This window comes from Neovison vison, chromosome 5 (assembly GCF_020171115.1).
Source record: "Neovison vison isolate M4711 chromosome 5, ASM_NN_V1, whole genome shotgun sequence".
Lineage (NCBI taxonomy): Eukaryota > Metazoa > Chordata > Mammalia > Carnivora > Mustelidae > Neogale > Neogale vison.
Window position 1 is genome coordinate 42,090,985 of NC_058095.1, and position 72,089 is coordinate 42,163,073.

Genomic DNA, 72,089 nt, shown 5'->3' on the forward strand with positions numbered 1-72,089 from the left:
ATGGTCTCAGAAGTTTCAAAGGTGAGTGATTTAATTCTCATGAAAACCCTCAGAAATAAGTATTATTTTCTGCTTTTCCGGATAAGGGGATAAAATTCAAGGAGCTTAAATGATTCACCCATGATTCTAACCATGTAGATTCTAACCATGTAGAATTCATGTCCTCTGACTTGGTGCCCATTGCTTTTAATATAGTACTCATCTGCTCCCACAGCTCTAAATAACCACCCATCTACATCCTTTAAGATTCAAAATTGTCTTGGAGGTCATTCATTATCTTCCTTGCTCTGATAATATCATCTTTGGAAGGCAGTGATTACCTCCATTCACAGACTCTTCAGAACTTCTGTAATCAGGGAGTAGGTAGATGTAAATCTATTGAGAATGAAGAAGTTAATTTGCAAACTGCACAAGGGGACAGGAAAGAACCTGTCTGCCTTTAAGAAAATAGTGTAGATTCATCACCAGAGATAATAGAAAGAAGCTGAAGATCTGGGTTCAAGTTCTGACTCAGTTATTGTAGTCACTCCTTGTGTGGGCCAGAGTGAGGCTCCCCAGAACATACATATGTATAGAAAATAGGATTGTCTTGAAAATTCAGCTGTAAAACATAAAATCTATGAAAGTAAAATATGTAAATTTAGTTTAAAGACAGAAAGTGGCTCCTGTGTTTGAGATTTGGTGGCAACCTGTTGGGGATTCATCAGCCGTGGATGTTGATAAAGGAGAGCAGGAGAGATGTATTAGATGCTGGAACACCTACTCAGTTTCCTTTAACTCTACCTACTGCCTGGACCACATGGACACCATCAGGGATTGACCAGCGTCTTTCCCAGAGAGTTCCTCTGCTGCATAGCTATGCAGTCTCCTTCAGTCCAGGTTTCTGGCACCTCTGGCACTGCAGGATAAAGCATATACTGCAGAATGTGGGATCTTCCAAAATGGCCAGATTCTGTGTTGGGGGAAAACTTTAATCAATGGAAGACAGTCAGAAGGAACCAGGCAGGCATATTCTCCCTTATTTCTATTGACTATGGACCCTCCAAGGCATGGTTACTCCAAATATGGGCTCCAGAACCTACCCCATTAAGTGGGTTCCTAACCCCCTGATCCCCTTGCTGCTGTTCCCCCTCAGCCCATTTGACTCTTGGAGGATTGATCACGTGGTCCTGCTGGCATGTACCCCAGGCCTTTTGTTGCCCTCCTGTGAGCAGGTACCATACACCCTCAATTTCTCTGCATGCCTGCCTGCATGTCAGTTTGACTTTATCTGGGAGAGATGTTTCCTGTTTGTGTAGTTACTGTGGTCCAAGTACAACTCATGGAAGCCAGTTAACGTCCATACTACCCTGTGGGCTACAACCACATCTTCAACAAAATGTGAATCCCAGGCTTAGAATGGAGGTTCCTCTTCCAAGTTGTCCTTTGTTGGGGGGACTCCCCTCAGCCATAGGCTCTTCTTAAGAGTATCTCTGTAACTTTATAGTTATTTCTCTATTATAGTTACTGATTTTTTTTTAAGATTTTTAAATTTTTATTTATTAGAGAGAGAGCGCACAATGGGGGAGGGGCAGAGGGAGAAAATATTCAAGCAGACTCCCCACAGGGTGTGCGGCTCCATCCCAGGACCCTGAGATCATGACCAGAGCTGAAGTCAGACACTTAACTGCCTGAGACACCCAGGTGGCCCGAGTTACTAATTCTTGATATTAAACTTTTCCTGTTCAAATTACTGTGTAATTTCTTTCACCAAGCAAATGGTGACTCAATACCATGACCCAGCATCACTATGGGACCAAATGGGAATATAAACCTATTTGAACTTCTTAATTTTTATTCTTAACTATTAACTTCTATTAACTATTAACTTTTTAATATTAATTCTTAATATAAACCTGTTTGAACTGCCTTAATTTTCTCATATACAAAATAGGAATAATAATACTTAATTCAGAGCTGTAAGAATTACATAGTATATATAAAAGCTTTATCATCAAAGTACTCTGTTCTGGGGGAAATCTTGATCTTTTAGTGGAAATAAGAATCTCAACTCGTTACCCAGTTCACTCTGCTTATCCTTCATGTCTCTGCTACTTACCATTCAGGAGGGACATCCCAAGTCACCAGAGATGGGTTAGTCGCACAAGGGCTTGTCCTGATCATAGCCTTTAGTCTTCTATATTACAGTTGCCTTTTTGATAAATGTCATAATTATGTCAAGGTCAGAAGGTTGGTTTTCTTCAGTGTCAAGTCTCTGAGATTTTTTGGCTAAATAAAATACATTTGGGTAAGTCAGTATGTCACTGGGGAAGAAAACTAATTTGCCAACTTAAAAGAATTAAATTTCCCAAAAGAAAAAAAAATCAGAATGTTATTTCAAGTGCTGAGAATATTGTAAATGGTAGCACAGAAGCAGCAATGTGCATGACCTTCCTGAAAACCTTGGAGTAGTCCATTGTTCCCAGAGTTTATGGTACCTGGGAGGTGGGGAGTATGCCAGTGGGAAAGCAATGTTGGAAAAATAGACTTGAGATCAGGCTGAATGCTGAGTTACTCAGCCTGGACTTAATCACTTTGGAAGACCATCAGAGACTTAGAGCTAGGCATGACATGAAGAAAAGGGAACATGAGAAAAGGGAGAGTTGGTAACTTGCAGTGTATAGTAACTTTCTTTGGAATAGGGACAGAAGAGAGATTTAAATGGGAAGTGATTGATGTGTTTTTCTGGCATGTAGTCTAAAGGTTGTTGTCCTCTGCTATGTGCTAAATCAAGAAACCATAATAAATAGTGACATCCTTCAAGACCTCAGGGATGCACACACACACACACAGTGCTAGAATCCTGGACTTAAATACCCATATCAGATTCACCCTGGAGATGCCTAGACCGTTGGAGCAACTATTGTTGCTCAGTTGGAGCAACTGATTGTTGCTCCAGCTAATTGTTGGAGCAACAATCAGACAAAATAGTGGTGTTTTATGGAGTTGCCCAGCTTTAGGATTTAGAATTTAATTAGTTTTCTTTAGAATATGTCACTATAATACAAATATTAACCAGACCTGATCTTTTTGTTGGCTGCTTGCCAGGTACCATGTGAATTTATGGTATTTTGGCAACCTCAGAGCTCTGAGACAAATTCTGATGACAAGCTTGCATGCAAAAGAGAGTCATTTGGAAATTTTAACAGAGTCAAATTATGTCTATTTAAGGCACTAATCTGCAATTTTTAAAATGAGCTATTTTGAAGTGTCCTATTTATGAGGTAGGAGGAGTAAATGTCTAAAAATTCCTATGGATTTTAATCTATTGAAATTTAGTTTTGGAAGAGCCCATTTCATGGTCTGTTTAACTGTATCACAGGAATAATCTAACAAGAGGGAAAGTGAAAAGAATTGCTATGTTCACATCTTGTTTTGTACCCTAAAATGTGACATTTAAAGCTGAAGGACCTCCAAGATTTTGCAATTAATATTAAGTATTGGCATTGGGAAAAGGACATCTGTTTTTAATCAGCATTTTGGAATTTTTTGTGGTGCACAAGGAAAAAGCAGATCTTGGAACTTGTAAAAATGTTGACATTATCATAGCAATAAATAGACAACAGGGTATGAATTACTAGGTCATTAATGCAGGCTTCTTGATTAAAGTCAATTTGATTTTATCATTATGACTTATCACATGCCTGGGGCATGCATTAAAAACTCAAACATGCCTCGACTTGTTTTATTGTTTAATTATTTATAACTATTATTTCTTGTTGTAACAAAGCAATCAATAAAATTTAATAGAAATTTATCTTTTCATGATATAAAATTGTCCTTCTTAAACTTCATCTGAGCAGCTAGCTACCTACTCTCTGCCACTCACCGATTTATAATCTCCCAAACCATATTAGATAAGAAAAATGATGATACAAATTTTCATATGTATGTACTCACTCAGAGTCTCAAAGCAATTTACAAACATTGATTAATTATGTTTCAATGGATTCCCTTGGGTTACATAGCTGCTAATTTTTTTCATCTATCAAATGGAATGTATGAAACTTATTTACACAACCTTATTTATTCCCAGTTTTGCCCTTGGCTACTTGCAGTTTGCAATCCTGTAGAATTAAAAAGGGTTAAGAAGAAGTTCATGTTTGCTAAGAGAGGAGGAAGACTCTGGATACAGTTATATAACTAGGGTAGAGTGAATTCTTAAAATTATATATATATATATATATATATTTAATGCTCTAATTCCAAGTCTTTGGAACAACCTTCTCCAAATATTATGTATGTATATGTTTTCTTAATTTTATTTTTTCAGTGTTCAAAGATTCATTCTTTTTTTAATTTAATTCTTTTTTAAAATATTTTATTTATTTATTTGGCAGGCAAAGATCACAAGTAGGCAGAGAGGCAGGCAGAGAGAGAGAGAGAGGAGGAAGCAGTCTCCCCACTGAGCAGAGAGCCGGATGCAGGGCTCCGATTCCAAGACCCTGGGATCATGACCTGAGCCGAAGGCCAAGGCTTAACTCAGTGAGCCACACAGGTGGCCCCAAAGAGTCATTCTTTATGCACTACACCCAGTGCATAATACCCACCACCAGCCTCACCCATCCCCCCCATCCCCTCCCAAACCCTCAGTTTGTTTCTCAGAGTCCACAGCCTTTCATGGTTCGTCTCCCCCTCTGATTTCCCTCAATTCACTTTTCCTTTCCTTCTCCTAAAGTCCTCCATATTATTCCTTATGTTCCACAAGTAAGTGAAACCATATGATAATTGACTTTCTTTGCTTGACTTATTTCACTCAGCATAATCTCCTCCAGTCCTGTCCATGCTGATACAAAAGTTGGGTATTCATCCTTTCTGATGGCTGCGTAATATTCCATTGTATATAGGGACCATATCTTCTTTATCCATTCATCTGTTGAAGGGCATCTTGGCTCTTTCCACAGTTTGGCGATCGTGGCCATTGCTGCTATGAACATTGGGGTGCATATGACCCTTCTTTTCACTGCATCTGTATCTTTGGGGTAAATACTCAGTAGTGCAATTGCAGGGTCATAGGGTAGCTCTGTTTTTAACAATCTACCTAACTTTACACTTGTTCTGTCTAGGATGCCTTCCTTATCCATCACTCCAGTCCCCTATTAACTCAAACTTTTAGATCCTTAGCAAAAAATTCCTCCTTGGTGGGGTTTTCTCTGATTTCTGCCCTCATTAGTAGAACAATGTTTGCTGCTTTCTACACTATACCTATATAGCTTAGATGTTAGCATTTCTCTCAAGGTGCTGCATCTGGCTATATCAGTGAATATCTGGTCAGGAAAACAGAATGGTTTAAATAAGGAATTGTAGTTGGAAAAGCAAAAGGAAGAAGAGAATTCTCCAGAGACCAGAATTCTGCCACAGTTTCTGGTGCAACCCATAAGCCTGCCTTTGCTGCTAGACTGAAGGAATCCTCACTTCCATTTCTAGTAATGTGGCTTGATTCACTGTCGTTGATGGCACAGGAAGCATCACTGAGCTTGTATTACCTTTATTGATAATGATTGAATACCAAGTAGCTCTGAAATCACCAGTGATGCTGGAGTCCTTAGGTACCTGAAGTTTGTCCTGCTGTTACTGGAGGAACCAGAAGCAGAGAATATATATTCTTTTTTTCCAAATTGCTAAAATCCCACCAGTGTCTCTTACTGCCAGGACCCAACAAGAGCACAGTTAGCAAAAAAGACTTGAAAATGCAGTTTTCATGCTTTCAGCCCAGCAACAGATGGAGAATATAGAACAAGAACAAGGCTAGGAGCCAAAAGACAAATCATTGGGATGTATCTGTTTATATTTTAGATGCAGGATGACTTTTGTTACTGTGTTGCTAATACAATATGGGGCAAGTCAAGAGGAGAATATAGCAACTATTTAGGCAAGAGATTTTGGTGACTTGAAGGTAGTAGAATGGTGAGAAGTGGTCAGATCCTGTACGTATCTGATAATAAGATAGAAAATTTTGACTGACAGAGTGTAGTCATGAGAGAAAAAAATGGTGAAGAAATATACCTGCCATCACCTAAGTTGAGGCAGTGGTTTATTGGGAGAGCGAGTGTGTGGATCATGAACTCGTTTTTGGACTTTGAGTTGGTCAAACGAATCTGGAGTTCAGGAGAGAAATCTGTGCTAAATAAAAACCATGAAACAGATTGAGGTCACTAAGAAAGTGAGGATGGATAGATAAGAGACTCACAGGCAGATGTCTGGGTCATCTCAATGTTTTGAAGTCAAAGAAATGAGGAGGTACCCATGAAGAACACAGAAAAGGAGCTGCCAGTGAATCAGAAGTAATGTAGAAGAAAGGGAAGGGAAAAAAGTGTTTCAAGGAGAAGTGATAAATTGTGTCAAATGCTGCTTATAGGTTATATAAGATGACACTTAGGAATTTGTTATTGATCAGACATGATGGGTGGTTTGGTGTAGCCAGTATCTGAACTTAGGAACTCTGACTCTAGTGCTGTGTGCTTAACCATGACACTAACTTTAACATCATCACCAGCTTCCACACAAACCTTGCGGATGGAGATAAACCACATGAGCTTTTCTCCCTTTCATGTCCAGCATGAAAAATATCTGTAGCTGTGAACATTTAGGGGGTGCATGTTTTTCCCTAATTATTATTGCCTGCTGGATGGCCCAAAGACACAAAATAGTAGCGCGTTTTACTTAAGGAAATGGAGATCCAAGCATCAGGGTTCCCATTGCTTTTAAAACATAAAAAGATAGAACTTTCTACCTAATTAAATCACAGGAGGTTACCTGTTTTAGCATCTTGAATAATGGCACGCACACTAGCTCTTTGCTTAAAACATGGTTTACTCAACCAGCAATTGACATTGCAGAGAGACTCAGGTTGGGTATCTTACCCTGACAGAATGTCAAGCAGTTTTGACAGCCAGCTGCTATTTGCAAGGGAAATTCTTCACTTACTTCCTAGAACAGGATTATAAAAAGTGAGATTGAAAACCTGAGTCGAATGTAGTAGTCACTTCCTCTCTCTAAAGTGGATATTTAGGGTGAGCATTGCCCCCTCATCATTGCAACCTCCCACTGAGAGTGAGAGGTGGGAAGAAGGAGGAATGCGTGGATTTCAAGGCTTTTGACAGCTCCTCTGTCCTGCTAAAGGGGAAACCTGAACATATGGCCTTGATTTGGAGGATATTAGAGCTTTTGAATATGCAAAGGCAGATAGAATAATGGATAGAAAGTGAAATCACCTTGCAGATTTGTTTAATGAAAATTGAGTGAGGAGAAAAGAGAGTGGGGATCCAAAAGAAATTAAATTGGCCAATTAAATGGCCAATGAGAAACTCCCTAGTGTGGAGTGATTTAAGAATTCTTATATTAATACCTATTGCCAATTATTTATTTATTTATTTATTTATTCTTTTTTTTTTTAAATTTCTTTTCAGCATAACAGTATTCATTGTTTTTGCACCACACCCAGTGCTCCATGCAATCCGTGCCCTCTATAATACCTACCACCTGGTACCCCAACCTCCCACCCGCCCCCGCCACTTCAAACCCCACAGATTGTTTTTCAGAGTCCATAGTCTCTCATGGTTCACCTCCCCTTCCAGTTTCCCTCAGCTCTCTTCTCCTCTCCATCTCCCTATGTCCTCCATGTTGTTTGTTATGCTCCACAAAAAAGTGAAACCAACTCTCTCTGCTTGACTTATTTCACTCAGCTTAATCTCTTCCAGTCCCGTCCATGTTGCTACAAAAGTTGGGTATTCATCCTTTCTGATGGAGTCATAATACTCCATAGTGTATATGGACCACATCTTCCTTATCCATTCGTCCGTTGAAGGGCATCTTGGTTCTTTCCACAGTTTGGCGACCGTGGCCATTGCTGCTATAAACATTGGGGTACAGATGGCCCTTCTTTTCACGACATCTGTATCTTTGGGGTAAATACCCAGGAGTGCAATGGCAGGGTCATAGGGAAGCTCTATTTTTAACTTCTTGAGGAATCTCCACACTGTTCTCCAAAGTGGCTGTACCAACTTGCATTCCCACCAACAGTGGAAGAGGGTTCCCCTTTCTTCACATCCTCTCCAACACACATTGTTTCCTGTCTTGCTAATTTTCTATTGCCAATTTTTTAAGTAATATGTTTTTCTGAGATGCAGACCTTTCTAATCACACAAAGCCTTCAGTAAACTTACCATTCACAAGTGTTTTACTTATGTATATTTTTTTGAAAATTAAAGAAAAAAAAAAAAGGGCTTGGTGTCCTATCTGGGTTGGTGTACAACAGACCAAAGAGAACGGCTCCTGGAGGTGATAGGTGACTGAAATCAATGGTCAGAGGGTACAGAAAATCACTGCATGAAAACTAAGCCCTTGGCAGTTTACAGAAATGTTTTGGCCAGAACGCTTTTGTAGAAGTTACAAAGAACAGGGTGACAACAGCTGACATCTGGATATAGACCGAATTCCTAAAGCTGTGTGTGTGGTTTGCATGTACTGACTGGATGGGGATTTGGAGCTGGGAATTTGGAGCTAGGAATAAGATCTAATGATCCTTCCCCAGCATTTCTGCAGCACAGTATGAGTAGGGTTCGTTGTGTTATGTCGGACCGGGAGTTAGGGTAACAGGTTTTGAGTTTCAGTTAAATAATCAAATAGGTTATTCTTGGTAGGTTTTTCACTGCTGGGGGCATGTTTCCTAATGGAATAATCATGAAATTAGAGCTTGTTAAGGGATATATAAGAATTTTTATAAGTTAGATCCTATGACTTACAATTTAAACTACTTTGACACAAATGCTTCCCCTTGGAAAACACATAACAGAGTTAAAATCAATAATTTTAATATTAGTTATGAAAGTGTTTTTTTTAAACTCTGAGGCATTACATGAACGCAAAGGTTACTGTGGTTCCACTGATTAATCACTTGTTTCCATCCCACTAGGAGCCCTCCCTTGACTTTATTAAGTTGGTCAACGAACAGTCATGTCCAGTAGAAAATTCCCCAAAATAAAATGGATGCTTTTCTTAGCCCATTCAGGCTGTGATAATGAAAATAGCTTGGATTGGATAGCATAAACAACAAGCATTTATTCTCACAGCTCTGGAGGTTGGGAAGTCCAAGATCAAGGTGTCAGTGATTCAGCGTTTGGTGAAGAACAGCTTCCTGGTTCATAAACGGCCTTCCTTTCACCATATCTTCATAGGGAGCAAGGGGCAGGAAGCTCTCTGGGGTGTCCTTTATAAGGGCTCTGATCTCACTGATGAAGGCTCCACCCCCCACCATGACCTAATAATTCCATGGGGGCTCCACCTCCTAATACCATCCCATTGGAGGTTAGGTTTCAGTGTGTTAATTTAGGAGGGGGACACAAACCTTCAGTCTCTAGCAATGATTCTACATCCTAGCTAGATTCCAGTCTGACTCTGAGAGCTCAGTCAACAAAAGGGTGATTATGGTGAGATTCCTTCAATCCATGTGATTATTTAGAGATTCCTTGGCTTGGCAGAGTCAAAAGACCCATTTTGAATCTATAGCCATGAACAAACTCTGAGAGCTCAGGCAAGTTTTTTATTAAACTTTCTAAGGCTTTGTTATCTCAAGCATGGAAGCAGTTAGAAAATATCAGTACTGCCTGATCCACAAGTTTATGGTGACTTTAAAAATAAGATAGTGAATGTGAAAGCACATTGTAAACCAGAGACTACTACATAAATACTAGAAATTATTAGAGTCTTTTGTTGTAATCACTGATGTATCTTCCTCTAGTAACTGTTGCCTACTGTCTTGATTGGTGACATAGAAATATTGCTAAATATGAAGATGACTTAGAACAAGAGGGGTCTATCTATATGTAAACGAGATTTATAGCATTCCTTGATTTTGTATCGCCAATAAGTACAGCCCTTGACAGTTGTGGTTTTCCTTGTGGCATCTTTATATGGCTTGACTGACTCTTTTACTAAGATTTATGTCTGCTTGAGCAGGCTCCCTGAACCACAATCATAGTACTCATAAATCTCCAGCATATTCACTATGTCTGTAGCCACATCTCTTGCTGCCTTCAGAGACTGCAGAGGGTTGTCTCAGATGCCCTGTTTCCTGACGTTGGCAAAGATTTCTTTGGATTTTGCTGTGTTTGCAGGGAGGGCAGAGGTTTTGGGGGGGAAAACTGAATATACTGAATTAAAGTCATTCATAGTGTAAATGCTGATAAAAAACAAATGGTCCTTCATGGTGATTCCTTGCATAGCTGAGACCTGAAAAAGTTAGAGGGATTTCAACTTTCGCTTTCTCTCCCTCCATATGACTTGGAGTCCCTGATGCCAAATTAAAGAAATAAAAGTCACTGAGCTCTTGCTTTAAGAGCAAAGGTTTGGCCTCAATAACAAGCATTGTACCAAGAAAAAACATTTGTGTGGAGACATAAGGGGTAAATCAATTAAACATTCAACCTTGGATCTATGCTTCAGAATAAATGCAAGAGGGCCCTTTGAATTTTACTGCCTGACAGGTTAACCCAGAGAGTCACTGTCATATTATATTCCTTAAAAAAATATATATATAGTCATTATTTAAGGAATATATTCCTAACTGTTTAAGAATGTGGTCTCAATGAATCTTTCCAACTTAATTTTAAGTCAATCACATAACCATGCATATTGGCAATATCTAGTTACTTGATACTTTATAAATAGATGTAATTTCTCGCCTTTATTCCTTTTTTTAATATGCTATTCCATCAACCTGGACTATCTCCCCTTCTTGCCCTCCTGCAAAATTCTTATTTCATCTTTTAAAATACAGTTTAAAGGGGCTCTCGGTGTCTCATTTGGTGAAGTGGCCAACTCTTGATTTCGGCGCAAGTCATGATCTCAGGGTCCTGGAATCGAGCCCTGAGTTGGGCTCCATGCCCAGTGGGGAGTTTGCTTGAGGATTCTCTCTCTCTCTCTCTCTCCCTTTCTCCCTCTGCCCCTCACCTCACTATCTCTCACGAGTAAATAATCTCTAAAAAAAAAAAAAATCCAGCTTAAATATTGTATGCCAGCTTTGCTACTTAAAAAACAAATGAAAACAAGGACAGTAAAACTCAGTGGCTTGCAAAAGCCAGCGTTTACTTGTATGTTCGTAAGACTGTAGTTCGACGATGGTTTGAATGATCCAGACTGGGCTTAGCTTAGGAACTCTGCTTCAAGCTACAGAGCAGCTGGGTTGGGTTCTGAACTGCTGGTTTGCTGTGGTCCCTCTGCTGGATTGATAGCTGCTCCGCAGGGCACATTCTTCTGGAGGGCAAGAGGAAGGCCAAAACAGTGAGCATGTTTTAAGCTTCTGCTAGTCTTGTATCCACTAATACCTCTGTGTGCAAAGCAAATAACATGACCAAGGTCAATGTTTAGGGGTCGGCCACCCATTCTGAGGCATGTCATAGTGTGTTTTATATATATATATATATATATATATATATATATATATATATATAATCCTATCAAGTCTGATTGGGTACAGTTATTCAGTTTAGCATGAATGTAAAGCCTTTCTTAGTCCTCACAGGCAGAGTTAGCAATATTTTCTCCTCAGAGTTCCCCAAACACATTTTATACTGCTTACCACACTGGATCACTTTTATGTAATAACATTTGTTTTTTCCAAATATGTGGCAAAATATAGTCTTCTAATTATTATCTTGTTGATGTATAACAGTACTTTGTTTATAACAGAAGATCAATAAATGTTTACATAGATGAATGAATGATCTATATTCCAAGTTCTCACATACGAATTCTTCCTATAGACTATGTCTATTGACTTCAAACAGATTTCACTGTTTCCAAGAAATACAAGAAAAAGACAAACGTGAGAACCTGAAATGCTGCCATTTTCCTCTTTATTTAGGAAGTTGCTCACCTCGCAATGAACGGTTAAATCTAGCCACAGATTCTGGGATCATTTCAGATGGGACAAGGCAACATTGTTTTTCAAACTCACACTTAAGTATTTTAACTGAGCTGTAAGTTATTTTTTGCCTTAGTCCAGTAGGTGTGTGGTTGTGGTTCTAAGTGCAGTAGTTTGCAAGATTAATAGTTAGCCATACACTTCATGTCTGAGCCCATAAAATATAATATTCACTAGTTGGTTTTAAGCCTATGAGAAACACTAGCGTGAAATGAGTATCTCTTTTCTATGGCAATTGAAAGCAAATTAACAGTGACAGTAATGCCATTTCGGTTGGCAAAACACTTCTTCATCCTTTCTGTCAACAGCTTTCTAAAATTTTGAAGTTTAAACTGATTTTGAATCTTTTATAGGGGAGAAACGGAGGTGGATAAATGCATTTTTCATCTTTATGTTTTTCAACTTTAGTGGCGATATAAAGGAAAGAAACATTTACATTTTATTTACAAGCCCAACTTGTACAAAACTACCAGTGACAAATGACAGGATATATATTGTATCCATATTAAACTAGAAATATTTGCCTTCAATAAGGCAAGGAAACCAATTTCCAATGGAAACCTGCTCCTAATCCCTTTGTAGGACGAAGCTTAGAATAAAAGATTACAATGCATGGTTTTTTAACAAGATTAGAAGAAGCTAAAGAGCCAGGCAACTGCAATATTAATTAATCAGATTTGGGGAAGTACTGTTACAATATAGGTTTTTTGAAAGCACGTGTCTGATATAATTTTGAAGTACCAAGTGATCGTGATTCAGGTTTTGCTTCAAAGAACAAAGGGTTTACTTGTGGAATAAGATACTCTCCTTTGCTAACCTGCACTTTCCACCCTCCTCACGGCTTTCACGCACACTGCTGCGCCCACGTACTGCTTTCTTCCCCCCGTGGAAACCATTCCAGATTATCTCCAGATTCAGAAACAGAGCTTCATGCCTTTGCAAATGAGATGTTTTTTGTTTGTGTGTTTTGTTTGTTTGTTTTTGTTTGCTTGTTGGTTTTTTTGTTGTTGTTTTTGTTTTTGTTTTCCTGAAAGCCCATCTCCTACTTCTGTACAAATGCTTCCAGCCAGAATTTCAATTTCCTAAGTAGGTTAAGGCCCCATTGCTTTCTGCTCCCATTGACTTTTATAGGTAGCTTCTTCTCAGAACTTATGGGAGGATATTACAGGGCCAATCTGTGTGTCTCTCACCCTAAATGAACTCTTTTATCCATCGAGCCTCAGTCCAGCTCTATCTACTACTTCGAACCTCTCAATAAGACTTTTTTTTTTTTTAATAAATCAAGATTTATTAGAAAAACTTTATTCTTGGGTGCCTGGCTGTCTCAGACTATGAAGCATCCGCTGTCGGCTCAGGTTATGATCTCCGGGTCCTGGAATCGAGTCCGGATGGGGCTCCCTGCTCAGCGGGGAGTCTGCTTCTCCCTTTCCTCCCTGCTGTGTTCTATGTTGCTATCTCTCTCTCTCCAATAAATAAATAAAATCTTTAAAAAAAAAAGGAAAGAAAAACTATATTCCTAGGATGAATTTTGTACTGTTTTATGGCGGCCAGGGCCAGAAAAGAACAGCTCGTGATGTCAGCCAGCTGTTTTTTTTTTTTTTCTCCTAATTCTCTCGCACTATGCTCTTCACCATAATATATTTCTCTTTCTATTTACCAACTTTAAAAATAGGATCTGTGCTGAAGACTTTGCTTGTCTTAGTTAAGCATGGTGAGATTCCTGGTAATTAGTGCTTGTAAAACACCGCAAGGTTCTCAGATGAATTAAAGTGTGAAATCTTATTACAAGCAGTATATTGCTGGAGTAACAAACCGGCATGGCAAATTACACCATTTCCTAGTCTCTATTGCTTTTAAGGAACAATGCAGATCATAATTATCCGTAAGTATTGACTGGCTTGCCTCCTGCTATCAAGACTGCCAGATTAGCTCTCCTTCCTGCACTTGGTTGGTTTGAGGGTATGTAGGAAATTTCCTTCTTCCAAATGATATTTTATTTGGCAGCCTCAGATGCTCCTGTCTGTCGAAAAAGCTTTCTGCACAAACACAAAGAAATTATTGTGCTCGTCAGAGACAAAATCGTTTAACATGATACAGATTCTCTCTAATTACCATCCGGGAGTACCTAGAGGTTTGCAGCAGCCCAAGGTATTTTTTTTTTTTAAAGATTTTATATATTTAACAGAGAGAGAGAGAGAGATCACAAGTAGGCAGTAGGCAGAGAGGGAGGCAGAGAGGGGGGGAAGCAGGCTCCCCACTGAGCAGAGAGCGAGATGCAGGACTCGATCCCAGGACCCCGAGATCATGACCTGAGCCGAAGGCAGAGGCTTTAACCCACTGAGCCACCCAGGCGCCCCAGCCCAAGGTATTTTAAGCTGCTTCCTCACCTCCAGAGCGAGGGGGATCTGGTCACTTTTGCTTCCAAGAAACAGTTTGCTGTATGAAAACTATACACCATCCAAACACTTTGTGAGAGAGCAAGAGAGGCATTAGTTATGAACTGTGTTTTGCTCTTAGACTGGAGTAGGGGGTGAGTAGATACAGGAATGTGGAGCAAACCAACTTGTCTTTGCATGCTGTCCAACTCAAATGCTGAATCTATACATTTATTGTGTATTTCATACTGTGGGGGAGAAAAGAAACACATAAACCCAGCTATAAAGGGGAAAATTAATTTAGTAATTACTATAAAGCACATCAAGCTTGTAGTGATTAATAGTCATAAAGGCTTTTGTTTCCCTTTGTGCAAATAACCACCTATGTCAACAAATTTGATAACAGCTATTTTATCCAAGAGTGGGGTTTCTTGGATATCTTCTGCTTTCTTTTGACTCCCAGTAGTCATAATTAATATAATAAAACCCCCATTATAAAATCATTAGTGTAAATGCAAATAAGGTCTTGCATTCTTAATGCCCCCGCCAGGCCCTTAATCACTTGAAATGTCACACTGCATTAAGTATAACATCGATTACATATGATAAAAACATGCAATGCAAAAAATATTAAAGTCATATTTTCAAGCTATTATCTAAAGCAGAAGGGCTTTAAAATTAATTTCATTTTGGAGCTTTGAATATTTTAGAAGCTAAAGACCTCATTAATTTATCAGCAAAAGCCTTGGGTCCTTTAAAGACCTTTTGGCCTTTTTTTCATTTTCCTTGCTGTATCCCCCAGACTCCACCCATTCATGCATTCTTGCCTTTTTCAAGTTTTTCTCATTCAGTGATAAATGTTTGAAGGGATGTTTCTATAGCGTTTTAAAGCTACTGAAGTAGCTTAATTTTGAAGATGTATTCTAAATGCCTTCCTTTTTAATATTCTTCATTTGAGGGGTACATGAAATGTGTTGTCACATACAGCAGCGATTGGAAAAGATGCAAAAATTTGATGGCAATAGTTATTCTGGAGCGAGGGCTTTGCTGAGAATAAAGATGCAACAAATATTCTGCACGGAAAGCGTGAATTATAATTATAAAACATATTAGAATTTATCCAGCTCTCTCTTCTGTCATATGTTCTTTGACCACTAGTGAGGTAAATCAAAACACTGACCATTTAAAATTTTAACAAATTTTTCTTAAGTTCATTGGAAATTTATCTACTTTGTCAGGGAAAAATTATGAAAAAAAGGAAAAACAAGGACCGTGATCCTTGTGTGTCCTGTACTGGGCATGCTTCTAGGTTCTAACCTCCTTACCTTGTGTTTGAGCTCTCTCACAACTTCATGAGGTGGGTAAAACAAAACAGAACTAAACTGAACTAAACTAAAAACCAGCCACCTGAAAATAGGTCCAGTGATTTTGATCTATAGGAATGCAGTTAGTTTTAACTAGTGGAATCAAATTTAATTTTAGTTCTTTTGTATAAATAGCCACTTATGTCTCTGCAAATTCATTTCAGCATCTCTTATATGCCTCTTATGTGTCGTACTTTGAATTCTCTTTTGAACCTATCCCAACACCTGCCTGGTTCCTCATTAATTATTGAATTAAATAAAAATACTTGATATTATTATTATTGTTACTATTGATATAATAATAATAATTATTATTATTAATCCATTTTTACATTGGTCTGATTCATGATTACATACTTAGAAAAGTAATCCTTTAGTATTATATTCCTAGTAGAGAGCATACTTCCGTAACATCCTAATGTAACTCAAAAGGAGGATTTAAATCCTTATCCTGTACTTTACCTTGACCCCATATTGCTTTGCTTTTCACCAGTGCTTCTGTAGAAAAGCGATGGCCAGCAGCAAATTTCATCCCCCAGCACCTCCTGATTTCTATGTCTGTAAAAGTCATGAGACGCCAGATGACCCAAACAGATACTTAGAATATAATGGTGGAGCTGCTGTCAGGAATTTAGAGATGTGCTGTCAGGAATTTAAAGGTTCTGTCTCACCAAAAAAGCCCATCACTGGCTCTTCTACATCTTCTGTAATCAGAATTGTATTTATGCTTTGTCAGGGATCAATGACTTTGACAGCAGTGATAACAGAGTGCCAAAAGGTAGATTCAAATGACATTCTGCTTGGCACTTCTTTTTATTTCCTTGGTTTTATAAAATTTAAGTTTATCGTTTGTCCTTGTACTATCTAAAATTCCTGTAGCTCATCTGTGGACATCCCAAAGGCAGGAGCAGAATACAGGTAAAAACTTACTTCCTTACAGAAATGGGAAGAGGCCATTTTCAAGGAAAAGCAAAAATAATAGGATTGGAGCCCTCAACTTCGTTTCAGGAAAAATTCATAGATTAGCCTTTTGTACATAGAGGTATCTATTCTTTGCAGGCCTTTGTAAGGAAGGGGAAACCAAATTATGGCACAGGTAAAATGTTTCTTAAACAAATATAAAGCTTTGGAGATAATGGTATATGCCAGGTCTCATACCGAGAACAACGTTGTACCTATCTAGTCAATATGAACTATGTCAAAGGAAATATCATTCTTGGTATCCATTTCACAAAGATGCTTAATTCTCAGACTGGAAATCAGAACCGGAAATGCTTAGGTGAGAAGAGGAGATCTATTACCTTGTCTTTTATTTGTTTGTTTGTTTTTTTAATATTTTATTTATTTATTTGACAGACAAAGATCACAAGTAGGCAGAGAGGCAGGCAGAGAGAGAAGGAAGCAGGCTCCCTGCTGAGCAGAGAGCCCGACGCGGGGCTTGATCCCAGGACCCTGAGATCATGACCTGAGCCAAAGGCAGAGGCTTTAACCCACTGAGCTACCCAGGCGCCCCCGGTCTTTTGTTTTTAACTGAGAATGAGGTCAGAATGTTTAAGTGTGTCATTCTAGAAGTGAGCTACAAGCAACTTATATGGTTGGGTAGTAAGTAGACAAGAGAGAACCTAGTAGGACTATTTCCTGGAAACTAGCTAACTAGTACAAGAGTCAGAGCCTATCAAATTTGTAGGCGAAGCGGTTTACAGTTCTTGGAGTGATCATGTTTATTTCACTTTGGTTATTCCTTTGTGTTTGGCAAAGTCTTCTTGGTCTCAGTCTCTATTAGTTAGACAAAGAAGACTCAAAACAAAACCAAAAAAAAAAAAAAAAGGAAAAAAAAAGATTTGGTTGCAGTTCAATCAAAATATTAAAGGGATTGAAGTTAACCCTGGGGCCAATGTGCGACGGCAGTAGGAATATGAAATAGAAAAACAAAACAAAACGTACTCGTGGAAAAATGAAAGGATGGTAGAGTGAATGCCTATGTGGTAGCCAATCTCTTCCTACAGAAATTTTTTCCTATTGCTTAGAAATCTGAACTCACTGAATTAAGGAGGTTCTTCTTAACTAAAAGCATCTCTATCAGAATAAAAAAGGGGATGGGTAGACAGAAATGTGTATTGGTCTAGAATGTATAGTGTGTTTGTATCATAAACATTTTTTAGAAGAAAGAAAGAAACATTTTAAAAATGCATTTCGTCCACATTGACTAGTTCCTCTTGGTAACTTACGAGTAATTAGGCATGAGCCAGAGAACAATTGAGTTAACGTTGGTGCTGTTCCTGGTCAGTAGATCGCGTTCTATCACAGGCGATGCCATGGGAGTCTGGACAGCCGGATGAAGAAGGGTTTTTCAAGAAACAAATACCTTTCTTAAGAGTATCTTCCCCTATTGAAGGAAAAAAAGGAGGAAAGAAGAGAGGAAGAAAAGAAGAAAGAGAGGGAGCGAGTGAGGAAAAGAGGGAGGGAGTGAAGGACGGAAGGAAGGAAGAAAAGAAAGACAGAGGGAAGGAAGGGGAAAATATTACTTTGAGGGAGAAAAATGCTATATAAATGGGAAGTCACTTTCATTTCTTTGCTTCTCCAGCTCTAAGATTCTGTGATGAAAAGCGGGTTGCACAGTAATGCGGGAAATAGAAAGACACAATTGAGAATATGCAGCACAGAGTTCACTGTGGGCGTTAAAACATTTTGCAAAGTAAGCTTTCCACTAAGCCCTTAAAAAGCAGTTGGAGAGATACCCCAACTTTTCAGCACCGCAAGCGAGGTGAAGGAAATTCAGAAGTCTGGAATGGGGTGACCCAGAAATTTCCAGCTTTTATATACCTTTTACAAAGTTACTTATTTTATTTCCCATACTTTTCAGTAATGTTGCATTTACTCTAAGCTAAAAGATTTGAACAAAATATAGCTATACCGCATATCAGATTTTTATGATTTGGGAAATCACAAATAAAGGCAATCGTTTACGAGGTAAGCTGTTAGATAAATTCTTAGAAAGGTGCATGGCACCCAGCCTCCACTGCCTTTGGTTTGAAGGGATTAGTTGCTTCTGTGTATGTCCTGTACTCCATTGTGAATGCTTGGAAAAAACAGACCAAATTTTTCTTTCTAGCACCTTTTAACAGTATTGTTGACAGTATTGCTAACAGTATTGCACATGGAAATATTTAAGCAAATTTTTATTAAACACCAAAAGACATATCATACTGTACAACAACTTTATTGTGGTATAGATGTATGCAATGCAATACACCCATTTGAAGTGTATTGTCTGATAAGGTTGAGAAATGGATATATCCCATAACCACTACCACATTCATGTAGAACATTTTCTTGACAGCAGGAGAAAGCTTTCTCATGCCCTTTCCGAGTCAGTCACATACAGAGTGGCCCCAGGGGAACTGTTGAATTTCTACCACCTTAAAAGTGATTTGACTTTCTAGAATGGTTCATAAGGAGAAACGTGTAGTACATACTCATTGATGTCCAGCCTCTTAGGTCCCGCATAATGTTTTTAAGAGTCGCTTATGTTATTTTTTTTTATTAGTAGTTTCCTTATATTTTTTCAAAAGTGTCCCTTTGTATAAGTATACTAGAACTTATTTACTCATGCATCTATAATGGCCATTTGGCTTGTTTTAGGTTTTATCTAATGCAAATTAAGTTAGGAATATTTGTGTATAAGACTTGTGTAGAACAGTGCTTCATTTCTATTGGCAGATGCTTTGGAATGGAATGGCAGCATGGTATAGTATATATAACTTTTTTACTAATACACTAAAGTATTTTAAAAAGTAAGTTGTAGTGTTTTGCTTCATGTATTTTGAACTTCTTTTAACCAACTTAGGATTGTTTTGTTGTCTTGATGAATTGACCCCACTTCCATTTTAAAATGTTCTTATTTTTGATAATATTTTTTATTTCTATAATTTTTTTTTAGATTTTATTTATTTATTTGACAGATAGAAATCACAAGTAGGCAGAGAGGCAGAGAGAGAAAGGGGAGGAAGCAGGCTCCCCGCTGAGCAGAGAGCCCGATGCGGGGTTCGATCCCAGAACCCTGGGATCATGACCCGAGCTGAAGGCAGAGGCTTTAACCCACTGAGCCACCCAGGCGCCCCTGTTTCTATAAATTTTGTCTGTAAATTCACTGATCTGTTTTTTTGCAGCCTACCATTAATTTTACCCAGTAGAATTTTGATTTTGATTTCAGATATATGGTTGTATTTTTAGATCTTTTATATTTTTCCTTAATAAATTTATGTTCTGCTTTAGATCTTTAAGCACACTGAACATATTTATAATAGTTGATTTTGAGTCCTTGTCTGTCATCTTTGTCTTTTCAGGTTTTGTTTCTGTTGACTGATTTTTTTCTAGGTGATGCTGTGTTTTTGTATTTCTTGGCACATCTAGAAAAAAAATTTTTTTAAGATTATTTATTTATTTATTTGACATGGAGAGAGATCATAAGTAGGCAGAGAGAGAGAGGGGGAAGCAGACTTTCCGCTGAGCAGAGAGTCCGATGCGGGGCTTGATCCCAGGACCCTGAGATCATGACCTGAGCCGAACGCAGAGGCTTAACCCAGTGAGCCACCTGGGCGCCCCCACATCTCGAAATTTTTATTAGACGAGTTTAATTTTATTAGATGAGTATTTTGCTGCTTGGTGTCTAGATTTTGTTGTCTCCCTTTTAAAAGTGTTGGAGTTTGACAGTTAAATTAATTGCATTAATTAATTGTTAAATTAATAAATTAAAAAATATATTAATAATAATAAATAATAATCAGTTTTATTTATTCAAGGCTCAATTAAAGCATTATTACTAGGGAAGGTCTGTGTTTGCCTTTACTCTAGAAATACCGTTACCACTATGGTTGGAGTAGTTTGGGTCATCACAGATTGGTTCAGGTGTTAAAAGAGATTGCTGCTTTCTGGCTGATTGCAGTAATTGTCTCCCTGTTCTGTGTAAGCTTTGTAAATTGTTCGGATCATAATTTCCCAGTTGCTCTTTTCCCACTTTCAAGGAGTTTCACCCTATGTATCCATATCTTATTATTTGATTTATTGGGCACAAATTCACAAAAACCTCTATGGAGATTTCCAGAGCCCCCCCTACTGTTCCCTCCCCATGGTTCCCTTCTCTCCAGAGCCCAGCCCAACAACTTCCCACTGCTTTAAGATCTAATCTCTGTTTGCTCAGGAGAGCAAGACCTCCTCAAGAGAACTGTGTGGATCCCATGCTTCATACTGGAGTCTGGCCTGTGCCTCAGGTAGAAAGCAATATCAATAGGGCTTCCTTCTTTCCCTTTCTTCTTTCTTTCCTTTCTTCCTTCTTTCCCTCACTCCTTTCCCTTTCATGAAGGATCACAGTCAGGAGCTGTATGTTGTCTAATCACTAACAACATTTTTTTTATTTTTTGTATTTTATTTTTTATTTTTTGTATTTTTGTATTGTATTTTTTGTATTTTCCCCCAGTTTTCTAATTGTTTATAATGGGAAAATGTTTCTTGATTGCTATTCCATCATGTAGTCCATCATTTGAGATTAATAATAAGAAAATATGATGACCAAGCACATTAATACGACTGTCATGGAGGGATGGTCATTAATACTTTAATTTTCCTGTTTCAAATATGGCTGGGAATGGTTTTAAAGCAGTCAGCTGATTCTAAAATTAGAACTCCTCTGGAAGACAGAAGTATATTTGTCTGATGTTTTCCAGCAGAATTTTAATTCACATAGTTTTCAGTTTGAGTGTGGGGTTAATTGAGGGGATAGGGTAGTAATACCTTAATATCTGGATATTAGGTACAATGAAGGCATCAAGGAAGGGTGGCAAGTGCAGCTTTTGGTGTCAGATATAAATGATTTAGACTTCAGCTTAGTTGTTTATGAGTTATGAAACTTCACTCAATTTCTCTGAGCCTCAGTTTAATTCTGTGTAATACAGATGCAATAATACTTGCATTATATAGTTTTTATAAGGTTTACTTGGAAAGTTATATAAATAAGCTCCAACAGTTCTTAGAAGTGTTATAAAATGCTAGTTTCCTTCTGTTGGGCTGATTCCAGAGATTTATGGAGATTTATTAAAGATTTATTAAACTTTACAGAGAATATTTCTTTCAAAGCAGAGAAAACTGAAATTTAAGAAAGAGTAACATGTTTCTATATGATGTTTCAGAGACTCATAGGCTCTTAGAAGTAAAATAGTGCTGAGAAATAATCTCCAGAGATTTTATTCTTTTCTTTTTCCTAGAATCCATTTCTTTTGATAAACTAAATCTTTTTTGGCACCTAGGCAGGTTATTCCCTACTTGACTCCTCGCAGACATTATCCACATTATCCCAGAAGGCAGAAACCTATGGGCTGCCATCCTCAGGTTCCTCGCTCTCTGCTTTGGGTTGTATCTGGACCATAAGGGGACCCACCAAAAGCCTGGAGGACGAGGTGGAGAAGGAGAGGCCAGTGCATGCCCTTCTGCTCTAGGTCCTTCCTGCTTTGATTCTGCATTTCTGCAATGCTGCAGAGTACCTCCACCACTCACCAGGAAGTTCCTCCTGCACAATTCCAACTCATTTAGCTCCCATAAGGACAAAGCTGTTTCTTCCTTTTGTCTCTTTGCACGTAGAGGTGGCCAAGCTTCCCACTCACTGTTGCTTATCCCTGAGTGCTTAGACCCTTCAGCCTTGCACATAACGTTTTTATTTTATTTTTTATTTTATTTTTTTAAAGATTTTATTTATTTGACAGACAGAGATCACAAGTAGGCACAGAGGCAGGCATTGCGAGGGGGAAGCAGGCTCCCTGCTGAGGGGAAATCCCGATGCGGGGCTTGATCCCAGGACCCCGGGATCATGACCTGAAGGGAGAGGCTTTAACCCACTGAGCCACCCAGACACCCCACACATAACTCTTTCAAAAGTACTCTAATGAAATTCCCTTTGCTTGTAACCATGTTGAGTAGAATTTTAGTATCTGTCAATTCCGGACTACATTCATTTCCTGTGGCCATAGAAATGAATGAGCACAAACTGGGTTGTTTAAACCACAGAAATTTACTTTTTTCGGGTACTTCTGGAGTCTAGAATTCTGAAATCAGGGTGTAGGTGGGACCCTGCTTTCTCTGAAGGCTCTTAGGGGACAGTCTTTCCTCATGTCTTTATGCTTCAGCTGGTTCCAGAAACTCCTGGGCTTGTTGCTACATTACGTCCAACCTCTGCCCCCATCTTTGCATTGTGACTCCTCAGTCTTCTCTTCTGTCTCTTCCAAGAACCTGTGTCATCATATTTCAGATCCATCAGTGTGATCCAGGATGATACCATCTCAAGATACCTAACTTCATTACATCTGCAAAGGCACATTTGTGAAATGAGGTCACATTTACAGCTTCTAATACATAAACATATCTTGGGGCACCTGGGTGGCTCAGTAGGTTAAGTGTCTGACTCTCGATTTCAGCTCAGGTCATGATCTCAGGGTTGTGAGATGGGGAGCCCTTCAACAGGCTCTGTGCTCAGTGGGGAGTCTGCTTGGGATTCTCTCTCTCCCTCTCCCTCTCCCTCTGCCCTGACCCCATGCTCGCTCACTCTCTCTCCCTCTCTCTCTCTCAAATGAATAAATCTTTAAAAAATACATAAACATATGTTTTTGGGGAGCCACTAAGATCCATACAAGCACCTAATACAACAGTAAGTAGCTAAACTGGTCTAATTGAAAAGAAGGCAGCGGGATCACACCCCTCCCTTCACCTATGTTCTATATAAGGACACAGAAGCCCAGCAATCAGAAGAGATTTACTGAAGTTAGTAGGACTTTAAGATAGAGGCTTTCTTCATTCCTAGTATTTGGATAATTGAGAGACTAATCATATGGTTAGTATCCTTTACTATGCTAGTAAGAAAATTGGGCATTTGCGGCCAGGTTAATTCTTGCCTTTCAGCTGTTTTCTGTTTAACAGGGGAAAACATTAAGATTACTGCCTTTGAGCCTAATGTTTTAAGCTATGGCTAAGGTAAATAAATATGGAAGATTTTCTTGAGCTGCATTACCATCCAATAAAGACAGTTAAGCCCATTCCTTTCCCTCTCAGGGCTCTGTAAATTAAAGTAAATTGAAGTGAGGCACATCAAAGCAACTTCTGAATGTGTTTTGTCAACAGACACCAGGGCTTCTGAAGTTCTATGAAAGGAATACCCTTTCCTCGTTTGATGGAATGCTTCTTAGCATACAGTATTTGCGGTTTCCAGTGGGATTTCTGAAACTTAAAAATCAGAGAAAGCAGCAGTTTTTCAGACCATCAAGTGGCTCCGGTATGAAAGAGATTTTCAGTGTCTGAAACTGGGAGGAGGTGGGAAGTTCTTCTTATTAGTCTCTCCTTAGTTCGGGTCTCAGCACTGTCACTTCTCATTTATCCGTCCCACAATGTTTGAGTCAACGTTCTGGATCATGGTCTGGTAATCCAGGCAAAAACAAATATGCTTGTTTATCCCGAGGGATTGTCAAATAGCTTGGACTGCTGAGGACTTCATATTCTCCTCATTCTGTTTCATAGTCAGCTAGGCTGGGAAATGTTGATCTTCAGTGCCCTGACTTTGGGTCTGTTTGTTTGTTTGTTTGTTTATGTGTTCTGGCTCCATAGCACATTCTAACAGGCCGTGCAGATAGAAACTCCTTAGTTAAAACGTTCGGGAGAGAAGAGAGAATGAAGCCTACAGTAGCATTTTCCAAGCAGACCAGGAAGGCTAAAAATAAAAATTTTGTTGTGTTTTTGCTCCTGGTAATTTTATTTGGAGTTTATGGGGAAAAAAACGCTGACACTTACTGAATGTGTAGGCCATTGTTTTTGTCAGCACTTCACCTTAATTCATTAATTTCACAAAGGATGATTGAGACTTTTTTATAGCCAACTATCTTCCAGGTTCTGGGGTTACTGTGGTAATCTAAAAAAGAGACATAGCCTTTGCTCTCATGGAAATTACTTTCTAGAAGTAATAAAAAGAAAATAAACAAGAAAGTAATTATGCAAGAGAGAAGAAAATAAACAGGTAATGTCATAAAACAATACAGATTAGCAGGTTATTTTTGCTGGGGTAGTAAGATTCAGAAATATACTAATTCTTAAAAAGAGAGATCTGAGGTTCTCTGGGGCAGGTTGAATAAATAGGTCAGGTTTCTAGGGCGTGAGGCTAGTTCTGTTTCATGTCTTAGGACTGGATGACCAGAATTCTAGTCTTCCCTCAACCACAGAAGAAGGGACTCAGTTTCTCTGGTATCTGATAGTTTACTGGTGCAAAAGACTCCATGAGTACACATTGTATATCATGAACGGCGAGAATGGGATCTCTTTCTTCTTTTATTCTTTTTTCTTTCACTGGATCCTAGGGATCTCAGATAGGGAATTAAATCTTGGCTTGTTTCACTCACTCACTTGGTTGGGAGTCTGTTTTGTCCTGTGAGCAAGTTAGTCCTTAAAATGCTTGTTACATGCTTATTTACCTCTTTTTCTAGGCAGATTTTTTTTTTCTTACTGCAGCTTAAGTATGGAAAGTTATTCCATAATGGACTTAGTATGCTCATGCATCCTGAGAAGGAGCAACCTAAAACAATTAAAACAATGGAACTAATGCAATCAACCGGGTCCTAGAAATGTGCATCTCCATGTTGATGAATGTTCTCTATTTAATTAAAATATATTGATCATGGCACATTTGTCTTTATCAGAATGACTATGGATGATCTTTGGAGGAATTGTTTATTGGTTGGAGAAACTAATAGGCAGCTTTAAAAGAATATGTAGGTTTTCAAATTTATTTTCTGCCTTCTAAGTAGTTACATAGTGCTCTTAGTTAAAATATGCTGTCTTGCCTGCTTAAAGCTTCCCTTAGAAGATACATAGTGGGTAATAAACACTAATTAGTTCATGTGACCATCCAGCAAACTACTTTGGAAGAGTCCAATGATTTGCCGTCCAAATATCAGCTCTTTAATGGAATGTCTGATTGGAAGTGATTACAGATTTATAAAGGATGTAGACTTAAACCAAAGTTATTAAGTCTGTTGTGATCAATTCACCTGATATCATGGGGGAACAATTTAAAGAGAAGATGTCCTAAATTAATACATTAGCAGGGGTCATACCTACCAGAATTTACAATTGCACTTGGGGGTATAGTTCATTCTTTAAGTGGAAACTGGCTAATAAGAAGGAAATTATAATTCACTTTTAGAAATAATTCTGGAAAATACATGCATGCCTAATGTATTTTCTGAACAAATTATCATCTAGCTTGAATGTTCAAATACCAAAGGAAACTTCTTCCAAGTACAGTAACTAAGCTATACAGAGTGAATATTTTAGGGTATATTAAATGTGCACGGTGAGTTTAAGTAAAAAACGTAAACCCTTAAATCATGACCAGTTCTTAGTGTCTACCCCAACGCACTATCTGAAAAATTCTCCAAAGTTTTTAGGATGTCCCTTCTTATATAATTACACATCATGCTCTTTTTTTTTTTAAGATTTTATTTATTTATTTGTCAGAAAGAGAGAGTGCACATAAGCAGGCAGAAGCAGAGAGAGAAGCAGGCTCCCTGCTGAGCAAGGACCACCCCCCCATGCAGGACTCGATCCCAGGATCCTGAGATCATGACCTGAGCCAAAGGCAGCAGCTTAACCAACTGAGCCACCCAGGCATCCCCACATTATGCTTTGACAGAGATCATCACACACCAAAAAGGCAGTGCTGTTAGAACACATCAGAAGGGGATCTGACTTAGCTGGAGGGGTCAAGGAAGATGTCTCTGCAGAAGTAGCATGATTTGAGAGATAGAGCATCTCAGCCCTGGCAAAGCAAATCTCCACTGTAGGTTTGTGTAGCAGTTGTGGTTTACTGGCTGCCTAGAAACCATTTAAAACTTCCTCTCCCTGGGGTGCCTGGTTGCCTCAGTGGGTTAAAGCCTCTTCCTTTGGCTCAGGTCATGATCCTGGGGTTCTGTGATCAAGCCCCACATCGGGCTCTCTGCTCAGCAGGGAGCCTGCCTTCCTCTCTCTCTCTCTGCCTACCTCTGCCTACTTGTGATCTCTGTCTGTCAAATAAATAAATAAAATCTTTAAAAAAAACAAAAACAAAAACAAAAACCCCTTCTCCCTTGATGCCTCCCCTAAACTGAGGGTTAGACATGTAGCTCAGCTGTGCCCTCTGAGACCAGAAGGAGAAGACAAGAAATCTGGGAAGATTTGCTTTCCCAATTAAAAAAAAAAAAAAAATGATGTAGGGCGCCTGGGTGGCTCAGAAGGTTAAGTGTCTGCCTTTGGCTCAGGTTATGATCTCTAGGTCCTGGGACTGAGTCTGGCATAGGCCTTCCAGTTTCACAGGGAATCTGTTTCTCCCTCTGCCCATCCACCTGCGTGTGCTCTCTCAAATGAACAAATAAAATCTTCAAAAAAAAAAAAAAAGAAAGAAAGAAAAGGAAGATGTAACCAACAAAAATCACTCCTTCTGGTTTTCTGCTTTTAACAAGGCAGCTAGGGCAGCTCTCTTGGTGTCTGGAAGCAACAGGAAAGGACAGATGGCCCAAGGAAATCACAGAGATGTTAGCTAGCCAACTGTCGCATGCTGGAAACAACAATGGTATCTACCTACTTCTAAATTTTAGTTTATTGGAATTTATCTTCCCATTTTAAGCCCCTGTGTCAGGTTTTGTTACTTGCAGCAGAAAGCATTCTGAACTGTCACAATTACAAATCTAGTATAAGCAGGAGTGTCATTGACTCTAACAATCTAAGGCAATCTTGGGCTGCATTCATAGAAATAAATATGTCTAAAGGACAGATATTAATATGCTAATAGATAGCAGTTTTCCAATTCAGAGATGTAGGAAGAAAAGGAAGACTGTAGACTGTGGGAGGTGGGGTAGGAAGCACAGGAATAGGAGGTTGAAGGTGATTGTACTATGAATTGAAATGCTTCAGTTGAAGACTCTCTGCTCTAGAGAACAAACTTACTGTTACTAGTGGGGCGGCTGTTGGGGGGTGGGTGAAGTAGAGAATGGGGATTAGGAGTGCCCTTGTCATGGATGAGCACTGAGTAACGTATAGAATTGTTGAATCACTATACTGTATGCCAGAAACTCACGGAACACTGTTCATAACTGTTCTGGAATTAAAGTTTAAAAGCTTAATAAACATATTAATGTTTCAGTTGAGATTGAGGATGTTTCTTTTAAAAATAATTCGGCTCGGGTCATGATCTCAGGGTCCTGGGATCGAGTCCTGCATCGGGCTCTCCGCTCAGCGGGAAGCCTGCTTCCTCCTCTCTCTCTCTGTCTGCCTCTCTGCCTACTTGTGATCTCTCTCTGTCAAATAAATAAATAAAATCTAAAAAAAAAATAAATAAAAATAAAAAAATAAAAATAATTTTAGAATGATATTTCTTTTTTCTTTCTTTTTTTTTTTTTAAAGATTTTATTTATTTGACAGATCACAAGTAGGCAGAGAGGCAGGTGGGGGTGGGGGGGGGGAGCAGGCTCCCTGCTGAGCAGGGCTCGATTCCAGGACGCTGAGATCATGACCCGAGCCAAAGACAGAGGCTTTAACCCACTGAGCCACCCAGGCGCCCCTAGAATGATATTTCCACATGAATTACATTTTAGAATTACAGGTATAACATAATTTTTGTTGTTTTGTTGTTGTAACAGGAAGAAGAGGTGGTTTATATGTTGGGGCATGTTGGGGCGTTATAGTAGCTCTCAGAAGTCAGGCCAGTTAGAGTTTTTTCCTGCTTTCATCAGGAGTTTTGGGACTTAGGCAAGTTACTTAACATCTTTGAGGCTTTAGTGTTCGTCTGTGTAAAACTGGAAGATGAAGAGGCCCTCACTCTGACCCTCATTGTGGGGATTACCTGAGATGAATTTAGCCCAGTGCCTCGTACACTGTTAATGCCTAGGCAGTTGTGGGTCATGGTGCTACGCGCGGTGCTAATGACTGGAGGCTGCTTTCCTCCCTGTCTGATGGTAACGTGGTCGTGGCCTTGCGTGTTCTGGGGTCAGTGCCAGTAACTGCCTCCAGCTGTTCTCATCTATCTGCTTTTCTACCTTTATGATTTTTTTTTCTTTTCTTTCTTTTTTGTTTTTTAAGGAAAGAGAATTAGTAACCAAGAGTTCAAGTTATGAAAAATAATAAGACTCAAATTATTGAACCCTACATCTTTCTGTGTTCCATTCTACTCCCTTTCTCAAATAAATTCAGTGTTTGTTAATTTTTGATCACAGTGTTTTATTTATTTTATTTTATTTTCTCCTTCAAATTTGTTTATCCTGTTGGGTCCATATTCTACTAATGAATCTTCTAGAGAATTGCGGGGGGATCAATGTATATAAGATATGGGCTCTGTGTCCTGGAACTCATGGGTGACTAAGAGACACAAGATAAGTGTAGTAGTAACTCCAGCATAGACAAAGATAAATACTAGATGCCTGACCGTAGAAAGTGCTATAGGAAGTCAGAAGAAAGAATTGATCCCAGCAAGGCAGGTCTTGGAGAACTTCACTGAGAAGTTATGTTAACAATTATGATTTCAGTAGACATAGATTTGGGGGAAAAAAAAAAAAGAACCAAAACAAAACACTGTTGACAGAATAAAGAAGAGAAGGAAAGGAGTGGAGAAAAGAGAGAAAGGAGCCAAAGCTATAGTGGGAATTCATGTTCTTCCTCAGGGTCTTCCTGAAAACCCCCTTTTGGCTGGGGGTAGGGGGTGAGGGGGCAGTGAGCAGACCTGTGTTTTGCTCTTAGAACATCTGAGATTTTCCTCTGAACAGATGACTCTTTGAGAGAGTTTGCCATGTGCTTATTACCTAGGCATATTTTTTTTCCCCATTGCAATTTTCCATTGTAAACTGAGAGAAAGTTGATGAGGCCATTTAGTTTGTCAAAAATCTATCTAAAAAATAGAAATTGAGAACACATCTGCTGAAAATGCAGACTGAAAGAGTTTAATTAGGTAAATTATTGTGTGATGGATCTTCTACATTTTGGGGGGATGTGTCTAATATTGAGCTTTGCTGTATGTCAAACTGTGATTTACTCACAGATTTAACTTCTGAAGTTTTATTTATAAAGGAAAGTCAAATCAATCATTTTGTACTTTTATTTTTACGGTGTCTGTTTTTCTTCAGGGACCATTTGTCTATTCCTTGATAGGTAATGCACAGAAGCATTATTGATACATGAATAATTGAAATTAAATATTCTACTCTCCAGAAGCCTACCATAGGTAGAAAAGAAGAGTTAAAACAACACCTTGTCATATTTTCAACAATATATTTTCAAAGGTTGCTGTTAATGCCCCCCCCCCCAAATGGGTTGGTGATTAAATGAGCGAGGCTGATATAAAGTGAAGGTCAAGCAAAGCTTTATTTTGTGCGAAGCATCAAGAATCTAACCGAACGTTTGGGGCTGCACCTCTTACAAGAGAGAGCGACCCTTCTCTGTTTCACAGTCTAGTTTTTAAGGGCAAAGGCCATGCAGTTGGGCCTGGCCATGCACAGGTGTCCAATGAAATTGTAACACATAGAGAAAGCTGCACAGTGATGCTAGGTGATCAGCTGAATTACAATTTACCCTATAGTAGACATTTGACCTAGCCTATCACACCTTGGTTAGAATTGGTTGCCCAAAAGGCAGGGCCCATACTCCTTGGTAGCTAGGGAGACAGTATGCAACCCCCCACTGATCGGATGTGTCCACCTGGCCTGACCTACCCTTGTATCTGGGCTTTGTTACCTGGAGCTGGTTTCTGGGACTTGTTTGGAAGTCAGTCCCCTGGGGGAAGGGGAGCAGGGACAGTTTAAGGGTTAAACAACAAGGTTGTTATTTAACCTTAATGGAAGCCTCTGGTTAAATAGGTCCTTACAGTTGCAAACATAATATGCATAATTTTTGCAGTATAATCTTTGGAGGTGGGAGGGATGATATGTTGGGGAATCATGAATACTATCTCGAAGGAGGTCCTAACTGAGGTAAGTTTTGAAAGATGAATATGATGTAGTTTTGAATGTAGGTGGGGTCCAGAGCCAATGTCCAAGAAGGAATTCTTGAGATGTCTTTGGTGCAAAATGGTGGTTTCATTAAAGCACCGGGAGGGACCTGTGGGCAGAAAGAGCTGCTGCCCCCAGAGGTTGTGAGAGGTGACTGATTATATATTTGGGAGTTTGAGCAAGGAAAAAGGGAGGTTTTCAAAAGAACTTTCATGTGCTAAAGAGGACCTACAAGGTAGTGGAGGCCTTTCCATTGTCAGGTTAAGTTTGTTTTTTCCTCTTGCCAAGCATTGACATTAAGACAGTTGGTTCAAGCTCTATTACAAAGCTGTAATCATGAAGACAGTATGGTCCTGGCACAAAAACAGACACAGAGATGTATGGAACAGGGTCAAGAACCCAGAAATAGACCCTCAACTCTATGGTCAACTAATCTTCAACAAAGCAGGAAAGAATGTCCAATGGAAAAATGACAGTCTCTTCAACAAATGGTGTTGGGAAAATTGGACAGCCACATGCAGAAGAATGAAACTGGACTATTTCCTTATGCCATACAGAAAAATAGACTCAAAATAGTTTAAAGAGTTACATGGGAGACAGGAATCTGCCAAATCCTTTAGGAGAACACAGGCAGCAACCTTTGTGACCTTGGCCACAGCACACATCTCCAATGGCAAGGGAAACAAAGGCAAAAATGAACTATTGGGAGTTCATCAAGATAAAAAGCTTTTGCACTGCAAAGGAAACAGTCAACAAAACCAAAAGACAGTTGACAGAATGGGAGAAGATATTTGAAAATGTCTTATCAGATAAAGGGCTAGTATCCAAAAATCCATAAAGAACTTATCAAACTCAACACCCAAAAAATAAATAATCCAATCAAGAAATGGGCACAAGACATGAGCAGACATTTCTCTAAAGAAGAGATACAAATGGCCCCAACAGACACATGAAAAAATGCTTGACATCACTTGGCATCTGGTGCCGAATCAAAACCACAATGAGGTAACACCTTACATAAGTTAGAATGGCTAAAATTAGTATGTGAGGAGATGACAAATATTGGTGAGGATGTAGAGAAAGGGGAATCCTCCTACACTGTTGGTGGTGCAGCCACTCTCTAACAGTATGAAGGTTCCTCAAAAAGTTGGAAATAGAGCTACCCTATGACCAAGCAAGGACACTAGTAGGTATTGACCCCAAGGATAACAAATGTAGTGATATGAAGGGACACCTGCACCCCAGTGCTTATAACAGCAATGTCCACAATAGCCAAACTATGGAAAAAGCCCAGATGTCCATCAACAGATGAATGAATAAAGATGTGGGTCATATATATATATGTATATATATATATGTGTGTGTGTATATATACACACACACACACACACTCAACTATCAAGAAAAAATTTTGCCATTTGCAATGATATGGATGGAACTAGAGGGTATTATCCTAAGTGAAATAACTATTATACTAAGTGAAATAAGTCAATCAGAGAAAGATAATTATCATAGCTCTCACTCGTATGTGGCACTTAAGAAACAAAAATAGAGGATCGTAGCGAAAGAGAGGGAAAAATAAAGAAAGACAAAATCAGAGAGGGAGACAAATCATAAGAGCCTCTTATTCATAGGAAACAAACTGAGGTCTGCTGGAGGGGAGGGTTGTGGGGGATAGAGTAACTGGGTGATTGACATTAAGGATGGCAAATGGTATAATGATCAACTGTGTATTATATAAGATTGATGAATCACTGACCTCTACCTCTAAAACGAATATACTGTATGTTAATTAATTGAACTTAAATAAAAAAAATAAAATATGCCAGCTTAAAAAAAAGTTAAAAAAAGAAATAGCTTAAAGAAAAAAGGCACTTTAAAAAAATGAAATATGCCAGCTTAAAACAAAAAAGCTTAAAAAAACCCCCCAAACTTCTGGAAGTTAGGTTATAGATAAGGATGATTTTTTTCTTGTAAATCACTAGGTCATTTGTGAGCTGTTGGAGATTCATGCCTTGCTGGACTGTGATCTCTGTTAGTTAACCATTTGTTTTTCCTTCCCTTAGCTTTTGGGCAGCCAGGAGTGCCTTAGGAATGTCACACCTATTCTACCTGGAAGTGGGAAGGGGGTGTGGATTTCAGGATGTCACCTTGTGCTTTGCCCTTGGCTTGCTTTCTGCTCCCTCATCAAATAAATGTTTTCTGGACAGCAGAGGTTGCAAGCAGCACACTGAATGGGCATATGAGCACATACAAAGGCATGGAAGAATTGGGTGATAACACTGCTTTAGGAGACCAGGAGCAGTTCAGAGCTGAGAAGCCAAAATGATTAAGAGGAGAAAGTGACAGCAAATAAGTCCAAAGAGGTAGACAGAGCCCCAAGAACAAAGAGACAATTCTGTGAGCAGATCTTTCTTTATCCTTAAAATGGGTAGGCCAATGGAGTCAGCCCTTTTGAGCTCTGGGCTCAGAGTAAAATGCTCGTTCTGGATAAAGTGCTTCAGGGAGGACTCAGGTATTTCTTGGTTATTAAACCCAAATGAACTTACAGAGTATGTGTGTGTGTGTGTGTGTGATTTTCATTTCATTTAAGAATGAATCTTAAAAAACTTTTTTTGTTATAAATTTACATCCAAATCAACATTCATCAACATATACAACAACTACATGGCATTCCTTTTAGCAGAGGTACTGTTGTTTAATTGTTCGATGTGAAGATTATTCAGACTTAGGTTATTATATATAATTATGTAAGTGTGCTTTTCAAATTGTGTAAGTATTTTCTAAAGGGTCCATTTTAATTTTATTTTTATTTATTTATTTTAGACCTTATTTAAATCCAAGTTAGTTAACATATAGTATTGTATTAGTTTCAGGGGTAGAATTTAGTGGTTTATCAGTTGCATATAGCAGTGTTCATTACATCATGCGCCCTCCTTAATGCCCAACACCCACTTACCCCATCCCCCAACCAGGGCCCCTCCAGAGGACCCATTTTTAGAAGTGAATTGCTAGGATTAAATTTTGAGATTGTTATAATATTCACAAATTATCATTTACTTATGTTAGATATCAACTTATATACTTACTAGGAATATATCTAATAGCATTTGTAGAATTTCTTTTCTCTTTCCAAAATGAATCATTGCTTTACATATTACCTTATAAATAGGCAGGCATAATTTATTTTCTGAGTTTATCTTATAAACATCATTTCCCACAAAAATCTACTGATGAATAAAAATGTTTCTAAAAAAAATCTTTTAACCTGGAACTTCTTTAAACACCAGAAACAATTTCATAGCAAAAAAAAAAAAAAAAAAAAAAAAAAGGGAAAAAGAATAAAAAATGTTCCATGGCAACTGTCTTAGAAAATTCAACTAAAAATACTTCAGAAAGTAAATATGTTTGAACTTTTATATTTAACTAAAATAGATTTTAATTACAATTATTAGGTGAACAAAATTAATCATGTTTTGGTATTTAAAATTATTACAGCACAAATTAGATTTTTAAAATTAATTCATATATAATACAACAAAATCATATATAATTGTTTTGATCAATTTTTCCAAGTCATCTCTTTATCTTTTGTTACTCACTTTCATTCCTTTTTCAAGTGCCTATCTTGTAGAAAGTCAGTGAATTTCTCTTCTTTTGAGTATTATCTGGTCTAACTTTCTAGATTCTTACTGACTGAGGATCCAGATTAAGGATATAGATAATAAGATTAAGGATCTTGTTTATTATTATGTTACAGGTGATTCTAACAGTTCTTCGTCACTTCCATTGCTTTTATAAAATCTTGTGTCTTTGGCTGCATTATTTCTCTAGATTATTGTTTGATGTTGTACATGTAATACCTGGCAATTAGCAAGAGGTTTTCCAGAGACACATGGGATGAGCTGATGGAAATAGACACTATTTGGAATATCTGAATGGAACTGAGGGACCAATTAAATGGTCAATGTAATTGGAAATACTTTCATATTATGAAAACCTTTGTTTCCTTACAAAATTAGGGAACCATCTGGCCATATGGCATCTTTGTGTCACTTAGAAAAAGGTACCCACTCTAGGTAGACACAACTTCCAAATTGCATGTCTTGGATTCCTGCAAAGAATAACCTGCCAACCATACCTGGTAGCCAAACTATTGGACACAATTACACAATCTTATGGTATAGAAGAACAAATAACAAGTAATCAGACAATTTTGTTACTAAAAAATAATGATACAGCAGAATTTATTGATTCAGTATGGAAAACTCTGCACAAGTTATTGCAAATAGACAAGATGCTTACCTGATTGTTACTTTAGTTCAGTCACTAATACAGGCAGTCCAATAGTAAACTATTGCCTTTATTGACAGAAAGAAGTTTCATGCCTACCTTTATGCAGATGAATAAATAAGTTTATCTGTCCTGAAGATGAATAAGTAAGTTTCTATAGCTGTTCTTCTTTCTATCCATCCTTAAATTTCTGTCTTTTTTACGTCAAATATCATCTCTGATATGAGCCTTTGCTTGTCCCCAATGCGATTTTTCTCTTCACTGAGCTTCTGTGCTTTCTAAATTAGACATTTCATTACACCACTTATCATAATTCTGCTTTGTATTAAACTTATAAATGTATGTCACCTCTTCCTACATAGAGCAATAATCACATTTTACTTAACAACACTTTTCTTTATACCTTTTCTACTTCTTACTTTAAGCCAAGTTAAATTAATATTGAATGAACAAATGGTTTCAAAACATGGAAGTCAAGTGAACTAATGAGAAACATTTAAATTTTATATTTAAATTATTTTACCTTGGATAGGTTATATTGCCTATGATACAACATGTGAAAGGAACAAGAAATGTGTGAACTTGATGCATGTCTCTCTGACTTGTGTCCCCTCACTCATCCAGTTCCCCTCTTAAGGGGCAGTAGTGTTGCTGTAACTTACTCATCATTCCAGAAATATTCTTTATAAATATAAGGAAATATGGATATATAGTCCACCTTTTTGAGCCCAAATTATAGTAGTATATTAAAAACATTGTTCTGTACTTTGCTTTACTGTATTAAAATATATTGTGGGGACCTTTCCATAGATAGCATTTCTAAAAATCTTTCTCATTATTTTTTTAAACCAGTATTATTCTGAAAGGCACTCAATATATTTTGAATCTTTTGATATTACAGAAAAAATGTTGCAACTAAACTAAAACTAAAACCTTGTGTATGTGTGTATATATGTTAATATATACATATATTAAGATCCAGAAATGGAATTCCTGCATTAAAAGATGTATGCCAAATTGCCCTTCATAAGAGCTGTAATAATTAATAAACCCTAACTCCACAGTGGAAGAAAATGCCTGTTTCCTACCTCTCCCCAGTCTAGTGTATTCCCTCTCTCCTTGCCTTCCTCCCTTACTTCTTTTCTTCCTTCTTTCCTTTTTAAAATTTTGCCACTCTTAGATCTCAGCACTCTTTTGACTTGCATTAAGAATGAAACTGAGCATTTTCCCATACATTTCAGAACAATTTATATTTTCCTTTCTCTTAACTTTTTGTTTACATCTTTTGCCCATTTATGTATTGGACGATAGGTCTTTTCTTACTGACATATAAGAACAGTCTTTACATATTAAGGAAGAAAATCCTTAGTGATCTAAGTTCCAAATATTTTTCTCTTGGCTTGTAATTTACCTTTATACTATTTATAATGTTTCTTCCATTTCAAAAATGTATGTTTTATGTAGCTAGGTCAGTAATATAAAAAACCATTTTTAAATTCTTTTTTCCTTTCACGGTGGACAGCATACAGAAAACTATGTATGAATTACAAATGCAAAAGCTTTGCATTAGGCATAAGAAGTTTTTTGTTTGTTTGTTTGTTTTTTAAGAAAAGGGTTATCATTTGAACTCGTTTTGCAGGGGTTTAGTGATTATCCCCCTCCAGAGGTAGGTTATGGTAAAAGTATGGCCACAGTCTCTGAGTATATCCAGGTTGAAATCAGATGTGGCCCTGTGGATAAATAATGATATTCAAATGAGTGCTGAATAAACTAGCACCCTCCCACAGTTCCGCAGAGATCATTTGGTTTAGTTTCCCCAGGTCTCAATTAGGAAATGAGGGACTAGCGTGTCATGCTTCTCACAATGAATAACTGGTGGCCTTGGGACCAGTTGTCCCAAACATGGCTGTACCACCAGTGTCATCAGCATTTTGTTGGCTCACACAGAATGCTTTCTCTCAAGCTGAAACCAACCGTAAGTAAAACAGCAATGAATGAACAAAATCACATCTCCTGAAGCCCAATTGATTGGAAATTCTTTTTTAAAGTTTCATGGGATTTGTCCTTTTACAGCATTCAGCTCAACAAAAGAAAAGCATGTGTACAAAGAACTTGAAAAGTGTGCTTTTCCTTCTAGGGAGAATGCAGCGGGGAGGGACAATAAGAGGGGGAGAGAGAATCTCACAGAGATGCCTTGCTGAACGCAGAGCCTGACGTGGGTCTTGAGACCACAGCCCGAGATCCTGAGATCATGACCTGAAATGAAACCAAGAGCTGGATGCTTAACTGCCGGTACCACCCAGGTACCCCGAAAAGTGTGCTTTTCAAATGACGATCTCTAAACAATGCATTGGTGTTTTCATGGCATTGATCTGTCTGTTTTTTGGCTAATTAACTGATTTAGGTAAGAAAACACCTCTAATAAAATTATATGAATAGAAAACAAAATTTAGGGGTGCTTGGGTGACTCAGTCAGTTGAGCACCTGACTCTTGATTTCAGCTTGGCGCATGATCTCAGGGTCATGGGATTGAGCCCTGTGTCAGGCTCCGGGCGCAATATGGATCCTGCTTGGGAGTCTCTCTCTCCTTTTCCCTCTGCCTTCCCACCTGCTTACAAGAGCTCTTTCTCTCTCTCTCTCTCAAGAAAAAAAAAAATGGGAGAAAAAAATTAAAAAGGAGTAACACTTCAGGGCTTCATTCACCTCTGGAATATGAATCAAATAAGTATCCTAAAAACTTCCTAAGTTGAAGGTTCTGAAATGAATACCTATAACATGCATTTATGTAAGCTGATGTAAGTCTTTAAAAATATCCATTAAAAACTATAGACTTGCTACTAATTAGAATAATATCACTAATACTACCTTAGGACAACAGCTACCTTTAAAGAGTGAACATCCAGACTCTAACATTTATTCTGCAGTTAGAGATATCTTAGACCTAATCAGTGAAGGATAGCCTCACTATTAATTCTATAAATGAGTCCTATGCATGCCAGGAATCTTGCAATGAACACTAATGAAGACTTTTATTTCTCATATAGAATTTGTTTACCATTGAGAATAAGTCAGGAATGCAGATGAAGCCTTAGCTCCTCCTGGTCAGGGCTGCCAGATTCCTAAAAAATATTGTCCAAAATATGGGAATAGATAAATGTAATGATTCAGTGGACAGAAGGAAGAATGGAAGACACTATAATAGAATGAAGCCATAACAGATGGTTAGTAAGAGATGTTCTGATCAAGAAATTGGAACAAGTATAATTGGAAGTTGACTGGTAGGGAATTGGTCGTATGTAGGAGTTAAAAAAGAAAGGGCAAAGGGTGATGTTATATGTAAAACACAAACTGGGATGTGTTTAGTACTGTGGTTATACACACTAGTAAAGCCAGAGCAATAGAGGACAGGTCAAGGGTTGATACACATGTCCAAGGAAGACAATGGTTGGGAAGTAGGGACTCTCAGGATTTTGTAGTCTGCTTTTCTTTCTTCATGTACATATACCAGCAATTAGTGTTCCACATACAAGTTCTGTACTTTGTGGTATACAGTGCATCTTTTTTTTTTAAAAAATCTGACTATTGCATTTTTAATTCTTTACAATTATTTTTTAGCTAATGTAGTCTCTGGGCTTATCTGACTATGTACTTGATATAAATTTCTCTGTGTAGTTGGTGAACACCAAATCTTGATGAAGCCACTTTCATAAAGAAAAAAAGTCTGAATATTTAAATTATACTAAGGGAGGGGCTCATGGGTGGTTCATTCGGTTAGGCAGCAGACTCTTGATTTTTGGCTCAGGTCATGATCTCAGGGTCCTGTGATGGAGCCCCGTGCCAGGTTCCTCACTGAGCAGAGAATCTGTTTGAGGTTTTCTCTCCCTTTCCCTTTACCCCTACCTCTACTGTGTGATCTTTCTTTCTCTCAAATAAATAATAATAAAAAATCTTAAAAAAAAGTTAAGGGATATTATCTTCCTCCATTTTTAAGAGTGATGAGGGATTTTCCTTGTTCTATGGTAATTTTTGTGCAAGCCTAAGGCTGAATGTTTGCTTATTCATCATCAGATAAGAAGTAATCTTTTCAGCCTTACTGAACCACATTTGAAAGAGTAGGTGGACTAGTATTTAGCATCCTAAGTAATTAATGAGATGTAAATCAAGACAACAGTAAAGTATCATTACACACCCATCAAAATGAGAAAAATTTAAAAGCCTGACAATGCTGAGTATTGATGGGGTATGGAATAACAGAAATTTGTTAATAATGCTAATGTCGTACATATTGGTATAATTGCTTTTAAAAATATGTGTTTTCTAATAATGTTCAGTATATGATCAAGAACCCAGTAATTTTGATCTCAGATATAGAGAATTTTACAAACCTTGTTATGCATTATGTTATAAGCAAAAGATTGCTTATGGCTATATTCCTAAACAGCCCCAGATTTGAATCATTTCTGCTAAGAAGTGAGTATATCCCAAATGGATAGCTTTGGACACATGCAGATGAGTGTTTACTATGATCATTGTGCAAAGAGGAAGAGTACAGTGGCAATCATTCCAATTTCATTGGCTTTTGGACAGGGTGTCTCATAATACTGGGTTCTATCTGTAAGTAATACATAGATAAGTATATTAATTTACTCAGCGTTCTAGAACAAGATTCAACATATTGACCACGTTTCTCCTTTCTTCCTGAACAACTGCACCCTGAAGTCAGTAGGTGGAGCAAAGTAGACATTGGTTTTCCATAAGGAGGAGTACAGTGGCTTAGAACAGGGGAGAAGGGGGACATCTGCACAATGGGGCTGACTGGCACGGATGTTGGAACCCCAGTAAGCTGAGGAGCTCATCCTTGGCGGGATGTGGGGGAGGAGTTTGGTGTTAGGAGAAGCAAGGATGATGTACAGTGAAAAGAATCAGACAGCTATAGGTTCAAAACCAGTTCAACCACCAGTCGTATAATGACTTAACCGACCTGAGTTTGAATTTCATCAGCAGTGCACAGACTGACCTGATGCCCTATCAACCCCAATACTGTAGTGTATATTTCCTACAAAGAAGGCACTCTCCAACATGATCACAATAGAGCCACCAAAGCAGAAAATTAATGTTGGTGTAGTCATCTCATCCTCAGATTCCATTCCAGTGTCAGCAAGTGTCCTGATAATGTCCTTTATAACAATAGCAAGTTGTTCAAATTTCTTGTCATTTTGTTACTGGGTCACTTACTATCCTTCTGTTTGGAGCAGTTCCTCTATCTCTCTTTGGTTTCCATATCCTTGACATTCTTGAATAGACAAGCCAGTTATTTTGTGGCATGTCCTTCAGTGTGGGTTTGTCTAATTTCTCATGACTTGATTCACATCCCCTCCTCGAGCAGCACGTCTCTGACACAATAGGACTGGTCACCCTCCCCATGGGCGCTCTCCTTACCTTGCTTGGACTCGGATGCCATGCCCAGTCTCTCATCTGCAGAACTGCCTTCCTTACCCTTGGTTCTCACCCTTGCTTCTCTGAATATTCAGTGAGTACTCTGAGGGTTCCTTGCTTCTCTGGGTACATTGTAGCCACTTGCATGTCAGTCGCTCCAACTGGGAGTGTCCAGTAATAGAAGAGCTGAATATGTAATGTGAGATTATTGTGGGAACATTTACAAAATGGCATTCCTGATTAATGTAGCCAGGAGCAGCCGAGTGGGACTACCTCGGAGAGCTCTTTCTCCCATCTGTTTCCCTCTGTTGGTTTTAAGCTGTGTGAGAGCTGACACCTTGTCTCTTCATTTCTGTCTTCTATAGCCAGCATGGTGTCTGGCACAGAGGAGGTCCTCAAATGTGTTGAAGACAAAAGGTAAGTACAGTTTATTGAGGTGCTCCATAATTTTCCAGGAATCCCATTTTGAAGTCATCCACTCTTCAATGATCCTTTACCACTGATTTTCCTGGAATGATTTGAGCTTTTGTGTACCTTCCCAGTTGCAACCCCCCGATAAGCCTGTCATTGACCCTGTCGTTTTGGAGCTTTGAGTTGGAGAAATTGTCTTGCCCTGGCTTTTCCTTAAACTGGTGCAAGAATAAAGCTAAGTAGGTTATCACATACATTTTTAGTAATAGCAGCTACTCTCTCTGGTCCTCACTGACCTACATTATGCTTCCACACGGTGATGGGAAGGGTAGAGGTGGAAGTCAGGCAGATAGAAGAGCCTGGCTATTAACATTCCTTTTCTGCAAGGTTAACAGTGTTCTCGTTTGCAGACTGGAGAAAAGAGGCAGAATTTTGTCTCTCATTTAGCTGGATTCACAGAGAACAAGTTGAGTTACTGAATTTCATGAGAGTATAACCATTCCCATGGCAACGGGATTCTATCCATGATGGTGATTTCACTATTGCATCAAAGTTTCACATATGGTTTTTATTTATTTTTTGGAAGGTGACAGATCCTTATTCTAATATTCCATATTGGCATCAGAAAAAGGAAAGAACTCAGAAGTTAGTGATAAGGTAACAGACGTTTTAAACTCAGTGTTCTCTCTTGTTAGTCAGCCCCAGTGAGAAAGTTGCTCTCTTTTAAGGTTTAATTTTGAAGCTTTCCTTTTCTCACATTCTGATGTGGTAAATGGCTGCATTCTATTTCTATCAGACTGACATGATCAGTCAGCCTTCAGATCCCAAACATGTTTGCAAACCATCTGTTACATTTACTAACAGAGTGAAACAAAAGATCTGGCACTTGACAGTGTTTCAGATATTAACTTTGAAGCCTCATGAATTTGCTTAAATCTGCTGGTATGTTACATTCAACTCTCTACATTCCAGAAACTTGCACAGAACCTCTATCCAAAACCCTGTGATTTCTTTCCTAAATGCTATCATTAGAATGCAGAAGGCAAGCTGCAAGTGGCCTATTGCCTTTAACATAGAATAGTGTATTACTCTTGGAAAGGGAACTGGATTTGTAAATATTTTATTATATTCTTCTTGAACATAAACATGCAATTATTCAAATCCACACCCTATGCTTATACACTTGAACTGTGCTATTTGCCAGGGAGCCATAAAGTGATGTCAGATGAATAGAATTAGGGGATTAGAGGGTAAACAACATTTAGCCGTCATTTGGGGGTAGATGATATTTTGTACTTAGCTAAAGGGTTCTCTAGAGTATGGCAGAAAATATTGTTCTGGTTGGAAAGAGATGAGCCATTGGGCAAAGCTTTTCATTTCATGACTGTTTCTTTGCCAGAGAGCCCAACTGAGTAAAGCACAGGACAAAAATATTGTCAGCGTGGAGTGGTTGTGAGGTACAGTGGTTGTAGACCCATACATCTGTACTGTGTGCCACTGTGTGCAAAACATTCCATTTACATGATCACACTTCTTCCCAGTGACCCTGTGAGAGGATAGAACAGGTACTGTCTACTTTCTGTAGATGAGGAGCTAGAGTCAAACAAGTAACAAGTGTCATTTAAAACCCCAACGTTAGTAAGAGGGAGAACTGGAGGTTAGGAGGAGTAACCATTCTGGTTTTCCTGGGACTGTCAGGGACATGAGACTTCCACTTTAGCACTGAGGGGTTTCCTAGGTAGTGAGACTTTCTTTGTTGAAACCAGGAACATCCTGGCCAAACCAGGACAAGTTGATCACCTCGGCCAGAGAAATTCTGACCTCAATCCTCTTTCCCTTCTGAAATACTTTAGAGTTCATTGATCTATTTCAGTAATTTGGTTTATTCGGTGTACCTTTGCTTTCTCAGGCTGGAAAATTGAGGCTTATAAGGTTTAAGTATCTCACCATGGGTTTCATAGGTTTACTTGTTTTGTATCGTGCACAACAAAACAGGATTTATCCTCAGTCCTTTGATTTGCATTCTTTCTTTACATAAAACCTCAGGATGTATGCCACAGAACACTAAACCTACAGTAAAATTCAACAATTAATCAGACAGAAGAATTAATTTGTAATGCATAGCTTTCATTTAGAAACAAACTACATTATCTACACATTGTTTGGTCTCGATGAAATATTTGTGCTGCCACAAGGCCATTGCATATCAATAGTTTACACTGTGAGCTGCAAATTAATTCCAGCAGAAGCCCTAACATTCAGATTCTCATTTTTCACTGTCATCTGTACTTCTGGTGTCAAAAGCTCTGCATCTACTTCCCTGCTTTCTATCAGAATGCTGTCCTACCATAAGGTGACATCATCAGGAGCCTTGAAAAATACTGAGATCTGGTGTGGCATGCAAGTAGGACTCAGAAAACTAACTTTTTGGATCCAGGAAAACTGTTGGAACTCACCCTCTTATGAGAACAATGGAAAGGGATAGACATCACTAAACCCAGTTAATTTGCAACTTTGGTCTCTCTGATGATGTCAGTGATATGAACAATTTTTAACATGTTCTATTCAGAGGATACTGTTTCTAAATGGTAAACAGATAATTTTTAAGAATTTTACCAGAAAGTCCAACTAATCAACACTGACTATATAGAAGCATAGAGAGAAGAATGATTAAAGTCAGATCTCCTTAAGAAATAAAGGTTGTTATTGTATTCTTCCTTTTAAGAAAGAAATTAGGTATAAATCTAATAAAACATAAATAAAAATTGTGTGCTGAAAGCTACAAAACACTGATGAGAGAAATATAAAGTATAAACAAATAGACAAACTGTGTTCATGGAATGGGAGATTTAACATTTTAAATATCAGTTCCCTCCAAACTGACATAGAGGTCCAATGCAATTACTATCAAAATCCCGCAAGAAATTTTATACATTAGGTAAGATTTTTCTAAAATGTATATGAAAATTCAAAGGAACATAGCTAAAATAATTTTGGAAAAGAAGAATAAAGTAGAAGGAAAAAAGCTGCCAGATTTTATGGCTTACTATGTAGCTACAGTAATCAAGATGGATACTGGTGGAGGGACAGACACATAGCACACTGGAATAGAATAGAGAAACTGGAAATAGATCTACATAAAAATATCCTGCTGATTATTGACAAAAGGACAAAAGCAATTTAATGGAGGAAAATAGAGCTTTTTCAGCAAATGGTCCCAGAGCAACTGAACCTCAGTAGGCAAAACAAAGCAAACAAGCAAAAAAACCTTGACTGAAGCTTCATAATTTTATGTAAAAAGGAAATCCAAAATGGATCACAGACTTAAATATAAAAGTAAAGCTATAAAACTTCTATGTTTTGTTTTATTTTATTTATTTATTTGCAAGAGAGAAGCTATAAAACTTTTAGGAAAAAAAAAACTAAACAGGGAATATTTGAGATCCATGGTTAGGTAAAAAGTTCTTATACTTAACGCCAAAAACATACTTTGTTAAAAATGATTTGCCTTTTATAAATAAAAACAAAAACTTTTGCTCTGAGAAGGACCTTGTTAAGAGGCTGAAAGATAAGACAGAGTCTTGGGAAAAAGATCTGCAAACCATATATTCAACAAAGGACTAGTAACTAGTATATATAAAGAACTCACAAGATTCAACATGGAAAAAATCAAACAACCCTATTACAAAATTGAAAAAGGGTTTGGGAAGCCATTTCAATGAATAAGATACAGATATCCAACAAACTCATGAAAGGATGTTCAACATCATTAGCCACTAAGGAAATGCAAATAAAAAACACTATAAGATATCTCTATGCCCTATCAGAATGGTTAAAATAAAGAATAATGGAAATACCAAATGATGTCAAGGATGCAGAAAAATTGGATGTTTCATACCTTGCTAGAGAGAATGTCAAGTGGTAGTCATTCTGGAAAGAAGTTTGACTATTCTTAGCAAGTAAATATGCAACTATCATATGGCCCAACAATTGTACCCTTTGGCATTTATCCTAGAGAAACAAACAAACAAAGAAAAGTTGTGAAAAACTGTTTATATCAGTTTTATTTGTAATAGCCATAACTGGAAATAACCCAGATTATCCTTCAACAGGTGAATGGCTAAATAAGCCATACCTTGGAGTACTACTTAGCAATAAAAAGTAACAGACTATCCATATATGCAACAACTTCTGTAAATCTTCATAAAAATACACTGCATGATAAAGTCAGTCCCAAAAGGTTAATTAATATAATTCCATTTATATAACATTCCTGAAATGACAACAATTATAGAAATAAAGAACAGAACAGTGTTTACCAACAGTCCAGTAGGGAATAGGGACAGGAGGTAAATAGAAGTGGCTATAAAAGGGAAACGTGAATGATCCTTGTGGTAAAGAAGTGTTCTGTATCTTGACTGTCACTGGTAGTATTCTGGTTGATACTGACTATAGTTTTGCAATGTTCCCATTGGGAAATGGATAAAAGATACATAGAATTTCTCTGTCTTACTTCTTACAACATACAAATCTATTATTATCTCAAGATGAAAAAGAAGTCCAGTCATAATCTTATAACATGTTTCATAGCATAATTAAGTGATGCCTCAAGTGCTTTTAGTCACCCAGAATTTGCTGTGAAGGATTTTTTAGATATGATTAATATTTAAATCAGTAGATCTTGAGTAATGCAGTTTACTGTCCGTAATGTGGTCAGGCCTCATCCAACCAGTGGAAGGCCTTAAGAGAAAGGATTGAGGTACCCCATAGAAGGAATTTTGTTTCCAGATCACTTTCAGACTTAAGACTGCAGCATTAACTCTTCCCTGCATCTCCAGCCTGCTGGCCTGCCCTATAGATTGTGGACTTACCAGTTTCCACAACTGCGTGAGCCAATTCCTTAAAACAATTCCCTTCCCTTCCCTTCCCTTCCACCTCCCCACTCTTCCCTTCCCTCCCCTCCCCTCCCCTCCCCTCCCTTCCCTTCCCTTCTTTCTTTTTCTCTCTTTTCCATATCCCATTAATTCCATTTCTCTGGAGGACTGTAACCAATACACAAGCAATCGAAGGGGAACTTTTGTGAAAATAAGTACTCGGACCTCTCAAATACCTCTATGATCAGTGTCTGCTGTTTCTCTGAGCCTACCTTCTCCCCTAGTACATGTTCTCCCTTGCAAGTTACTTTGTTTGGGTCAGGGAATGACTTTATTTGGGTCAGAGAACTGTCCTCTCTACGGGATTTGATCATCCACAACCAACTCTTCTCTTCTATAATGGACATATGAAGAAGGCCAGTTATTCTCCAGAAGTATTGATCTTTTTGTCAGATTTTTCCAAACAGCTTTCTGAGTTCAGTGACATTTCTTTAGGGAAAGCACAAGTCCTCTAAGTAATGAAAGCTGCAGAAGGGATTAATTTGACAGGATGCAAGATAGAGGGGTAGAGTGGGGAGATCTTCTGTAAACCAGCAGAGACAGAGAAATCTCACCCGGTATGTTTCTTTTGAGACCTATGCACAGACCTAAGAGGTGATGCTGTACAATTAGCCACAACCCTGAGGAAGAACTTTTTGTCATGAAGGACACTTCTTCCTAAAAGAAAGAAAAAAACACAGGACTATATACAAAAACCAAGAGATCCAATAAGTATATTTCATTTAAATGCTAAGGCTCTCTCTTCTCTGGTAGGTGGCAGTAAAGGTTATGTTTTTATATATATAAACAAAATGTTGCTAAGAAACATCTTGTTTCCAGAACATCTTGCCAGTTGGTTCTGAAAGTAAAAAAAAAAAAAAAAAAAAAAAAAGGTGGGCAGTTCTGGAAGAGTGGGTAAGAGAACAAAAACAGTAGGGGTTTTATCCATGAAATAATGTTACTTGTATCAACACACATTCTGGAACTCATGTATCCATATGAACATTGTCTTTCAAGCTGACTGCTTTGTGTATGGGTTTCTGGGGTACAGGAATGCATGGTCATACAAGCTACGTTTTGGATCCTTTTTGGGAATCCCAGCTTCAGGTAGTTTACAAACCTTATCAGAGTGGTAGTCACATTATTATTGTATCATGTTCTACAATGACTTTGGAAATTATTAACCGCCATGTGTCCTTGTTTCCTCACCTGCAAAATGGTTCACCTCAAGATGTTATTATAATAGCCAAAGACAATGATAGTAACTACCATTTTCGAGTGCTTACATTAAACCCTAGTCTCAACGCCTTATACACATTTTGTTGAACCTCACAACAACGCCATAAAGTATCTGCTTTTAATAATCTCCATTTAACAGTTTAGGGAATTGAGGCTTTACAAGGCTAAATTATCTAAGAGCACAATTTATTTATTGGCAGAATCACAAGTTAATTCCATTCATCTCTGACTACTCCTATCCTACCACCTTCTTAAAACACCTGTATCCTAATTGGCCAAAAGAGAGAAGTGTCTATTATGCTGTAGTCATGTAGTAGATATTCAGAATTAATAATCATCTCTGATCTCTTTAGAAGCCCACAGATGGTTGACTTGATTTATGAATGATTCTTTTCAAATGTAAAAATGACTGGAAGCAATGATCAGTCTTAGGTAAATTTCTATGTGACTGACTCCAAAAACAAGACAGGGAATCAAGACAATTCAAAAAGCACATGAGTAAACAGAGAGTAGGCAAGTATGCTTAGCTTTCCATGTGCAGGCCTTTGCAAACAAAGATGGAAAAGTCCTTCCTTTTAGCTCTTCTCTTAGGAATTGGGTGATATGGTATGCCTCATCTCTCAGGATGTCTTTCTACTCACTGGAATGGGTAATTAGTTCCTTTATGTTTGGGGCTGGTCCCTGGCATTATACATTTGTGACATTTGTAACATTTGTAACATTATACGTTTGTAACCTTGTAACCTTGGCTAGTTGGAGATGACTCCATTGTGAATTTCTGAGTCAAGAATAGGAAGATCCTGAAGGCACATCTTTCAGAACCTGGAGGCACTTCGTCTGTGTTCGGAGATGGTGGTGGGTCATGAGAGGTATATCTTAGGATCTGGATTGATTTCACTATTGTTCAAAAGGATTGCAAGAGTAAATTCTAGGGTATTTGATGTGGTTTGTGTAATAAGTAGAGTTCTTCCCAGGGAGTGGATGCCCCAGGTGCTGGAAAAGACATCAGACTAGAGGAAAAGTCTATCCATCTTGTATGAAAGGCTGATGGCTAGCAGGTGACCCTGTTAAGTCTGTACCTGCTGTTCATCAGCAGTCCCTGATTAGTCAGTAACTGTGCCTACCAGTTGTTAAATGTTTTGAAAATGAGTGGATACTGATGGTGCTTCTGATGGTTCTTCTATCTAAAGATAGAATTGAACCCGGAGGAGAGTAAATTCACTGGCTGGTAGGCGGTTGTGAGCGGTAGAACATGAGAATTTCCAGGAAAATGATAAGTGCATCTCACCTGTTATTTTATCTCTATTCCGCTAAAGGAAATACAGTCCCTTCTTATATGTGCTGCCGAAGCGAGCACAATACAGTCCTTTCTTAGATCAGGGAAACAACTCCCAAATGCCCTTGTTCTCACAGCACAGAGCGAATGTCATTGCTGCTTACGGTCACCTCAAACAAGACACTGGTTCAAGAAACGGGTAGGAGCCCAAGCACAGCGGACCAGCAGCAGAATGGGAGCAGCACTGAGGGAGGAAGGGGACCCAAACATACCGTATGAGTCACTGAGTCACTGGGAAAACAGAAGCATCACATAATTGTGATGCATGCCTTCCGCGATTCCTGTAATTTTTCTCCAGCCAAAATCGGAAACTGAACGTGAGGAGTTTTAGTTCCAGAGGATTTGGGTACTTTAGAATGTGTATGTTGCAGAATAGCTCATATTTATCACTATTTTATTGCAATCCAACTTATTTTTAAGGCCATATGGCTTAAATTGGAGATGCTGTAATAAGCATACTGTGCTGTCCACTAGCATAATTTTTTAGTCTATCCAACTGGGTATTCAAACCCAATGAAACAGGTGATCCTATAAAGTCACTTGGGCCATGGTCATGCATGCTGCCCAGATGCTGCATTGTAAATCTGGTCCATGTCACTTAAAAACCATGAGTTACATGACCAGGGTGAACTGTTACTGACCTATCAGCTTCTGTCTCAGAATCATCCAGGACATTACATAATTCCCCTCATGAACCTGTTCTTGTAGTTCTTCCTTTTTTCGATAACACTGATATCCTTTGTGTTTCTAGGTTGTACCCATCTGTTATCATACTAGAAACCTACAGTGTCACTTAAAATAACATGTGATCATTTACTAAACGTGGAGTACCTACTACAGACCTTAAATTGTGCTAGATGTGGTGGAATTAAAAAAAAAAGATATTTAACGGTGGTGTCTAGCATAGGTAGTCCAGAGTAATGGAGATGTATAGACAGACTTAGCTCTGTTGGATAGACCTCGTGTTGTTCCCTTTGTAAGGTGGTAAAAAAATTATAAGGTTGTTATAAAGGAAAGAGACCATGCGTACTTGTGAGTCTTAGTCAGCAGAGTCTGGAATGTAGTAAGTGATCATCAAATGAGAACTATTAAAGATGATAAATCATGCTTTTTGAAATATCATGAAATATTTACTCCAATTTGGTTCTTCAAAGATTATTACTGCACCTTTCACATGTCACTCTTTAACCCTGAATATTAATTTCCTCATCTATAAAAATGTGGTTCAATTAGCCTATTCCAAAAGTTTATGATTCTAATGACTATAACTATGAACTGTTTCCCTTTGGGAAATACAGAATCAGTATTAGAGGGGACTTGTAACATGAGTGAATTCTGAGATGATCGACAGAATCTGGAAATAGGACCAATAAGAGCTAGTTGCTGAGAAATTTTGAGGCCAAATAATATAATGCACAAGCCACAAATGGGCTTGTGATTTTAAAGGCTAACTCGAGAAGACAATGAAAAATAATAGGGTTGCATTCAAGAGTGGTCTCTTTATACTTTTCTGACCCTGCTTTCCACTTACAACCTTTCATTCAGATGTCATGATTTTTACCAATGGCCCTAAACAAACTGCTTAACAAGGTGTAATCCTAGCAAAACCAAACAAGAACAAACAACAATGAAAATATATAGAGAAAATAATAGTAAGTTCTTCATGGGACCTCCCAATGTTTACTGAGACCCTGGAGGACAAAAAAGCACTATATCTATTCATTCATTCATGTGCTCATTGACTCATTGAACAAATATGTATTGATTAATTACCATGAACCTGGCATTGATGGCATGTAAGGAGGTCATTGGAATGAACTAGATAATCATCGTTTCTACCACATAAATCTTGGTCCAGCTGGAGTTACAGAAGAGCCCACAAACCGCTACATGCAATGCAGTAAGTACTGTGAAAAGAGAAATCAAGCGTGATACGAGAGTATACAGGGGAAACACATCATCTAGACAGACAGTTCTCCGTCAGGGAGTGATTTTGCTTCCCTAGGAACATTTGGCAATATATGGAAGCATACTTGGTTGTCCCAGTTTGGGGACTGGGAATGGCTACTGGCCTCTAGTGGGCAGAGGCCAGAGATGCTGCAATATGTAGGACTTCCTCCAATATGCAGGACATCCCCCTCTGTCAGAGAATTATCCATCCCCAAATGTCAATACTGCCGAGGTGGGAAGGCCTGATGCAGGTGTAAGGGGTTACGGAAGGCTTCCTAGAGGAAGCGATGCTGGATCTGAGAGTTGAAGGAGGAGTAGGAGTCAGCAACCCATTGAATTTAGCAAGAACGAGTTGCTGGTGACCTCGGCAGAGAACAGCTGGCAGTGGTTTGAGGAGGAGTGGGAGGTGAGAATGTGAAGAGCCAGAAACATTTCTTTTAAAAAGCTTGGCTGGGAAGGAAACAGATCGTGCAGAAGCTAAAATGAGGTGGGATGCTGATGGGTAATTATATTTTGTTTGGTTTGGTTTTAAAGATGGACACGATTCGAACATGTGAAATGCTGGTGGGAGAGAACAAGTGGAGGAGGAGATATTAAAAGTACAGGGGCCGAGGGAGAAGTGAGGGAGGCCTCCAAATATTATATGACTCCATTTACATGAAATGTCCAAAACAGGCATGCATGTAAGAGACAGAGGAGGATCAGTGGTTGCCCAGGCCTGGGGGTTGGCAGTGGGTGGGTTGGGATAATAGGGAGTGACTGCTAATGGGTATGGTTCTTTTGGAGAAGGGTGAACATTTTCTAAAATTCACTGTGGTGGTGGTTGCACAATTGTATAAATATACTAAAAACCGTCACACGGTGCACTTTAAGTAGCTTGACCGCATGGTATGTGAATTATATTTCAATAAAGCTGTTCTTAGAAAAATAAGAGGGAGAAAGTGGGGGTGGGGAGAATGCTATTCACCAGAGAAGGGAAGTGATGATTTTTAGCGGAGAGAAGGGACAGCTTTCAAGTGACATTAACAAGAGTATCTGGTAGGTCCAGGGGAAGACTGAACCTTAAGGTGGCTGAAATTCGAGACTCCAGTGACTTTTGTGCATGCATGTGAAGTCAATATATAGAAAAGAAGAACAGCTTAGGGTGCCTGAGGAGGTGGGGAGAGGTCTGAAATGAATACGGAAGTTGGTTGCTGCTACACAGGGAAAAGAGTGTCTGGTAAGGAGTCAAAGGATTTGCCAGGCAGCACCACGAGAGTAATTGACTTCAGAGACCGTGGCTTGGAAGTGGCCCCAGTCGGTCATGTTCCTTCCACCAGCAGGCTTGTAGATATGGTAGTCAGAGAACATACAGTAGTTATGAGTGACCTGGACTCCATGTCTCCTCAGGACAGGGCCATGGAAGGACAGTGGAGGGCTGTCATGAGGATAATAGGGTAGGGTTACAGCTGTAGTCCATACATCTTAACTGGGGGTAAGGTATGATGTGAGAGTGCTGAATTTCACTTGCACAGCAAGCCAATTTCTTATAGCACGTTGTGTAGCGACTGTAGCACCAAGAATCACAATAGTTCAGGTGTATATGGTACATTGCCATTTATAGAGCTTGTGTGCATACTTTATTTTCTTTCCCCAATAATGATGTCCATCTTTCATGCCTGTCATTGTCTGTGCAAGCGACCATTAGGAAATGGGTGGATCTATGCATCCAACCTCCTGACACATACACACAAAGGCATACACACATAGAGTTTTACCCACAGCAAGCATATCATCCATGAAATCCAACAGTTTCTCTGAGCAGGGATGACTTAAATAAGTTCAGAATGGGATTGCAAATCATCTGCATTTAAGGACCAGTTACATCTCTTCAAGTTGTTGAGAGACTAGGACAAGTTATTTAAACACTGCTGACCTTGATTGATTAGTATTTATAACAAGTTTATGTTACCTATCCCAACTTGTACTTGTGCATAGGTATTTGCCAGAAGGTTTGCTATTCAGGAGCATAGGTTACTCTTCCATTGTCTTCTGAGCTGCTGCCTTACTGAATGTTCTAGTCCCTCTGCTTCCACTGTAATATTTGATCTCTTTTCTTCTGTGTGTGTGTGTGTGTGTGTGTGTGTGTGTTTCCAAAAGCAAAATTACCCCCGTCACCTGTCCTTTAACAGGAAATGCATTTTTTTTAACTAAAAAGAATTGTAATACAGCATTAAGATACATATCCAATGAGCAAGTCCCCTCTGAGTGTTTCTTACAACATCAGCCTTGCTCCAAAGCTCCTGCTCGCTCAGCAGTAAATGACGCACAACTGTCACTGGCCTGAGATCAGGCCTCTAGTGTGTAGCCAGGAAAAGGAAGTCAGAAGCTGGTGCTTTGCTGGTGAGGTGATACATTAAGCTATCCACCCTCATCCTGACTACTCTGACCTGTTTCTTTTCAACAGTTTTTATGGAGTCTGTAGAACTGGAATGGGCTCATGTAACAGGAACCAGGGTCTTTGTTGCTGAGTTCAGGCTTATAGTATCATTGCACTTTCAGTCAAGGGAAAGACAGGTAGGGGTGGTAGATTTCAGTAAGGCATGCCTTGGGAAAGCAAGGCCAGGAGGGAGTTAGCTGCAGTCATGGGGATACTGGTCAGTATTCTGGGCAGGCTGGTCTTTAACAAGGAGCCAAGAGAACATGTCACAATCCTAGGGTCGAGAATGAAGAACAATAATGTGTCTGCATTTGTTGTATTTTACTGGGGATGCTTTCTAAATTCTTTGCACTAAAAACTATGGTTATTCCCTGGTTATAAAAAGTCAGTTTTGGGGCTAGAAGGTAGGTACGTCTTCCTAGGCATTTAAAATAACAGACAGCCTTTTGTGTCTGCCTTTGACTGTATGTTGCACTAGAAAGCGCCCTCATGGAATTAAGTATGTGAAAATACTTTGTAAAAGGTAAAGCATTACAAACTTGTAAGAGATAATTATTTCTTTAATTGAATTGAGTCTTCCATGCATCTACTTCACTTTCTCTGTGCCTTCTTCCACATCCCCATGCTTCGCTAATTGTCATAATCTTCTCTAATGTGTTAACTAAAAATAGCTAGAGGTATTATCGCTCCCTGGGGTGTCTGGATATATATTCTCATATTTATCTAATTATAATTATTATTCTTTTAAAATAATGATATACCTACTATAAAAATTGGAAAATACATAAAATAATGAAGAAAATAAAGTTATTTGTCAACCCTCGGCATCAAAATAATAAATTTTATGTCACTATTTGGTTTCTTTTACTTTGGATATGAGGAAATAAAAACATAGATATTTTATACATGATTATTCTGCATATTAATTTTAATATTGCTTTCTCATTTTAAATTATATGGAGAGAATTTAATCTTGTGATTAAGTGTTCTTCAACAATTAAGGACTTCATAAGAGTTCATCATGTGAACATAAATAATTTTAAAACTAATTCTCATATCAATGGATATTTTTATTGTTCCTAATTTTCATTATTTTTAAAAGCTAATTAACATTTTATCATAAAGCTTTGAGTTGTTTTCTTAAATTTCTACTTATCTTTTTTAGGATCATGTCTCCAAATGGTATTATAAGTTGATGAGATGTCAAATGTGTACATATTTAGTAGAACACTCTTTAAGGTACAAATGACCTAATCTGCAATGTAGAATTTCAGACATTTCATCAAGAGTAGCAATGAAGAGAATGTGTGGTAATGAAGGTCTCCTGCACTGATGTAGTCACAGCCTGCCCACCAAAGAAAGCACAAACGCATCCTTAGCATTTCGGAGTTTGCATGTCTTAACTGAAAGTCTTACCTGTGTTCTTCAAGTGACATGGTTTCAGACCTCAATCTACTAGTTCACTTGGGATAAATTTTTATGAGTTCTTGGTCTATATATCAACACACAAATTGTATCATCATCTCCTTTTCAAGACATTCAGTCCCTCCACCACTGGGAGCATATGGACTTAAATTATTTGTTATTTGTGGCTTGGACTGTATGCTCTCAGACTTATGGCTCCTAAAGGTGATAAAATATTTTACTTGCTTATTATAATTGTCTCTGTCTAGATTTAGAGGCTACATATCAACAGAGTAAATAGTATCTTCAAATTATCTCTTTGAGTATTATTATTGTATCTGTATTTTGATATTGTATTGATGATTTTCAGTTGTCCAAGGCTAAAGAGCTTAATCTTTCTTTTCCCATACAGTCCTGAGCCATTCATCTCTCCCCCACAACACACTATTTGATATAATATAGACTTAAGTAAATAAAATGTGGGAAAATGGGAATATTGGCATTCTTAACCTACTATTTATTTTGCAAAGACTCTACCCAGTTAAGTGTTAGGGTTTGGTTGCTAAAGCCTATTGGCTTTTTTTTTTTTAATTTTTTTTTTTGAGAGAGAGAGAGGGCAAAGCGGGAGGAGGGCATGGTAGAGTGAGAAGGAGAGAGAGAATATTAATCAGGCTCTACGCCCAGCACAGAACCCAATGTGGGCCTTGATCTCACGACCTTGAGATCACGACCTGAGCTGATATCAAGACTTGGTCACTTATCTGACTGAGCCACCCAGGTAACCCAAAAGGCTATTGGCTCTTGACTAAACAATTCACATCTAACTCTTTGACTGACATTTTTCCCTTTCCAAGGCTGGTTTTACCATTGAAATCAGCAGGTTAATCATGCTGTATCTATTCATGCATAGGTAAAATATGACTAAAATGATTAGTGGAGTGGATACACACACCTCCAACATGACAGTTGTGATGTTCCCTCCATGAAATATGTTACAGCTCAACAACATTTTGATATCATTTCTATTTCTCTATTGTCTCAACTAGAACCACAACTTATGTTTCACAGGTTGGTTAACATATTACATATATCTCTGAGAGTTCTGTTTTACTTGGTCAGTTATAGTGTCATTTCTTTAATGGGCCTTTGGATTATTATGAGAGGATATTATTTATATGCGGGTGGGACAGCCAAGGGTCCAAGTGGATCAGATCTCATTCTACTTTTATGAGTAGAGAGCAGCTTCTTTAATTTTTTCTTGATGAAACGTGCTCTTTGCTGATCTCTTCACATTCAATTCCATGGTCCAAGGTATGTGTCCCTCATTTGGTTTTGGTAATGCCCTATCTGCTGGTCCTTGTCCCATTTCAGTCTTCAGAATATGGCCGGATAACAAAGATGAGTCATGCTGATGCTGAAGAATAATGCCCAATATTAGGGTTTTAGCCCAGGTTAGTAACAGAAAGATTTTAGAAGATCACTTAAGTCTTGTCCATGGTGTGAATTAAAGTTGGAGTGAGGCCACAGTCAGACAAGGAATTAAAGTGCAAGTTAGGACAAATCTGAGCAACTCTGTGCCTGAGGTTGAGTGTCCTTGGGCAAGACTGAAGGCTAAACCTGCAGGGGTTGACAAAGAGGTAAATATATTGAACTGAAGAGAGCCAACTTTAAGCCATGATTCATAGACTGTACCTTGATGTGCTAAAACAATCAATGAATCTTGAAGTCCCATGCTCTGTGAAAATCTCCAACTGGTCTTGAAGGCACACTATTTTGAAATCAATACCTCTTAACCCTAGGCCTAGTATTTCTACTTTGAGTCAATAGCAAGCAGGGTCAAACCAGCAGATGGAAGACTATGGTGGCCTCCCAGACTGGTCTGGTTGAAGCTTGACCTCCATTGCTTTATCTCTAAAGGTGGAAGAAAAGTCTGGATGAAGTTATGGAAATAAATTGAATACAACTTAAATGAGAGGAAATGGAAGCCATTTCATGTTTGCTACGCAAGCTCTTAATGTTTGTAAGAGACTCAAAGACAGGCAAGAGTGAAAAAAAAAAGAGTGAAAACAGGAGAGAAGCTGTTAACATGTGGTTTTGTTAGTGGTTGCTGACATGGGGAAAATGGTGTCAGGCTAAGTAGAAGTAGGACACCCTACCTGATTGGTCTATAATGCATATAGAGCCTTTTTGGTTGGTTCTGAGGTAGAAACTTGAGCAAAATTTAGTGAAGCTGGCAGTCATTTGCCAAGTCTTGGCTGGCAAATTGCTGCAGAGACTGTGTTTTGGCTGGTTGCTACAGAGTTTATGGATCAGAGTTTTATTGTCATATATGTCTGGCCTTGTTCATTTACATATTCAATCTCTCAGGGAATGCATATTCTAAAATCTTGTCAGCCAATTTTAGTGCATTCATATCTTAACATGAATTAATTTCAGTTAAATTTTTTCAATTCTAAGGAAAAAACCGACCTTCAAAAGATTATAATTCAGTAGGGAAATAAATAAGTATTAAATGATAAGTTCCAGGGACACCTGGGTGGGTCATTGGGCTGAGCCTCTGCCTTCGGCTCAGGTCATGATCTCAGGGTCTGGGGATCGAGCCCCACATTGGGCTCTCTGCTCACCATGGAGCCTGCTTCCCCTTCTCTCTCTGTCTGCCTCTCTACCTACTTGTGATCTCTCTCTCTGTCAAATAAATAAATAAAATCTTTTAAAAAAAAGATAAGTGCCATAAGAAAAATGTTCTAGAAATCCATGTATGATCTACCATGCCTAGTTCTGTTGAATAGATAGATTTTAAAAGAGGTCCATGGGGCAGGTAGAATTCAAGCTAAGCCTTTAAGAATGTGAGAACAACTCTCTAAAGTGAGGAAAAGATGGTTATGGAATGAATAAGTCCCAGGAATAAAAGACACAGCAAGGGGAATATACTCAATAGCATTATATGGTGATAAATGGTAGCTCTCCTTGTGGTGCACACGGCATAACGTATAGAGAAACTGAATCACTATGTTGTACATCTGAAACTAATACAACATTGTGTGTGAACTACACTCAAAAAAGAAAAAGAATAAAATGGGGTAAGAGAGTCAGGGATATGGCCTCAGAGTTGACTACAGTTGAGTGAAGTAGGAGCCCAAGAAATTTAAGGTGACTTGATTAGTATGTACTGACCCAGGCAATTCTTTGTTTTGCGTCCTCTTACTGATTCTTAACCCTTATGAAATCCCTTAACCTGTGAATCCTTGTTCTGGATTCCATTGCCTCTTCATGTTGTTCATCTCTGATCCCACTCATCACTTGTCACTTCTGTGAAATGGTGGCAGATTGTAAGGTTTCGGTATACATGATTGCCTAGGTATATTCTTATCAAAGTGTTCCAAGAAAGAACCTGAAGAAGAGATCTTCAAAGCATTCCATGGGTGCAAGGTCCGGATAGTAAGTATTTTTGGCTTTGAAGCTCATACAGTTCCGGTAGCCACTTCTGACCTTTGCCATGATAGCGGAGAAGCTGCAACAAATGGGCGTGACCAGATTTGGCATCGGTATGCTAACTTTGGCCCAAGGCATGGGCTACAGTGGGCTGATCCCTGTGCTGGTGAATGGAAATTTTCCAAAAGAGATTGGCTTTGTTAAAACCGAAGTGGGAGTTGATAGAATGCCATAGATTAGAGGCATTCCAGAAAGATACAAACACATGAACTGTTTGCCCTCGTGGAGCATTATCTCAACACTTCTTTTTACTAAGAAAATACACAATTCGTTATTAAGAAAAAGAAAGAGTTACAATATTCTTCTTTTATAAAAACTGTATTTCATTCAGTTATATTCAATGAGGGTTTCCTGGGCTCCTACTGCTCTTGTGGATACCAAGAAGAGAAAGGCACACTCCTGCCTGTAAGATCTTTACAGATTATAGGCTGGAAGTACACACACAGTTTATGGACACATTTATGGAAAGGAGAGGTTGGGGAAATGCACTACACCCTTCTTTTCCTCCCTAAGCATATGGGATGGAATTTGGAGTTCAGGTAGAATTAATGAGTGAAAACATGGGAGTGTTAAGATCCTAGATGAGAAAGCCAGAGCGTGCTGCAGGAAATAGTGTACCATCTGCTTTAAATTCCTCCCATGTCTCTTAAATTTATCATGTCCCAAATCTTCCCCTTCCTTTCCCCCCTAGAACTGATTTCTCCTCTTTTACCACTATACTGAGTATTATTGCTGGTGTATATTCACACCAAACTGTTGCCAGGAAGAACCTGAAGTAGAGATCTCTTACCATCTCAAAAGTTGTTCAAAGTAGAAGCCTAACATGTTTATTTTCTTCAGCCTGTCAATATGTTTTCTCAATATGTTTCTGATTTCTCTGCTTGCCTCCATCTGTACCTCTAGCCCTTTGGTCCTAAGCACAGTTACATCATGCTCGAAGTCCTGAGAAAGTCTCTGATGATTCTTACTACTTCTGTTTTTGCTCGGTCCCCATCTCTTCCTCACGTCACAGTCAGAATAGTATCTTTTAAATCACAAAGCAGGATGTTTCCATGCTCTATTTGAAACCCCTAAGAGCTTCCAATTATGTTCAGGCAGCCAGGCAAACTTTCAGTTCTTAAAATTCGCAGCAGCCTTTCCTGCCTGAGTGCCTTCCAGTGTGTTCTCCCTGCTCTTTGGACCACTTTTGTTCCCACTCTTTGCAGGGTTAACTCTTTTGCATCTTTCAAGCCTCAGCTTAATTTTTTTTTCAACTCCTCAGGGATTCCTTCCCTGGTCACCCTATTACTAACCTCTGTTTGTGGATTTCATAACATGTCTTGCTTAACTTTTTGTTTTATTTGTTTTTTATTTGAGTATAGTCGACACACAGTGTTGCATTGGTTTCAGGTGTACAACATAGTGATTGGACATGTTTATACATTATGTCACGTTCACGAGTGTAGCTACCATCTCTCCCACCCTATTCCTTACGCTGTGCCTTTATTTTTCTGAATGGTTCAATCCATAACTGGAAGCCTGTAGCTCTGTTCCCTTTCACTCATTTTACCCAGCCCTCTCCTCTGGCAGCCATCAGTTCATACTCTTACAGGTTCTTATAGGTCTTATAGGTTTCGTTCTGCTTTTTCTTTGTTTATTCTTTTTTTTTTTTCTCTTTTCCTCTCTCTTAAAGATCTGACTGATGAATGAAATCATATGGTATGTGCTGACTTATTTCCTCTAGGTCCATCTGTGTCATCTCAAATGACACCATATCATTCTTTTTTTTTTAATGGCTGCACAGTATTCTATCATATCTATATCTATATCTATATCTATATCTATCTATCTATCTATTTATCTATCTATCTCTATATATCTCACATCTCCTTTTGCATTTGTCTATTGCTGGACACCGAGGCTGCTTCCATGGTTATGGTAGCTGCTTGGTTATGGTAAATAATGCTGCAGTCAATGTAGGAATGCATTTATCTTTTCATATTAGGGTTTTTATTTTCTGTGGGTAAATACGCAGCAGTGGAATTTTCAGATCATATGGTATTTCTATTTTTAGTTTTTTTTGAAGAACCTCCCCAGTGGCTGCATCAATTTACATTTCCACCAACAGTGTATGAGCGTTGTCCCCCCTTTTTTGTAAGACAGGGAGAGAGGGAGAAGGGGAAAAGGGGAGAAGAGAGAGAACCTTATGCAGGCTCCATGGTAGACATGGATGCAAGCCTGATGCAAGGCTCAGTGTCACAACCCTGAAATCATGACCTGAGCTGAAATCAAGGCAGACACTTAACTGACTGAGCCACCCAGGTGCCCTGATGAGGGTTTCTTTTCATCCACATCCTCACCAACACTTGATATTTCTTGTCATTTTGATTTTAGCCATTCTGACAGGTGTGGGGTGGCATCTCATATATCTTGTGGTTTAGATTTGCATTTTGCTGATAATTAGGGATGTCAAACATCTCTGTACTGCTTAACTCTTTATTAACCTGGGAATCTCTGCAGACAGAAATAGACTGTTTAATTTAGAATAGATATCTAGAACTGAGTCCAGTGCCTGGCACTTAGTAGGTTATTTATTCAAATAGTCATTCCACAAGTATTTCTTGAGAATAGCCAAGACAGTTGCAAATACAGTTAAGACTATGAGATATTGAGGAATTATACATGTAAATTTGGTAGTCACTTTCATAGAGGTGATTGATAGGGCTATGAAAGTGAATACAGTCATCAAAGAAGATGATAGGAAAATTGAGACAGCATTGAGGGTGCTTTGGTTGACTTAAAACACTTTGTTTCTCTGTTTCTTTGTTCCCTGCAATCTTGAACTGAAGGTGTGGTTGTAAGGCCTGACATATAAGGCCTCAGTGAGTATCATCCCCTCTTTCCATCCTCATTTTAAACTACTAGATTCTATGAAGTATGAACAAAACTAAATATAAGATTGCATTTATGTCATTTGGGTAAATAGAATCTCTTTCAACAAATATTCATTCAGTTAGCATTCATGTATCCTCTTCTACGAATACCAAGTTTTATGCCAACTTCTGAGAATTTTTAAAAAGAAAAAAGTTTATATGGTTTGGATAAGCTTACAGACTTTGGAGAGAAATAAAGCAGATATGTCAGATTTGATATCATGAAGACAAGAGTGCAATATAAACATATAGAAAAGTGTTTTGCTCTTTTTAAGAACCATACCCAATAAGGTCTTGTCAGGAACTTGAATCTTTCCTTAGGCATTTACTAGGATGTGGTGGGGGCACAATTTAGTTAACTCTTCTGAATTTCACTTATTTGCCTGTAGAGTGAAGACAGTAAGAATCACATCTTTCCAGGTTGTTGGTATCAAACAGATTAAGGCAAATGGCTTGATGTATTCTGAAGGGCTTTTGGCAAGGATTTAGCGATGTATGCCAAGGAAAGTTGGCAAGGATTTACCCATGTAAGTTAAAGCAAATTCTTTAGAATAAGGCAACTGCGTTTGGTGCAGGACTTATCATACACTGTCAGTCTAACAGAGGAGTTACAGAATTAACACAGCACACTCATTTTGCTAAAGTCCTATTATCATGAAAATGCTTGTGTAGAAGTAAAATCATAGCTTTGATCAACAGGAATCCTCAATTAGATGAAATTTTTATACATGCTCTCCTTTAGAGAATAAAGAAAGTGATAATAGGTTGATAATAGCGAATCAGTAAGGAAAATAACTCTGAGCTATGTCTTGGATATAGTTCACATTCAGATCAGTCTTTCATATGTTGTTTATATTTAGTTTCTATGCTATACACGGAGAGCATATGACCCTTAGGCAACATAAAAGCATTATCAAGGAATATTTCTTTCATGTTCAAAATACACAGAGTATAGCTAAGGCAAGAGAATTGGTAGCTATATTTAGCTTAGACTTTCATATAACACAATCTTTTAGCTAAAAGTTTTCATTTATCAGACTCAGAATTGTAGATAATAAATTTTAAGAGACCGATTTTAGACAGACAGTTTAGAAAAAGAAAGAAATAAAATTTACATCACTCGAGCCCAAATTAGATCTCCTGTTTTTCCTATAATGCCAGCAGTTTTTAAAAAATACATTTTAATATTAATGAAAATATTATTATTTAAATACGTTGCCATTTAAGGATGGCATCTGGGTAAAATAATTATTAGGCAGAACATCCTTGACAAATTAAAGAAAAGCAGTCTTAAAGCAGTAGATAACCTAATTTTCATAATCCTGCTGCTGTTGTTGGAACTCCTCTGTTAACTCTTGTATTTTCACATTTCAATCACATGTTAATGTTCCATGAATATTTATTTCTTTTCCTATTTCAGACTTCTGTCTTCTTTTGTAATAATGCCATCTTTGTCATTACCAAGTCTAGTTTGAAAGTTCTTGTGAGAGATGTATATATTTAGGGCAAAGAATCCTGAATTTGACATATTCATAATTGAATTAATATTATGTGAATTATACATCACAGAAACAAGGCAGCAGAATCCAGCCAGGAGTTCCAGCAGGTGGCTCCCTAGTACTGCTGATTTATGACTGTGTTCAAAGGATTGTGAATTTAAGTAATAAAAATTCAAATGGGGGTTTTAAATGTGCTAGAGGTCCCCTGCCTCTCTGATTCAAATGAACTGCAACCCCGTTTGCCATTTGGCTGAACTGTTGATGCAGTCTCTTCATTTAAGAAGCAAATGGCACAAAGAAGTCTGCTAACAACTCAACAAAATTACAACTAAATAACTACCTTTGGGATTGCTTGGGGGGGAACTTAATTGGCATTCCGTGTTGCATAAATAGGGATACTAAATGGCCTGGGGATTGTTTTCCTCCTGGTTTCTTATTCAAGGTTCAAAATAGTCTTTCAGTACTTTGCATTGTTTTGAATCATGAAGAAGACACAAGAAGAAACGAGAGAACAAGGGATGGAGATTGTGTTTTCTTTGTTACCTCTGATGAGTGATTTTCTGTCCTTGCCTCAAATCCTTTAACAAAGAAGTTTGCAGGTAGTAGAACGTACTTGTACTTTGGGAATTTCCTCCCTGTTTCATGGGAGACAACATGGAAGGGTGAGGAGATTCTCAGAGATAAGGTCAGGGGCTTTATTTCAGGTCCAGTAATTATTCGCTGTATTATTACCTGAAAATCCTATGGAATTTGGTGTCTTATCCGCAAAGTGGCGTTTGCAAATATCAATCCAGAGGACTGGTGGAAAGATCAGAGATTTCTGTAAAATGTTGGGGGTATTTTAGATGTTCAACAAATTATAGTTTGTATTCTCATAAGCTGTCTTATTTGATCCTTGCCAGGATTCCATTTTCCTTCAATTTATTATTTCAACTAGCTTGGAAACATGCAGAGCCAGACACTATTAATTCCATTTACTGATGAGGAAGGGAAAAAAAAAAAGAATCAGAGTTTAAGAGACTCACTTCTAATCACACAACCAGCTTGTCTATGGTCTAATATGATGTTACTGTCAAACAGAAATCAGCGAATCTGGAGATAAATACTGGGTCCACCCCTTTGTGTCCAATCTAAGAGCTCATTTCATTTTTCATCTCAGCAGTTGCTAGTAGTCACAGTGATATTTAAGAAAATAAACTTTAGCTTTTGAGAACAAAGAAATTGACAAAAATAATTTCACAGATTGGCAGGTTTCTTAAACTTCCATTTTTTACCTGCTACTATCTTTTTTAGGACAATGGGCACCGTTAAGACAATTTAAGCATGAACCACATAGTGAACTTCAGCTACAACATTGTAACAGCCTCTGTAGAAGATTTTGTGCTATAAATGTTATCTAAAGCAACAAATCCTCCGAAAAGAAATATAAGAGCGGCATATAAGTAAACATCTTTTTAAAAATGACATTTCTGTATCTAAGAGAGTTTCCTGAATTCTCTTTTTAGCAATTGAAGTATTTTCTTATCCTATCTTGTTTTTTTCTTCTATTTTTCTTCAACTTTTTTACCTCTTAAAATATTTTCTAAATAATAGATTTGCAGTTGGACAATGGACTTTGAGGATTCAGATAACTTTTTTTTTCTTTTCTTTCTTTTTTTTTTTTAACTTATTTGACAGAACACAAATAGGCAGAGAGGCAGGCAGAGGGAAAGGGAGAAACAGGTTCTCCACTAAGCAGGGAGCCCACCGTGGGGCTCCATCCCAGGACTCCGGGATCATGACCTGAGCCAAAGGTAGCCAATCAACTGACTGAGCCATTCAGGTGCCCCCAGAGAACTTTTTAAAAAATTTTTTATTGTGCAAAACTTCAAACATACATAAAAAGTCAAGACAATAGTAAAATGAACCCTTATGTGCTTCTTACAGAGTTTCAACACTTATCAGCATTACATCAGTTTTCTTTCTTTCTTGATGATGGCTTAATTGGATTTTATGTATATTTCTTATATGACAGAGTATTTGAATATTCACGTTAGCATGTGATCAGTGGCCATGACAAAAGTACAAAATTAAGTCTTGTGTTCTCAAACTATTTATACTAACTCCTTTGGATCCATTGTGAACTTTCTCCATAGTATTGTGTCCCTAGCTTTAGATGCCTCACCTGGAAGAGAATTGGATGCTATATTTTCCACAACAGTGATCAAGCTGTGCCAGATCCAATTAATACCAATGTCTACTTTTTCTTTAAATGTCACAGGCTTCTTTAGAAACAAGTCTTCTTTTAAGTAGAAGGATCATACTGTTAGTTCAGAGTAATTCTGTTTTCAGAAGGTAGCATATGTTCTTAGGAAACATCCCAGAACCAGTAGTTTATACTGAATAAAAACTGCTTCTTATGCATGGAGCTAATGCTAAATGCATGTGAATAATGTATATTTTTGCTGCTCTTAATGGCAACGAGTTTCCTTTATAACTGGATACTCTGGATGGAAACATTTATTTTTTCTGCTACCTGCTACATTGGGAGAAAGAAAAGGAGTTGTTACCCATTTGTATTACTGGCTGTAACAATAATCTTTCTTGCTTACATTGAGACAGAGGAGTATAATGAGTTAAAAGCAGATTTACAGTTGGAAGACTTTTATTCGAATCTGTGCTCTGATACTTATTTACTTACTTGGGTTAAGGCCTTCAGTCTTCTGTGTCTTATTTTGGCTCCCATCACTGAGGATACACGCATTACCCTAAGTAATTTACAGCTTGTCTACAAAGGGAAAAAAAAAAAATCTAATGTATATAACACTATTGAGTTTAAACTGATATGGTGAATTGTCAGAATGGAACTTGAGGTTGATGTAGGAAAGATGTTAGGGTTCAAAGCCGACAGCCAAGAAAGAGTTCTTGAGATGTCTTTGGTGCATGAAGGTGGTTTTATTAAAGCGTGGGGTTAGGACCCGTGGGCAGAAAGAGCTGCGCTGGAGTCATGAGGAGTGGCCCGATATATAATTTCAGGTTGGGAGGGGGTTAAGATAGCATAAGTCTTCATGAAAGTTTGGAAGCAAATTTCCCACAACTCTGAGGGGGCTAGCTATTGTTTATTGATTGTCTAATAAAACCTGAATCGTGAGACCTTTCTGATGTGTATTGGTGGGGTATATGCTCAGGAGATGATTGCCAACTTGTATCTTGGGGGGGTGGTAGAGATAAAGGAAGCTTCTAAAGAAATTTTTGTACGTTAAAATAGATTTACAGGTTCCTGGGGTGTTGGGCTAGGATTGCCTTTAGCCCTTAGGAAAGTATCAACATCAAGAGTTTGTTTGACTGTGTCCTGTGGAATTTTCCAAGTAAGTTTTGCCTTACTAAAAGATATTACCTATGAAGAAAATAATCATACAGGGGTAAAAGCAGGGACCTCTTTCCTAAATTGATCAGAGTATTTTAGTACTTTTTCATTGGTGTCTCAAAGGAAGTAATGATTCTTACCACCTCACTTTTTAAATTTAATATTAAGTTACTGCAAGGTGAAGTCCTTAGCACTATTTTTTCCTTCTTCTTCTTCAGGGAGACACCTGGAATTAAATAACCCCAGGCAGGTTTTTCACAAGAAACTGTGAACAAATCGAACTATTTGATCCTGAACATCTCAGATGCTCAGGACATTCCAGTGCACTGATGTAGTTTGCATCACATGAGACACAAGAAGGCTTGTGCTTAGAGGTCACTTTGTATGAAGAAAAAGAATAAAGCATGAATGAACGCTTCATGGCAGCTCAGGGCAGCTTCACTCCTATGTGAAGGCAAGTAGATATATACAGAGAGAGGGAGAGTTTTATATGAAACTAGGGTAATAATGACGTTTCTGAAAGTTCTTCAATGTCCATTCTACAGGTTAAACTAATGAGTGGGACAACGATTGTAATTTCTTTTCATTTTAGTATATCATGTAGAGCAATCAACTCATTAATTTTATATGCTTATTTTTTATTCATGTAAGAAATGTTTATTTAGCACCTACTTTTGGTCAAACAATGTGTGGAGGGTTGGAAAATCATACTGTACTGTAATGATAAGGACGTGGGCTTGAGTGTTACACAAATTAATGGTAAAACTCATGTAATTTGAGGCCAAAGGCTTAATTTCTCTGAGTTTCTCATGCACAATATTGACAAGTAGTATACATTTCAATCGATGTTGTACGGATTAATGAGGTAACAGGTGTGAGGTATAGTTCATTGTAGTTTGGATTTGCATTTCCCTCATGATTAGTGATGTTGAGAACTTTTTCATGTATCTTTTGGCTGTTAGGAAAAAGGCTATTCAGGTCCTTTGCCTGATTTTTAATTAGGTTGTCCTTTTTTTTTTTCCCCCTTTCGTATCATGTTGTAGGAGTTCCTTGTATATTTTAGATATTAACCCCTTACCAGATAGGTGGTTTGCAGATATTTTCTCCCATTTCATGTGTTGCCCATTGATTGATTGATTGATTGATTGGTGGCTTCTTCTGCTGTGCAGAAGCTTTTTTGTTTGATGTAGTCCTACTTGTTTATTTTTCTTTTGGTGCCTTTGCTTTTGGTGTCAAATCAAAAAAATCATTGCTAAAACCAGTATCAAAGAGCTTACCCCTGATGTTTTCTTCTAGGAGATTTGTCGTTTTAGGTCTTATATTCAAGTATTTAATCCATTTGGAGTTGACTTTTTTGTGTAGTGTAAGATAGTGGTCCAGGTTCATTCTTTTATTTTTGGCTGTCCTATTTTCTGATTTCTTTTTATTGATGAAAGTACCATTGCATTTACATTGCATATTTTTGGTTTTATTATAAAATTAATTGAACATATATGCATGGACTTATTTCAAGGCTCTATTCTTTTCCATTGATCTGTGTGTCTATTTTTATAGCAATACTATACTGTTTTGAATACTACAGCTTCATAATATAGTTTTACATTAGGTAACATGATGCCTCAGGCTTTGTTCTTCTTTCTCAAGATTGTTTGGCTAATGGAGGTCTTTTGTGGTTCCATACAAATTTTAGGATCATGTTTTCTATTTCTGTGAAAAATACCATTGGAATTTTGATAGGTATATAATTGAATCGATAAATCACTTAAGGTAGTATGAACATTTTTAACAATATTAATTTTTCAATCCAAAAACATGAAATATCTTTCCACTTATTTGTGTCATTTTCTATTTCTTTCATCAGTGTTTTATGGTTTTCAGCGTACTGATCTTTCACCTCCTTGGTTAAATATGTTCCTAAGTGTTTTATTTTATTTTTTGATACGGTCATAAATGGGACTGTTTTCTTAGTTTCTCTTTCTAATAATTCATCATTAGCATATGGAAACCCAGCTGATTTTTGTATATTGATCTTTTTTTAAATGCTTCTCTGTTGTGCTCTACGTTTCTTCCAGATGGTTTTTAATGAAATGTGAGACTTTCTAATATCCTTCCTCAGTTTCTTCTTCTCCTTTTTTTTTTTTTTTTAAGATTTTATTTATTTGAGAGAGAGAGAATGCTTGAGCAGAGGTAGGGGCAGAGGGAGAAGCAGACTCCCCGCTGAGCTGGGAGCCCTACTTCTGGCCTTGCTCCCAAGACCCCAAGGTCATGATCTGAGCTGAAGGCAGAAGCTTAGTTGGTTTTTTTCTGATTTGGATGCCTTTTATTTCTTTTTCTTGCCTGATTTCTCTGACTGGGACTTCTAGTACTATATTGAGTAAAAGTGGCAAGAGTGAAATGCTTATCTTGTTTCTGATCTTAGAGAATGCTTTTCACTATTGAGTATGATGTTAGCTGTGGGCTTGTTATTTATGGTCTTTATTATGTTAAGATATTTTCTGTGTATATTGTTTGTTGAGAGTTTTTATCATGGAAGAATGTTGAATTTTGTCAAATGCTTTCTCTGTACCTATTGAGATGGTCATGATGTTTATCCTTCATTTTGTAAATGTGGTACATCATATTTATTGACTTGTAGATGCTGAGTCATAGGGTCCATAATTAGAAAATGTCACCTAAGAAAATAGGTTTTGTTAATCATTTTCTTTTAGGTTTCTGGAACACATCAACAACCAGCAATTCAGATACCAGCTGGGCATTCTATAATTCAACTCAGTTCTGACACTGTTTATCTGGAAACATACTCGTTCTGTCCTACAAGACTGCCTCCTACCCCATTTCAAGCCCCAGGTTACCTGTGCTTCTGACCAACTAGCAATAAACCAGAGGTTCCCATGACCTCCTCCTTAAGTTCAATTAATTTGCTAGAGTGGCTCATAAAACTCACAGAAACATTTTACTTACTGGATTACTGGTTACTATAAAAGGATAGAACTCAGGAACAGCCAGATGGAAGAGATGCAAGGTACAGAGAATAGGTGGGGTTTCCAAGCTCTCTCTAGCTAGGCATACCATTCTCCATGTGGTCACCAACCCAGTTCTCCAAACCCAGTCCTTTTGGGTTTTTATGGAGGCTTTATTCCATAGACATGATTGATGAACTCATTGACCATTGGTGATTGATTAACTCTCTGGTCCCCCAATGGTATTAAGGATCATCTATTTGCTGGCATCTACAAAATCTGTATCTTTTATCTGATTCCTCCAATGATCTTAATTGGTATTGAGTACCTTAATACTGAACACTCTTCTGAAAAACTATACTTAATAACAAAACTATACTTAATAACAAAATGGTATCTTAAATTTAATATATCCTTCCCTAGGCTTCCCAATTTTAGTAAATTTTATGACAATTTACCCCATTCTTTTATCCCTGTGAACAAGTGTAACTCTTGACTCTTCTCTGCAGCCTTACATTCAATTTCTCATTCACTCTGATTCACCCCAGATTATATTCTAAATCCACTCACATCTTCTCATTTTCATTGACACCATCTTAATCTAAGCCACAATGACCTTTCACCAGGATTACTCTTGCTAAGTTTCTCTGTATCAACCCTTGACCTCTTACAGTCTTTTCTCTGCAAAGAAACTGTAACGAACAGTTAAAAATGCAAAATAGATCCAATCTAATCATATTACTTCCCTACTAGAATGCGTCAAAAACTTACCATTGCACTGGGGATGGGATAAAATCAAATTTATTTTTTATGATTTGTAAAATCCTTAAATCATTTGACTCCAGACAAACATTGCAATCTCTTGCTGCTTGCTTATGCTGGCCTTTCCTTTCCTTAATGTGACCAAATTCATTCATTCTCCCCCTTAGGGTCTTTCCACCCTGCTCTTTTCTCTGCCTTAAAACTTTAGCTCTTGGTTTTCCCATATCTGGGTCCTTCTTTTCAATTGTGAGTTTAAAAACCATTCACTGCCTAAGTAAGTCCCCAACTTTAGTCTTTTTAGTTACTGTTTTTAGTTTTAAATTTTTATAACATTTTTGTTTTTAAAATTTTTAACAATTTTATTTATTTGAGGGAGAGAGAGAGAGTGTGAGTGCATGAGTCGGGGGCAGAGGAAGAGGGGGACCCTGATATGAGGCTTGATCCCAGGACCCTGGGATTGTGACCTGAGATTAAGGCAGAAGCTTAACTGACTAAAGCACTAGGTGCTTGTTATTTTTAATTTTTAAAATTAATTCCAGTGCAATTAATACAGAGTGTGTAATTAGTTTTATTAGTTTCAGGTCTGTAATATAGTGGTTCAACAATTAATAATGTTTTGAATCTTTTAAAAACCTAATTTATGTAATAATAGTTATTTTCTGAAGATTTTGTTTTACTTATTTTTTATTTTTTTCTTAAAGATTTTATAGATTTATTTATTTATTTGAGAGAGAGAGATTGAGAGAGCACCAGCAGGGACAGGAGCCAAGGGAGAGGAACAAGCAGACTCTATACTGAGCAGGGAGCCCGACTGTGGGGCTCTGTTCCATGGCCCCAAGGTCATGACCTGAGCTGAAACGGAGTCTGATGCTCAACCAACTGAAGCACCTAGGTGCCCCAATATTTTATTTTTTTAAAGTAATCTCTACACCTAACATGGGGCTCAAACTCACAATCCTGAGATCAAGAGTCACAAGTTCTACCAACTGAGCCAGCCAGCCCCTAGTATGTTTTGAATCTTATTTCTACTTGAAATTATCTTGTTCATTTATTTGTTAATCTTGTGCTGCAACTTACCAGAACATAAGCTCCAGGAGAGAAGGGTTCTTACATGTCTGATTCACTACTGTATTGCCAACACCCAGAGTAGGACCTGTACATTGCAGATTTTTGATAGATATTTATTTATTGACTAATGAATAAATAAAAATTATAAATAAATAAATCCTCTAGGTGTTCCCATCCCCCCATAGGATCTGTTATGAAAACTTTTCATAACCTATTATATAAAATTTATCAGATTACATTTATTTATCTTTAATGGTTACCATGTTGATTTTGGTTAGAGGGCCTTTAGCACTTCTAGAATATCACTGTAACAAATCTTTCTAGCTTTTGATAGCTAATATGATTTTAAAAGTTAATGTCTGATTTGAAAATAATTTTTCTCATCTAATCTGTCAGCCAAAAAAGGAATTCACTGAAAAGTTAAGCAAATATGCATTTATTTGGGCAATTAGAATTGCAGTTCAGGAGATACAGATGTAGGTAAAAAGCTGACTCATGTTTTGAGGAGGACATAAAGGGACCAGTTATAAAGATGAAAAGGTCATTAGTGCAGTTCTTGATGCAAAACAGAGATTGAAATTAGGTTAACTGGGATTGGTTGAGATAATATGCAAATGACAAATTGAAACTTATCAAATGTCATTGGCTTGTTTGTTTTATTTTATTTTTAATTAATTTATTTATTTTAGAGAGAGAGAGAGAGAGAGAATGGCATGCAGGCATTGGGGGGGACAGAGGGAAAGAATCTTCAGACTCCCACTGAGCACCTAGACCCAGAGCGGGACCTGATCCGAGGACCCATGAGATCATGACCTAAGCCAAAACCAAGGGTCAGGCACTCAGCCTGAACCAGGCAGGCGTCCAGAGTTAGCTCCTTTACATCTGAGGAATATAAATGATTAGGGTGTTATGGTGAGGAGGGAGCTAAGTCCAAGCTGGGGGCTTGCAGCTGGCAAAAAGTGCACAGTTCCTCCAAAGGGAATGTGTGGAAGTTCGAACTCCCTGATAGCCTCCCTACCATGTTTTGAAAAGAGATTCTCTTAGCGAGGATTGCTCATTCCATTTTGAAATATCCTTTTATGTATCAGTGACTAAGTGGTACTAAGGAGAGGCAGAAAATTACAGCACTTTAGTAGAGATTTTGTTCAGGATGATAGCCATTAATCAATACTCCAGTAATCCTTTTAAGAGTACTATTATTCAGTTACATTTATTACATTATTTCCCAGGGTATCATGTGATACTTTTCTTTGTTGAAATTAATACATGTTGTCAGTGTTTTGCTGATCAGTAACATTAAAAACTTACCAGAGAAAGCACATTATGTTACTTTGGATTCATTTCCTCCCTGGGAAATCATGTTGACTCTCAATAATCCTCACTTTTTATTCTCCGTGGTCATTGTCCATTGCTTTAATAATAAGTGCTTGAATTTATTAAAGACATAGTGTAAGTTTCCAGAACCTGCCATTTTGGAAGTAGATATTTGTGTCTGTCTTTGGTCATAAAATAATTCACATTTTCATCATTTCTCTAAGAATAATGATGGTGGCCATGAAATTATTCCTTTGAATTCCTTCATCATTCTGAGAAGTGATTTGTCAAGACAGGAATGCATGGACTCATTTAAAGCAGACAAGTGATTTCTTATGAATTCTCAACTTACTTGGAGCTAGAATCCTCTCTTTCTGATATTTACTCGTCATTCCTATTAAAAAAGCTAGGCTGTAGTATGTCATGAATCTTCAAAGTGAAAATACCGGCATGGATGCTACACAGATCTTATTTTGAACTTTGTTTTCAGTGAGATTTCAGGTTTCATTGGAGACAGAGGATTTGAGAAAATGGGACACATTAGAGACAAGCATATTTCATATCTGAATTATCTACAACTTCAAACATCACAAGAC

At 38.0% G+C, this 72,089-nt stretch overlaps 1 long non-coding RNA gene across 1 annotated transcript; it reads right to left on the reverse strand.

Annotated features, from left to right (window-relative positions):
- Nucleotides 1-11,088: 11,088 nt before the first annotated feature.
- On the reverse strand, nucleotides 11,089-40,614 carry LOC122907714. The gene is made up of 3 exons (XR_006384744.1): nucleotides 40,472-40,614; nucleotides 17,930-18,087; nucleotides 11,089-11,292 (listed from the first exon to the last, which is right to left on the reverse strand). It is a non-coding gene; the product is annotated as an uncharacterized LOC122907714 (long non-coding RNA).
- Nucleotides 40,615-72,089: the final 31,475 nt, after the last annotated feature.